The 72089-nt window shown below is 41.6% G+C and overlaps 2 protein-coding genes across 2 annotated transcripts; one reads left to right on the plus strand and one right to left on the minus strand.

The window, feature by feature from the left end:
- The first annotated feature begins 5547 nt into the window (after positions 1-5547).
- ZKSCAN2 (zinc finger with KRAB and SCAN domains 2) lies at positions 5548-19841 on the plus strand. The gene is made up of 7 exons (XM_012644962.1): positions 5548-6014; positions 7046-7232; positions 9287-9378; positions 9737-9863; positions 13482-14147; positions 15690-16169; positions 18873-19841. Exons 1-7 carry the CDS (start codon positions 5601-5603, stop codon positions 19793-19795), a joined length of 2889 nt encoding a protein of 962 aa, XP_012500416.1. The 5' UTR covers positions 5548-5600; the 3' UTR covers positions 19796-19841.
- Positions 19842-54715: 34874 nt separating this feature from the next.
- LOC105810917 (aquaporin-8-like) lies at positions 54716-61993 on the minus strand. The gene is made up of 4 exons (XM_012644966.1): positions 61749-61993; positions 58480-58606; positions 56328-56539; positions 54716-54854 (listed from the first exon to the last, which is right to left on the minus strand). The coding sequence occupies exons 1-4, from the start codon at positions 61988-61990 to the stop codon at positions 54716-54718; spliced, it is 720 nt and encodes a 239-aa protein (XP_012500420.1). The 5' UTR covers positions 61991-61993.
- Positions 61994-72089: the final 10096 nt, after the last annotated feature.

Raw genomic sequence — 72089 nt, forward strand, 5'->3', positions numbered from 1 at the left:
TCCTAGTATTTGTCTTCTTCTCCAATCTCCACTAGAACGTAAGTTCATTAAGGGGAGGAATTGGGTCTGTCTCTCACCACTGTGTCTTACTTATATGTGTGTAATGGATGCATGAATGAATAAAAAATTAACAGACCCTAGAAATCATCTTATTCAAATTTCTGTATGTTTTCGAATACTCTCTCAGCATACTATTTCCTTAGCAGTGCTAGTCCAGGAGTCTGTATGGGAAAGAACTCTCTCTCCCAGAGACAGAGATGTCCTTGCCCCCCTGTAGCAATGAGCAGACTTGCCATTGACGTCATCATAAAGTCCAAATTCCTTCTAACCCCTGTGCACAGTTTCATAATCCACCACTTCCTTCACCCATGCTAAGTTCCAAGTACACTCAATTTCACACCATTACATGAAATGCCACTCATGCTCATGATATTACCTTTCTTTGGAGTATCTTTTTCTTTCTCCTTCCTGCTGCTAAACATCCTTCAAGATTCCCTCTATAAAGCTTGCCCTGATAGCCAGAAGAAACATTACTCTGAGCTGTCACAGGCCTTCATGCGTACCCGTATCACATTTATCCTAATGTACAACATTTCTATGACTAATTTTCTCCATGTTATTGCTAATACTGTTAATACTTTGAGTAAAAGGGTTATGTCTTATGTATCAATCTGTCCCACTTAATGCCTAGCATAGTGTCTTGTAAAGGGGCATGGAGCAAAAAATTGTTGACTATATATATGCATATCAAGAAATAGTTGAGAATTTTTCATTATTGTATCGCTCAATAGAGTCAAAAGAACTGAAACACTTTAATGGTTGTTATTCTGTCAGCTATATGACCATTATTAATGAGCCAATGGGAGAGGCAATCTTTAATTTGTGAAATGGAAAATTATTTCAATTAGTTATAGCTTGGTTAAGAAATCATAGTTGAAAATATTAATACTATGTCTGAAGTAGACACACCAATACATACATATCTAATGTTTTCACTTCTATTTCTCAATTTTTAAAGAAATGGATTGGATTTTCAGGGCATAAAAAAAGTGAGAGGTAATTGGCATTACTAAAAAAATCTCTAGCTTGGAGTTTTTATTTTTGGTTGTTTCTTTTCAAACTTAGCGTAGGCATAGATATCACTTCTTGGAATTATTTAATATATATTTAATATTCACTTTTATGGTAAGCCTACATTAAATCCCATTGGCCAAAAGCAAGCTATAGTTTGTTAGGTTGTTGGCCAAAGGGCTGATGGATCAGCACCACGGACAGAAGAATCCGGTGGGGTGAAGGGGGAAGGTCTCTCCAAGGCTGCTTGTAAAATGACAGCGGTGGTATCAGAAATTCTACCAAGGAAACATTAGCATGAGTATTCTTGGGATCATAGGGAGAGAGTGGCTCTGGATTTGGGTCAACTCAGAGGATGAAGGATTTTTTGTTGTTGTTTTTGAGACAGGGTCTCACTTTGTTGCCCTGGCTGGATTACAGTGGCACTATCATAGCTCACTGTAACCTCAAATTCCTGGGCTCAAGCGATCTTCCGCCCTCAGCCTCCCAAGTAGCTAGGACTACAGGCACGCCACTGTGCCTGTCTAATCTATTTATTTTGTAGAGACGGGTGTCTCATTATGTCGCCCAGGGTGGTCTCAAACCCATGGGCTCAAGCGATCCTCCTGCCTTGGCCTCCCAAAGCCCTGGGGGTGGGGATTGGGGTCCTTAAGAAAATAACCATTCCCCCAAGAGTAGCATGACCTACTTTATTTATTGACCCATATTGATTCACTATTCCTGATCATCTGCTCCTCTCTTCTCAAGGTACCAACATTTTCATGCTGAACTAAATGTAAACACCTAATTAGCAAATGTGGAGGAGGACATCTGTTTTTTTATACTGCTCAGCATCTATGACCTTTTTTTCCTTTGAAAACCACCATTCAAACAAATAAGTTGTTTTCTTTAAAATGATATTAAGGAATTGTTGATGCAACCGGAAAGGGTTTATGATGATATTGAAGTTACATTTAAAACAGGAGTTCTTGTCTTTCAGCAATACATTCTGATAGTTACAAATAAAATGATACAACGTCCAGGGTTTGCTTCAAAATAATCCAGGATCAGGGGAGTGGGTGGAGGTATAGAGAAGACAAGATTGGTCATGAGTTGATAATTGTTAAAGCTGGAGGACAGAAACATGAGTTAATTCTACTTTTTTTGTATGGCTGAAATTTTTCCAACATATATGTACATAAATATACATGAGTCTATGTGTGTGTTACTGAGAGGCTACCAAAAATAATAGCAATAATTCCTGAAGAACTTATGATCCTGCATGTAAGAGACACTAAAGAGCAAGCCTTAGTACCCTCTACTCTCTGATGAGCTTTAAGGAGGCTAGGTTGTAACTGTCCCATGCAGACTTGAGATTTTGTCTTGATCAAATCCGTGTGATGGAGAAGGAAGTTCTGATGTCCAGGGAGGATCACTTTCTTCTGGAGCACGATGTCTCAGGAGAGCAATTTCTAAGAAATGAAACCTTTTCATGCACCTTCCCTGAAAAGAAGCAGCTGGGAGCAGCCCGGAGTTGCAGGGGCCGAGCCAAGTGTAAGAGATATGATACGTGGTTGTGGTGGTGGGCTCAACATCACACGCTAAAGACTAGGTGAGAACCAAAGCAACCACAAAAAATATTGTTTAAGTATAAAATGGATTGGATAAGCACAGGGAACCAAAATACAATGCCAAGTACACTAAGATGAAGAGAATTATGAAGAAGGTAGAAAGGTACAAAAGGAAAACACAACTATTTCCCTGGGGGACCTTATTGGGGTTTTTTTTCATGCATCGGAAGCAAATCAGGAGCCAGTAGAGAGAGACTGGTTGGTAAAATAAGAAAATGAATGTAAAGGTGCTTCAAAAACACATAGGAGAAATTGCTCAGAGGCTATGAACAGCAGAGGAGGTTGTCTGAAGGCCTACTATGTGTGAGGCATTGTTCTAAGCTGCTGGTACACCGTAGTTAAAAAATAAAATTTCCTGCTTCATTGGCCTGACCGTCTAGTAGGCGAGACAGATAAATGTATTCACTAATTATTTAAAAGTGTGATAATTTCACCTAAGAAGACTGTTTGCCAGCTTCTGTTTAAAAATCAGAAGATCTGGCAAGGCTCGGTCTGTATTCCTGCATGGCAACAAGAGGCTGGAACTAATGGCTGCTTCCTTTAGACAGGAAATGTGGTCTCCAGTTCACTAGAGTCCCCACCATGCTCTATTGTCCTATACTCTACCTACTTCACTCATTTGTTACCTGCCTGAGCTCTGCAGGCTTTTCAGTTTGTGACCCTGCTACTCTCTAACGTCTCCGAGCTACTTACGATACTTGCCTCTCCTAAAACCACTAAATAGCCCCAGGAGAATATAAGTGACCTCATTCTTATCTGAATTTGAATCCTGCCTTGCCGCTTAATCGGATGTAACCTTCGGCAGTTACATCACCTTCCTGAAGTCTCAATGTTCTCAAATCTAAAATAGAGGTAATCTGTTTTATAGAATTTTTGTGACTAGACTTTACCTAACTCGTTCTTACTCCTTTGGATCTCATCCCTAGCATTGCTTCAAAAGACCCTTCCCAGACCTTTTGACTAGATCAAATCCCTCTAATACGCATAGGTTCTCTGCACCGTGCTTCTGTTCTTGGTAGTACCCTCCGCTGTTACAACTGTGCGTGAGTTTGTGGATTATCTGATTAATGCCTGCCTCTCCCACCAGACTGAAAACTCAACAATGGCAGGGGATCCTGTTTTTGCTCACCATTTCTCACCATATCAACAAATATTATTTTATAAGGAAAAAGAAATGCAATAAAGTTAGCTATATAAAGACTTTGATACAAACCCTGGCATGTATAAGTCGCCCAAGAGATTCTCTCTGACCCTTACCCACCTACTGCCTGTTACGCACATGGTACTCTACGCCTCCCCCCGGGATGCTAGAATTTGCACATCAAATCTTAACTAATATGTGTTCTGCGAAAGAAGTCACTAAGCTGTGTTTTCTAATAGGCTATCGTACCTCCTTAGAACAAGAATTTGTTGTGCCCACTGATGCACGCTAAGTGCCTAAAACACTGCCTAGCACATCGTAGGTGCTTAATACACACTGTGGAAGCTGGCTCCAGGTTTAACAGGAGTTGGGAGAAGGGACAGCATCAGGAGGGAGGACGCTGAGGGGGCTGGGCAGATGGACTCTGATCCCCAGATCCCTTCTGCTCTTGTTTAGACAGACCCACACAGCAGGAGGCAGTAAGAACCCCAAAGATCAAAAAGCACAGGGAATGCACAGGAATTTCCAGGAATGCCCAGGTCCTTCCGCAGAGGGAGACGTAGCCTCGCGCCGTCTCCCTCCGCGAAAGGAAGGAGGTCCCGCCGAGGGTCCCCGCCACCAGAACGCCCGTCGGGATCCACCGAGGGCCTGGGGCGGAAAAATGACACGCAATCCCTCCGCAAGACAAAGGAGTCCCCACTCACCGCGTGTTCTTCCGGAACAAAAAGGACTTTGTGCCGCCTGCCCAGCAGCGCTCCTCCACCTCAGGGATGTCTCTCCTCCGCCTATATTCTCCGCCTGAAGCAGGACTCGCACTCCCCTTTCTCATACCGTTCCACCATGTTCCGCGGAATGTGTACTGGAGTCCCACTGTGTCCCTCCGCCCCGGGGAAGACCCTCCGCCTCCCTCAGTTCTAAAGTCCCTCAGCGGCAAGTCGTCGCGCTGCGCTCTCTCGCGAGAGTCCACCACACAGCCCCCTCCCCCTAGCCTCTCGCCCGCGAGGAAGCCTCGCGCGGACCCCGCGGCGCTCGCTTGCGGGCGGCGCATGCGTAGCCCTGGCTCCCAGCGACACCCGCGCTCTCCGCGGGCCGAGTGGACGAGGCTCAACGCGAGGAGCTGGCCGCCGCCCCCTGAGAGGCCTATGCTTCGTCCCGCGGCTTCGCTCCCCTCCGGGTAGAACCGTTCTGCAGCTTTTTCTCGGCGTGCAGAAGGTTTTCTGAGGACGGCTGGGGCCGCTGTGGGCCCAGAAAGAGCCCGGCGCTGGCCTCGGACACCGCCGGACCCCACCGGACACCCTAGCGCTGCGGTGACCCCAGCGCGGAACCCGGGGCCGGGCGGGGCCTGCACATCCGGCCCCACCCACTCGGGGCCTCGCCTCCCCGAAGCCTGACCCCGGGGTATCTGACACACCCCCTCCGGCCCCGGCTGCCTCCTCTGTCCATCCTTTCCTCAATCCGCTTGATTTCCTCCCAGTCCTCGAGTCTCTTGGTTTCCGTCATTGAACTAAAAGGGATGCACCCTGGAAAATCACTTTGCGAGGATACATCTCGTTTGGAGAAGCGACTGGGTTTTTGGACCTTAGGGTGCACGTTAACCTGTTCAAGGGCCTCGGATAGATTTGATTAATCAGCTTGGAGTACCCTGTTCTTGCTGCCACTGTCGTTTTACCTCCCTACCTTACCACAATTCCAAGAACATTAATTTAAACAGGGACGTCTTGGAAGCTTACTGGGCCCGTACTTTGAGCTAGACGTGAGGCTGACCCTCGAGTTGGAGCATGGCTGCAGCCCTGGACCCTCAGATCGACGCACCCCTGGAAGTTGAGGGGTGCCTAATAATGAAGGTGGAAAAAAATAATGTCCACCCCGAGTGGACATCAGAGCCCATTCTGGAAGGATCAGATATCTCTGAGTCTGAGACCTTTCGCAAATGCTTCAGGCAATTTTGTTATGAGGATGTGACCGGACCCCATGAAGCTTTCAGTAAACTCTGGGAACTTTGCTGCCGGTGGCTGAAGCCAGAAATACGTTCCAAGGAGCAGATACTTGAACTGCTGGTGATTGAGCAGTTTCTCACCATTTTACCAGACAAGATTCAGGCTTGGGCACAGAAACAGTGTCCAGAAAGTGGAGAGGAGGCGGTCGCGCTGGTAGTACATTTAGAGAAAGAGACTGGAAGACTAAGACAGCAGGTGAGACGATTTTCCAAATTTCTATATTTAGAAAGAAGAGAATGAGAAAGGCATGTGGACAGGGATGTATTACAAGAAGTGCTTATTATGGAAAGATAAATGGTACTAATAAAAGACCCTTAAAGTAAATCCACTTAAAAGAGGATCAGAATTTTATACTAAGTAGAAAAATAAAAGCTTTGATTGAAATATTATCTTGCAAATGAAACTAAACATTATGCACCCAAGTATTTGTTTTAATCTTTGGCATAATATTTGCAACAAAAATATATGAGAGAACAATATGGTTATGCTTCACAGGGGTTGACTTTTGCAGCTTGATCAAAGAAGGTTATTTTTGCTCCTCCCCTCAAAAAAAGATGAACTCCATCTGTTATCCCAGAGTCCTCTCTAATTGTTTAATATTCCAGTCAGTTTCTTCTGAAGTGCTGTCATTGCCATCATCCTTGTCACTCTGCTCCAGTTTAACTGCCAGATCTTCATTTTTCAATAGTTTCGCATGCTCTTCTAGTTTTTTTTCAACATGCCTTTAATTAACCTCATGAAATCCTGCAGTATTTGCAAGATTTGCAGTTTCACCTTGCACAGGATTTACGTTATGTAAAATATATCAGCAGGTTGCTGTGTTGGTCAGGGATAGATAGACAGATGTGGAGATTAATTTTATAAGTTTTCAGTTCACTAATGAATATATTTATGTTCTGATAACGATTATTTTTCTGTGAACCTAGTGGATGTGAGGACTCAAGTCACAGCTATTCTAGTAACAGGAAGGCTATGTATTTCACTCCTGAGAGATTTTTCCCCTCTATGTAGTAATAAAGAGCACTCTTCTGTTCCTTTATGCCCAAACTCCTGGACAGTACTGTTAACCCAGTGCCCTCAGAGGCACCCTTAGCAATAGAGTGAAATTTTCATTCCTTCTTATGTCTTCTATCCTTCTTCGATTTCTCTTTCTTGGGAGAATTTGGCCCCTGATTTGGACCTCTTTTCCTCCCTTTTTCCATTATGGTATTGACTTTATTTCCCAGGTCAGTAGTCCTGTACACAGAAAGAAGCAAGCCCCACTTGGAGCAGTGTGGGAGGTGGCAGACTTTCAGCCAGACCAGATGGAGACCCAAGCCAGGGTGGTATCTCGGGAGGAAGCTGGAAGCCTCCACTCAGGACACCAGGAACAGCTGAACCGAAAGAAAGAACATCAACCCTTACCCAAGAATGGTAAGAAGGACTCAGGGCATGCCCAGTGCAGGGACCATGCAGATTTATATTGTATCCCTTACACTGTGTATTGCTCAGTGTAGGGTCCCCTAAATATATATTTGAAAATAAATTGAGTATTTGGGGAGAAAGGCTTCAAGAGTTGGGAACATGGACAGTATAAGGAAAAAGGGATCTTAAAGATGGAAACTGGGGGAACTTAGATTGCCTGGGCCAGCATTGAGGTTTTGTAGTGTTATTTTCAATCTCCATTCCACAGTCAGCTTGTGTTTTTTAGTCCTGCCTTGTGTGTATGTGTATGTGCTCTTGGCTGACTGTAAACAACTTGAAAAACTGGAAAGAGAAACAAGACATATATATTTAAAAATTGACTCACAAGTGAAGGCATCACAGAAGTGGCATAATGAGAGGGACAAATAGTAATAAGTCTTCACAGAAAAGGGACCACTGATGTTCACGGTTGCTCTAGCCATTAATAAATCAAATCAAATACGAGGAAATGAAACCCTGTCCTTCACAGTCCACAGTGATCTTTCCATCCCTTGAGGTGTGGCTCTATCTCAGGCTTAAAGAGAGGAATGATAAAATAACTTTCATTTATATCCTGTCTCTGCCACCCTCTTTCTGCAATCTTGGCAAGTAATATGAAAAGGAGCATTAATGCACAGAGGTTAAGAGCTTAGACTGTAGAGGCAGACAGACCTGGATTCAAAACCTAGCTTTGCCATTTTTTATCTGTGTGGCTTTGGTCAGGTACTTCTCAAACTTTCCATTCTCTCATCTGTAAAAAGGAAATAACAGGGTCATTAGTGTAAATTGAATTAAGCAATGTAAAAGGGCCAATGCATAATAGTGCTCAATTAATGTTAGTTTCCTTTATCCTTTAATGGCACAGTTACTTTTAAACTCAAATCTGATTTATGCAACCCTGCACTGAGAGGCAAAATTGACTACTACTATATCCCACCCTTTTACCCCTCCCCAAATTCATACTATGATATAATGCATTGCAAATATTAGTGGTTTCTGAATTATTCAGAGTGTATTTATTAGCATCAAAGCTCCCTTGTTCACATGGATTAGATGGCCCCAATGACTTTAACCTATAAAGTTAGTCCAATAAATACCTATTTGTGGTATTTCTGGGTTTTGCCATCCCAAGCCAACAAGGAATCTCTAAAGTGGAAAAATTGAAGTACTAACTGGGGGCTTGGAGGACAGAAAATTTGAGGGATAGATATCTCAGAAAGATGAATTCATTCTAAAAGAAGATGTAGGATTCCAGCCATGTGTGCCTCAGGCATTATAATGTTTCCAAGGAAGTGGTTTGATTTGCTTCTTTAGAAAGCAGTGGAGCAAGCTTTTGAGTTCTTGATCACAAATGATGTTTATTCTTTAAGTTTTCCCGAGATAGGGAAGAAGTTAGACCACAAATTGTGCTATGTAGATGTTTATATGTCTTCCTTCCACCCTTGAGGGGTGCCAGTCCATTACTACATAGCTATGTATGCTACATTCTTAGGACAGTATTCACTCATAAGGAACTTACACTAGAGATCACAAACTGGTAACTTGCATGCCAAGTCAGACTTCTTTTGTTTTGCCTACAAAGAGTTTTCATTTGGGGGCTTTATTGTTTGTTTTTAGTTCTCAAGGTTTAAGACTTCAGAGATTATATATAAAGTCCATATTTCTGGCTTCTCTTGAAAAATTGAGAAGCTGACTCTACCAGAGCCATAGCTTTAGTCTCACATTGAAGCATCTGCTGGAGCTGAGCATTTGCTGTGCTCTTCACATGGGACATGCTCTCTAGTTCCCCACCGTCCTTACCTAGCCCCCTTCATCATGTACTTTACCTGCTCACTCCCTGAAAGCGCTAGAGTTTGTGAGCCTGCCTTTAGGGCCCTGTGATTTGAGGCATTGTTCTGAAATCAAGAAAATGATCTGTTTGTATTTGTTGGTTTTTAAATACATGCCCATTTCTTAATAGGAGAAGCAGCAGGGATTAAAGGGCCAGAGCCCAGAATAGTAATTATTTCTTTCTCTTTTTACAGCTCGACCTTCTCAGTGGGTTCCTTCCCCTGCTGGTGAATGGAGCACCACAGATCAAGAAGTGACAGCCACACGACTTCCTTCTGGGTCCCAGGTAAATTGTAATTGTCCTTTCTGGCCTTCCTTCCTAGGGTGCTTAGTGACTGTGATTTCCTGTGCTTTTAGTATCCTCAAATTTGTACATTCCTTCCAAGAGACTTTTTCCCCTTTATTCCTTTTCCAGAAAAGATTGGACCAAGTCTTCTGAGTAATGGGACGCCTTGCTGGATCACATCTCTTACCTCATCTTATGATTCTTTATTTTATCTTCTGCTTCATTTGGTGCATAATATGTACTTCGCTCCTTGATTTCAGTTCTTCTTTGGGGCCCTTCTCTGCTTCATCCATGATCATTCATCTTTTGGAGGTCTACACAGTTATCTTGGTAGTCATTGGTGTTAGTGTCGTTACAGAAACCATTGAAAGATGTCCACATGATGAGAGGTTTTTCCTACAAAAAGAGTGTGCATCAGATTCCTGCTCACAGAGACCTCTACCGGGGTGTCAGGAAGGAGAGTGTTGGGAACATGGTCTCCTTGGGTAAGGATTCTTTTCCTTTCCAAATAAAAGACTTGGGGATTTCTAATATATTTATTTCTACTGATTATAAGATAGATATAAATGTTAACACTTAAAGAGGATCTCCATGGATTGTCTAATAAGTTATCTAGGTTCTCTCACCTCACCCATTCTTCCTTCCAGTAAAAAATAAAATAATTTAGTGATTAAAACACTGGAGAAGAATTATATATAACTGTCATACTTATATAAAATGGCCTAGTATAATAGATGGTGTTATTCCCCAAGAAACTGAGGCTTAGAGAAGTTAAGAAACTTCCCCTAGTCAAAAATTAAAGTAAGCAATGTAGCTAGGATTCAAATTTAAGACATATTTATGTCTTCAGTATTATAAGGTAGCAAACTCAATTTGCTTCCTGTTCTTAGCACTCTTTCCTGTTAATCTTACCAGAATATCTCTGAAAGTTCTTTTTTTTTTTGAGTTAATGAAATATTTTATGTTTTCAATAAATACTTCTGAAAAATTTATCTGTACTAATTATAAAATGTGAAATCACAGATTATTTTTCCCCTTCATGTAATAGAAGAGTAGATTTCAGTCTCTTTTGAGGAAAAAGTTAACTTTGATGTGTCTCATAAGTTATAGGGCTTTTCTACTCCCCCACCCCCACAACCTCCTTAAGTAAAACAACTGCACTTTATTTCTTTGATACATCTGTTTTTGGGTTCCTATAAGTTTTTATCTTAAAATTAGATTCTTCTGCCAAAAATTTTTTCTAGCTTTATTGAGGTATAATTAACCCGTAAAAGTGTATATATTTAAGGTATACAACTTAATGTTTTTATATAATAACATTGTGAAATAATTTCACAGTCAAGTTAATTAGCACATGTATTACTTCACCTAGTTACCTTTGTGTGTTTAGGGGTGTGCGTGTATAGTGAAAATACTTAAGATCTAATCATTTAGTAAATTTAAAATATACAATAATTTCAAACATACAATATAGTATTATTAGCATTAGTCACCATGCTATGCAATAAATTCCCAGAACTTATTAATCTTATACGTAAAATTTTATACCCTTTGACATTTTCCTATCCCTCTCATAAGCCCTTGTCAATCACCCAATCACCATTCTGTTCTCTCTTTCTATGAGTTCAACTTTTTTAGATTCCATATATGAGTGAGATCATAGAATGTTTGTCTTTCTCTGTCTGGCTTATTTCACTCAGCATAGTGCCCTCTAGGTTCATCCATTTTGTCACAAATGGCAGGATTTCCTTCTTTTCTATGGCTGGGTAATACTCCATTATTTGTATATATTTATATATGTCTATATGTATATATCTTTTATTTTTACATTTTCACTGAATTTCATTTACCCATCAACAGACACTTGGGTTGTTTCCATGTCTTGGCTATTGTGAATAATGCTGCAATGAAGATAGGAGTGCAAATATTTCTTCAAAATACTGATTTTGTTTCCTCGGGATATATACCCAGATGTGGGATTGCTGGATCATATGGTAGTTCTATACTTAATTTTTTGAGGAACCTTTGTACAGTTTTACATAATGATCATACCAACTACATTTCCACCCATAGTGCACAAGGGTTCCCTTTTCTCCACAACTTCACCAACACTTGTTATCTTTTGTCTTATTTAAAATATTTTTGATTTAAAAGTAATAATTGTATATATTTATGGGGTACAGTGTGATGTTTTGATACATGTTTACATTATAAAATGATTAAATCAAGCTAATTAACAAATCCGTCACCTCACATGCTTATCGTTTTTTTGTGGTGAAAACATTAAATCTACTGTTTTAGCAAATTGAAATACACAATGCATTTTTATTTATTATAGTCATCATTCTATGCAGTAGGTCACTAAAGCTTAATCCTCCTAACTGAAATTTTGTACCCTTTAACATCTCCCATTTTTCCACATCCTCCCTCCTCGTCCAGCCCGTGGTAGCCATCATTCTGTCCACTTCTGAGTTTGACTTTTTTACATTCCACATGTAAGTGAGATCATGCAGTATTTGTCTTTCTTGCCTAGAGTATTTCACTTAACATAATATACTCCAGGTTCATCCATGTTGTTGCAAATGACAGAATTTCCTGCTGTTTCAAGAGTGAATGGTATTCCATTGTGTATATATAACACAGTTTCTTTATCTGTTCATCTAATGATGGACACCTACTTGCTTCCATATCTTAGCTATATGTGAATAATACTACATTGAACATGGCAGTATAGATATCTCTTTGGCATACTGACTTGAATTCGTTTGGCTATATACCCTGTAGTGGGATTGCTAAATCATACGGTAATTATATTTTTAGTTTTCTGTAGAACCTCTGTTTTCCATAATGGTTGTGCATTTCCATCAGCAGTACACAAGGGCTCCATTTTCTCCTTGCCAACGCTTATTATCTTTTGTCTTTTTGATGATAACCATTCTAACAGGTATGAGGTGATAGTTCATTATGGTTTTTATTTGCATTTCCCTGATGATTAGTGATGTTGAATGCCTTTTCATTTACTTTTTGGCCACTTGTATGTCTTTGGAAAAATGTCTATTCAGGTCCTTTGCCCCATTTTTAATTGGTTTATTTGTTGGGTTTTTTTTGTTTGTTTGCTATTGAGTTGTATGAATTCCTTGTATATTTTAGATATTAACCTCTTATCAGAAATATGGTTTACATATATTTTCCCCCATTCCGGAGGTTGTCTCTTCACTGTGTTGATTTTTCCCTTTGCTGTGCAGAAGCTTTTTAGTTGGAAGTAGTCCCACTTACTTATTTTTGCTTTTGTTGCCTGTACTTTTAATGTGATATCCAAAAAATCAATGTCAAGGAGCTTTTTCTCTGTTTTCTCCTAGGAGTTTTATGGTTTCAGGTCTTACATTTAAGTCTTTAATCCATTTTGTGTTAATTTTTGTGAGTGGTGTAAGATAAATGGTTCAGTTTCACTCTTTTGTACGTGGATATCTAGTTTTCCCAACACCATTTATTTATCTTTTCCCAATTGTGTGTTCCTGGCATCCTTGTCAAAGTTTAGTTGACCATACATGCATGGATTTATTTCTAGGCTCTGTATGCTGTTCCACTGGTCTTTGTGTCTGTTTTATGCCAGTACCATACTGTTTTGATTACTTTAGCTTTGTAATATAATTTTGCAAAAACTCTTGACTTCTCATCTCTCATGGCTCCACTATGTATATATGTGTGTATATTGGCGTGGATATGGATGATGTGTGGGGAACATACCCAAGTATACTTTATAAGTAACAAATACTGGTTAGGACCATGCTCTGAACCTAATACAGTGTTAGCTACTGAGAGGGAATCAAAGGTAATAAAATATGTTTCTTACCCTTAAAGCTTTTCCTGTAAGAACTAGCTAGGAAAAAAAGTGATACATATATGAGAAGTAAACTGATAGTGTAAGTCAATAGATAGATGATTGTGCCAAAGAAGTCATGTAAGAATAACTATAGCATGCATTGTCATGGCTAAGAAAGGCTTTGGTGTGAAGAAGAGGTCTGGAAAAACATGCTATAGCAGATTGAGGCATGCAGTAATGACTTCTGCGTCTACCATGAAATGTGTTTCTTTTACTGTAGGTAGTACAGTGTCTACATCTAACAAGATAGCCCAGTTGGAAGAAAGAAAGGAGCCGTGGACTCTAGGTCTATATTCCTCTAGTAAGAGGAATATCAAGGAAAAGTCAATTCATGCTATTCAGATCCCTGCAAGGAATGCAGGAAAAACATGGAGAGAGCAGCAACAATGGGGTTTAGAAGATGAAAAAATAGCAGGTGTTCATTGGAGCTATGAGGAAACTAAGACTTTTCTTGCAATTCTCAAAGAATCTCGCTTTTATGAAACACTTCAGGCTTGTCCCCGAAATAGCCAGGTATATGGTGCTGTGGCTGAATGGTTGCGAGAATGTGGCTTCCTCCGAACTCCAGAACAGTGTCGGACCAAGTTCAAAAGTCTCCAGAAGAGCTATCGAAAAGTGAGAAATGGCCACATGCTAGAACCCTGCGCCTTCTTTGAGGACATGGATGCTTTGTTGAACCCTGCAGCCCATGCTTCATCCACTGATAAACCAAAACAGATGATATCTCTGCCCAGACTGAAGAGAATTGGCATCACTGCTAAAGAACAGATCAGTTTGGTGGAGGAGGAGGAAGCTGCAGAAGATTCTGATGGTGATGAAATGGGCATTGAATTTATCCGCAAGTCTGAGATCCGTGGTGCCCCTGTCTTGTTTCAAAACCTAAGTGGTAAGAATTGTGCTTTTTTTTTCTGGTATGAAAATGGATGTGTGGAAAAAGAAGTAAACTAGAAGCAACCAAACCTGGGGTGTGCTGTCAGCATGCCTTGCCACTTTCACTGTGATTGGCCACATGACTGAAAGTACTCTCAGATGTTTGTTTCTATGCCCAGTGCAGTCTGAGTGAAAGCAATGAGTGGCCATGGAAGTTTTCTTTTTCAGTTTAGAGCACAGCGTGGGTTTTTGAGTATTTGGGGGCTTGTAGAAGGAAGATAAATAGAGCTAAATGGTTCTAAGGATCTGAAAATTGGTATAAAGCAATCAATTGTATTAGATTGTAATAAGTCAAGGATGCATTATTATAACCAGCAAAAGAGTATGTAACAAGTTAAAGGACTATAAAAAATGAACTAAAAAGTTTTGCTTAATCTAAAGACAAAAAAAGAGAGAAAATGGTAACACAAAATACACGTCAAATTGAAAGAAAATAAATGGTAGATAAAAATTCTAATATATCATTAATGGCAAAAAATAGACATTAAAAAACAACTATATGTTGCTTATAAGAGATATATCTTAAATATAAGAACACAGAGTCCTTAAATTTAAAAAGATAGAAAGATACACCATGCAAAAGAAAGCTGGTATTGAATATTTGGTGACTGGGACATGCAGAGTTAAACTGCCAGTTAATAACTGTGTGACAGTGGACATATCATGTAACTACTTTGAGCTTCAGTTTTCTTGTCTGTAAAATATGGCTAAGAATACCTCACAGAGTTGTGACTCACCAGTCTGAAAAATCCATAAACATGAGGGTTGGGTTCTTGGGGTGATCTCAAACATGGGAATCCAGTGATAGGACCAGAAGAGGCCACCTAGTAAAATAAAGGATAAAAATCACTCTTACTAAAGATTACAAAAAGCATATTTAACCAATTATATTCAGACACATCCTGAAAAGTTTTATTCTACTATAAATACAGAACATCTGCTTGTCTTGCAGATCATTTCATCTTTCAGAGTAGAGGACTCAATGATGTCAAAACTACTTTGGACATAGTTCTGCTCTTCAGAACACTGGTTAAAGAAGTGATAAGAACTTTGGGGGGAAAAGTTCCGATTGGGTATTTTAGTCTGTTATTCTTAACTACTTTGAAAAGATACTTTTAGACAGTTAAATCCTTTAGTTAATCTCCATAGCAATGGCAGATTTGGGGGATTACATTTTTACTCTTCCAAGTAAACTTAAATGAGCTTATCAATTTCAGTTAAAATCTCGTTGGGACTTTAACTATATAGATTCATTTGAGAATTGATATTTGTTCAACTTGAGCCTTCCGTCCAAAAACATAGTGTCTGTTTTTTCTAGTTCTTTTATGTCTTTCAATAAAATACTGTAAATTTTTTTATATAGACCTCATTTCTTGCAAAGCTTAATCCTAGGCATATCATAGTTCCTGTTGCTACTGTGAATGTGATTTTTTTTAACCCCTTACATTTCATGATGACTCCTTTTCTGTTATCTTTGAACTTTATCCTCGAATGGCAGGTGTACACTGGGGCTATGAGGAAACCAAGACTTTCCTTGATATCCTCCGTGAGACTCGGTTTTATGAAGCACTTCAAGCCTGTCATCGGAAGAGCAAATTGTATGGGGCCGTGGCTGAACAACTTCGGGAGTGTGGCTTCCTCCGGACACCAGAACAATGCCGAACCAAGTTCAAAAGCCTTCAGAAGAGTTACCGCAAAGTGAAAAATGGCCACGTGCTAGAGTCCTGTGCATTCTACAAGGAGATGGATGCCCTAATTAACTCTCGGGCATCTGCCCCCTCCACCAGCACCCCAGAAGAAGTCTCTTCACCCTTAAGGCAAGAAAGAGAGGATATTGAGGTTGAACACGAGGAACCTACAGGTTGGGAAGCAGAGGAGACCTCACAGGAGGCAGTGATAGAAGATTCTGGCAGCGAGAGAGTGAGTGAAGAGGAAATTATACAAGAGCTGGAATTCCAGGGACCTCCAGATCCAAATGGTAAGGATTATGAAAGGGTTTTAGTCTAAGAGAGGAGGAAGTGTGATTTACTGAAAAATCAGTTGATCTGGCACATTGCTTGTGAATATTTACTCATTCAACAACTATTTGAAGGCCATGTGCTATTTGAGGAACAGGATATATAACAATGAATAAAACAGTTCCTGTTCTCATGGTGCTTTGAATTCAAAGGAGGAACTCATATTTTAGTGACTTGGTCTTTGGGATCTTGGTTTTTATCTGTATGGGTCAGTGTATCTCCTGGAAATACAGTGAGGTAGAAGAACTTGGAATTATACATGAGAAAAAACTTGGATGAAGGAGGTGTGTCAATAAGCTCAAAACAGAAATATCTCACAGCTATATGTGGTATGTATGAGAAAAAATGATAAGCAAAGACAAAATGAGAGAGAGACTATTCTGGTCCTGAGCTCCACCATGCATCTTTCCCACTGACTGCCGGATACCCTTGTGGCCATCTCACCAGTAGCTCAGTCTTAATATGTTCAAAATTAAAGTGCCATCTTCCTCCCTACCTCATGGCTCTTCCCTGTGGTCTCCCACAGCTCATCCAGTCTTAAAACTTCAGAGGTGATCTTGATACCTCCTTGTTCATCATCATCATCCAGGCATGTGACACGTTTTGTCAATGGTTGTAGCCTATCATGTCTTATCAGTCCCCTCTTCAGTTACCATAGCCACTACTGTAGTTCAGTCTTTCTCTATCTCTTGCCTAGACTATTGTAAAAGTCTTCAAACCAGTTTTTCCCATCCATACTTTCTCTGAGGTTTTACATCCATTTTTAATCTGAGCTCATCTTATTCTAGCCTTGTGCATTAGTATTTTTCTTCCTACACTCTATGCTTATTCAAAACAAAACTACTTTCTATTTTCTACATGTACCTTAAGCTCTCTCACATCTAAATTTTAGCTCTTGATGTTCTCTCCATCTTGAATGTCCTTGGTTTTATGTATTTTCATGTCCAAATTCTCTCTCCACTCTCATACTTTGTCTGTCTGTCTTATGGCACAGAACACTTTCTATGTCCTAAGATCTTCCAGTAAATGGTGAGCTCCTGAGGGACAGGAGCTCTGTCTTTTGGTAGCACTACATTAATCCCCCAGGAATCATTTGAATGTGTGAGGTAGTATAAGACTAGTTTCTTGAAGCAAGAGGCTCCAGTTTGCCTGAATTGACTACAGAACTGAAGCCCAGCAAGCGAAAGTAATGTCCAGTTACAACAGAGAAGGAAGTTCATATGTAGCTCTCTGGTAGTATTTATATGGGAAATTATAAAGGCTTAAATGTAAGTCCTATATAATCCTGGTTTTGATAATTATGGAAACAGAGTCCTTGTGAATCTTAACGTGAGTTCCAGACCTATCCTCAAATTATCAGGTTCTGTCTGAGCTGACTACTAGGCTGAGACTTCCTCCAAACCCCAGAACAACATTGGACTCAATCAGAAAGCTTTAAAAGAACTACTGCTAAATGAAAGATGGCACTGTTGGAGTTTTTTACTTAAGTTACTGGATTGATTGATGGCTGCCCTCTTCTCCCCAACCCATACCACAGCCACCACACTTGGAAATGAGAGTTACTAGCAGTTTCAACTAAATGTATAGAAGGAAATTAATGATGACACTGACAAGTAGAAACAAGGCAGGATAGGAGATGCTTAAGAATTAGGATTTTGGAATCAAACCTGAATTGGGCCTAAGTTACACAGCTTGTGAAATATTTATGGAGGAAGTAATACGTTGTCTAGAATTGGCTTCAAAGTAGTCTAGATAGAGGAAACAGGGAGTGTGTGGAAATAGAAATGAAACAGGATTGACCGTAAATAGATCACTGTTAAAGGTAGATAAGTGATTCGTGGTCGTTCATGATAAATACTATTCTCTTTACTTTACTATATGTTTCAATTTCACATAATAAAAAGTTAATGCAAAAATCATACAGTTAATAAGTGACCAAGATGGGATCAGAACCAGAGCTGTGTGATTCCAAAGCTTGTGTCTCTTCACATGTCATGATCTCTGTCCAGCAAACTTCACAGAAAGCTGGATCCAAGATGTACCTTGTAGTGAACATGAGATGTAGATTGAAAGAGTGAGGAGAAAATAATTCCAGTTTGGGGAACAGTGAGAATTAAAATTTGACTTAGTGTGGTTAATTTGACAACCAGAAAAACAAAGTGACAAGAACATATGAGGAGAAGTAGAAAGTATTCTTGGATAGGATATGATCAGATACTGGTGAATTTAGTCCCTCAAGACCATTGAGGAATTTGGACTTGGGCACTAGAATATATTCTGGTATACTCTATTATACTTAAAGACTAGCATGGTGTAGTATATTTTAGTATAGGTGTCAAATAATGAAGACAGGATGAATTAGAGTGGAACTTCAAGAAGATAAGCCAAGTTGCTCCCATGTTAATCAGGATATGGGTGAGGAATAATAGCTTGGATTATAATTCAATCCAGAAAACATTTCTGAAAGCCTGTTCTGTACTGGGTGTTGTTGGCCTGTTCATGAACTGCAAGAAAATATGACGTAATGAATCAGGGAAGATACATAGGATCTCAGGCCAGTGAAGTACATAGGGATCCTAACATACCAAGCCTTGCAGGCCAGGTTAATTATTTATGTTCATATACGACTTGTGTGAAATTTGTATTGTCTTTTCTTTTTCCAGATTTTGAAATTGGAAGTAGTATCAAGGAAGATCCAGTGCAGGTAATATATAAGGACGTGGAGCAGCATAGGGCATTAATAGAAAAGTCCAAAAGAGTTCTTTCCCAGAATACTGATCTCAGTAAATACCGCAAAAGGGAATGCATCTCAGGAAGACAATGGGAAAACCTTCAAGGAATTAGACAGGGAAAGCTGATATCTCAGCCTAGAGATGTAGGGAAAACCGTCGTGCATCAGAGGCTTTTCATGGGGAAGAGACCCTACAGACTTCTCAAATATGGAGAAAGCTTTGGAAGGAGTGCTCGTCTTATGTGCAGGATGACCCACCAGAGGGAAAATCCTTACAAGTGTAGTGTCTGTGGGAAGTGCTTTGGTAGAAGCAGGAGCCTAATCAGACACCAAAGAATCCACACAGGAGAAAAACCTTTTAAATGTCTCGACTGTGGGAAAAGCTTTAATGACTCCTCAAATTTTGGTGCCCACCAGAGAATCCACACAGGAGAGAAACCCTACAGATGTGGAGAGTGTGGAAAATGCTTTAGTCAAAGCTCTAGTCTTATTATACATCAGAGAACCCACACTGGCGAGAAGCCCTATCAGTGTGGAGAATGTGGGAAAAGCTTTACCAACAGTTCTCATTTCAGTGCCCACCGGAGAGTCCACACTGGAGAGAATCCCTACAAATGTGTGGATTGTGAAAAAAGTTTCAATAACTGTACAAGATTTCGAGAACATCGGAGAATACACACTGGAGAGAAGCCCTATGGATGTGCCCAGTGTGGCAAACGTTTCAGTAAGAGTTCTGTTCTTACCAAACACCGGGAAGTTCATGTGAGAGAAAAGCCTCTGCCACACCCTTCATCTGTGTATTCCCCAGAGAACGCACATAGGGGAAAGACTGATGAATTCAGAAAAACTTTTTGATGATGATCTCTTCTCTTCCTAAATGTCCCTTTAGCCATTGTACCCTAATCTCACTCTTGGAAGCAATCTTTTCTTAGCTATAAAATGTAATTCCCAAGATTAACTTGAGAATGTAAAGAAACTAAACACTTTAATTTCATCCTGTTCTCACCTCTGCCTCTAACTTGATCAGTCTGTTCCTGTCCTTCTATGTATCTCAACTTCTCCTTTAATAAAGTGGAGAAGGTAATTGAGTTCAGAACGAAAGTCTCTTCGGTATGTTGAGGCCACTGCTATTGGATCGTGAAGTCCAGCAGCATTCGAGATCCTTCCATGTGGGTGAGTTGTTTTCAAAAAGATAAAAATGCTGAAAGTTTTTTTTCCTTTTTTTTTTTTTCTTTTCATTATCTGCTACATAAGATCCTGGATGCAACTTGATAACAGATCTTCACATTTATGTAGAACTTTCAGGAGTCTGATCAGAACTACATCAAATCCATCTTGGTTTTGAAGATACTCACAAAAGGAGAGTGAAGATTTTATAGCTTTCTTCAGAAGTCTATTACAGTGTACCTTTTTGTGCCAAGAAGTTGATCCAAATAGCTAGGGAATAATCACTGTATTGTCACTGAAATCCTGTTACTAATGTCTTGCCCTCCATAGAGATCAGAAGCAGTTGGTCACCCAGCATCCTTTTCTGTACCTGAAGACTTGAATCCCCTTGACTCCTGCTTCTCCAGTCTATAAGTAATTCCAGTTCCTTTAGCTGTTTGTCATAAGTCCTGCACATACCTCTTAATTATTCTGGGTGCTCCTTTCTCACTCTACTACCATGCCCTCCTCAGATTGAGTGGGATGCAACCCTGTGATGTGTCTCAGTAAGTAAAGTAGAATTTCAGACACATTCTAGTTCTACCCTGTAACTTCTCTGGCTCTTATCTAGAACATGACTGGTATGTTGACATAATTTATACCTCCCACCCCACACTTCGGTGTAATACTGTATAGTAGTGTTTCTAAACTTTAAGGGATATGGAAAAAGTGTGGTAGAGATCTGAGACATTTATTAATAATATTTCTAAGACCAGTTGGACTCCTTAGGCCCACTTTGTATCAGATAGCCACCTCAGTCCAGACCAACATTTCCAAGGCTGGCTGTAGCTGTGTTAAATATACCAGTCTCTATTTCTGAGGCTTCTTGTCCCTGTTCATAGGATTATAAACCAAATTGTAGAGCCCTGAGTAGTTTATACAACTCTGTAGCTCACTGAATGAAAGTGGAATTAGTTACAAAAACTTATAATCCAGAACTCCATTTTTGTTTTCCTTGTTTACCTGTTTGTCTGAAAAATCTCTTTGAGAACCCCTTGGCACTAGCCCAGTAAATACTAAAGGAAAGCTTCCAACGGGAGTTATAGGTGAAACCCAGCAATTTGATTTTCCAGGGCCAGTTGCTTCAAGATAAGGCCAGTAGCATTTATACCCTTAGTACATACGTAGGTGAGCAAGAGTGGCTTTGCTTTGGGGAGGGAGAAGTCATAGTTTAGTGGAAAGATAACCGGAGTCAAGGCTGTGTGCAAGTGATTATTTCGCTCTTATCTCTCCTTTCCTTTGTCAAATGCTGTCTTATTTGAAGACATCTGGAGATAACGTTTTTCCTTTCAGTATGTTTGAATCTTTTGAAACCTGTTCAGCAAAGTACCAAGGAGGGTAGACACTGTGGAAAGAAATCCAATTTATGGTGCGAGAGTAGGGTGTGGCCTGTTGGAAGGCAGGTGACTCAGGTAAACCTTGATAAATGTTTCTGATTTATATTTGTTGGAAATGTTATGATCAAATCTCAATAGGTTGATTTCCTATGTTGTCTGAACTATAGACTTCTAATAGTAAGTGCAGTTTCACGTTGGTAGTGTACCTAGCACAGTAAGATGTGTGTGGTGCCAGTGGGCTTGTGTTTATATTGTGTAGATGTTCTGGAATTCCTACTCTAGAGAAGATGCATATCAATAGAAATCACCACTTAGTAATATGTACACAGGATTGGTAATTATATGGAAGCATGATTCAGGAAAGTAGATGACTTATTCATAAATATTTATTAACCACTGTTATATGTAAGGCCATGTCCTAGTCCCAGTGAGGGATACAGAAAGGAAAAAAGGGAGCATGGTGCCTGTACTCAAGGAACTTACAACATGATAGAGAAGTATCACAGCAAAAGGTAGGGCCACTTACCACTTACACTTGTGTCAGTTACAAAAGATCAATAACTCAATCGTGGGAACACCACCTTCACTCACAGAAAAGTTTCTCTAAATTGCCTAAAATTGTATTCTATACCTCCATCTCTCAACCTTTCCCAATGGCAGGACAGGCTCAAGACCCATTCCATCTCTAGCGGAACAAACAGATTGTGTTTCATTTGCCTATGCCTGGATCAAGCTGAGGTAGAATTTGGGTTCCCCTACCTATATTCCTAATTTTAAATGGTCTTTTTGGTTGTGTATTAATTTAATCGACTTTGTTCTGAAGGTCTTACCCTCCATATTAGACCAAGACTATTTGTTTCCATGCATTTTATCCTTTTTTCAGCTGGGTCATGCAAGTCAAAATAAATAATCATGTTCTGATTAATGTGTTTTTTATATGAGATAACATTGCTTTTATGAAGATCCATACAAAAAGTTTTTTTTCCTAGATCTTAGTATCTCAGTACCAAGGAAAGCTCTGATCCTAAGCAAAAAATAAAAAAAGTTTTTATCTTACAAACACTGTGATTTTTATAACTTACTTCTTTTTCTCTTTGTTCTGGCTGCTGGAAAGCTCAACAAAACTTACAGCCCCCTTCAACCAACTACCTAAACCTATATTTATTCAATTTTTTCTTATTTTTTGGAAATTATATCAATTCCTATTTTTGAAAAGTAGAATAAACATACATTTTAGTCTCTAACGTCTCATCCAAGACATTTTGGAAATTGGGCTTGTATTTCCTGCCTAGTCTTGCTTTGTTACTCCCACAAATACCTCCACTTCTTACCAGTGATGTTATTACACATTCAACCTTACTCATTCCTCTGGAAAGAAACCTTGGCTTTTTTAAAGAGGAAAACTTCACACATGTACTTAAACAGCTCAGGGCAGCCTGCCATGGTGGAATAAACATTAGACCAGAAGCCAAAAGAGACAAGTTTTAGTCTCATCACTACCACTTAGTGAATGTTGTTTGACAAATCATAGCCTCTCACTGGGCCTTAGTTCCTTATGTGAAGAGAAGTTGAACTTGATTGCCTAGTTGCTCTGGCTCTAATGTTTCATGAGTCTATTGACCATGGTATAGATGAGAAAGAGGTTCTAAGACTAGGCTACTGGCCTGGCTCACCATTGCATGCAGCATCCAGGCCATACAGAATCCATTTGATGCTTTAGGAAAGGGAATGCCATGACAGCCCAGGAGCTTGCTCAGTAAGGAGAAAGGCCAAGTCCCTCATGTTCAACAGCACCCAGCCCCCTAGGTACCTTAATAGCCAATGGCAGGTAGCTGAAGTGAAGAAAGCCCATGTTGTGAGGTCTGACGCCCAGTGACAGACAAGACTCACCTATGAGGGAGCTGGGGAAGCCCCAGATGAAAGGAGTGTCTGAGTAACTTATGTAACTATAAGCCTTTGCATCTGTCTGAATGCATTCCGAGACCAAGTATAAATGTACGTCTATTCATTGTTCTCTATTGATGTTCACTTAGATGTCTTCTTGAAAACTTGTATGTGAAATAAATGCCTAAAATAAATGGCTCCCATTGGTTTCTGCCATAATTTGAAGGGTGTTTTTCTATTAACAGAAAAGAAAACTTATCCAAGAAGTTGATAAAAGCCAATCATAGTAGCTAATAAAAAAGAATTCCAGCTCATTCCAGTTCCCTCCTATCCCCTACCGGAAGCAAGGATCTTTTGTGAGTGCACAGCTGTTCCTGGACAGCAGTTTTCTGTAGTTGCCCCTGTCATTGGGGACAATGCTAGGGGGGACTTAGCCTTAGCTACACATGCTGCATGTGATTCTGAAGGGGCACTCACCCACAGCCTGCGTGGAAGTAGCTGCAAGAGTTTCCCCAAAGACACAGCTGTTAGGGAAGGCAAAAATTTACTTTTAGGGTTTCTGGTTGGGCCTGAAGGTTAAATTAACACAACAGATTAATGGGAGAAAGCATACAGATTTTTATATGTACATGGGAGTCTCCACAAGAAGTGAAGACCCAAAGAAGTAGCAAAACCTAAGTACTTACATATCAGATTGAGCAAAGAGAAGTAATTGTGGAAAAGCAATTAAAATGTGTGGGAAGACCAAAGGAAAATAAAAGTTATTTTATCAAGGTCTATACAGAATTCTCTCAGCCTCAACTCCCCATCTCTGGTGATAAGAATGTTTCTTTCCACCTGGTATAGGGAGGGTATCTTTCACATGGGAGTTTTATCTCCTGCTTTCAAGAAGAAAAGGGGAGTCAGTGTCCCTTTTGCACCTTCATTTGCTTTTCAAGTGCATTTAGCTCAAAATAATCTTTATGCCAAAGGGGTATATTCTGGGGTTACATATTCTACCATCCTTCACAGCATTGCTTTTGATTCGCTATTTTGACATAAAGAGTTCCAGTGGCTTCCATTTAACCCTTCTTACCATAACAATTCCAACTCCATCTGTCATAGAGTCAATGCAGAGATTTTGTCACTTGCTAAGGATGTTTCCAACTGTGGTCTCACGAACTATAGGAAGACCTACAGGATGGGTTCAGAGAGCCAGTTCACCTAAATGTGAGGTAGATTCCAGACAAAGTGTCACGTGGACTTCGTAAGCTATTACTACATGCAGCAGCAGATTGCAATAGGACCGAAGGACCTCAAGAATTATAACTTCTCAGTCAGTATCTACAGCGTATGAGTATCTAGATGAGTCCCTGTAGGTTTTCTATATTTTCCTTGAGTAAATGGCCACAAAACCTTTTCGGAGAAAGCCAAGATAAAGGTTCATAATATTCACATGCAGTGTTACATCAGAGTTCTTCCACAAGGTTATCAGAACTCCCTTTCTTCACAGAGATTTAAGTCTATGAACTGACTCAGGTATTAAATGAGAGACTTTAAATCTCTGAAGGAAAAAGTCTCTAAAGATTAAAAATTTTCAATTTCTATAAATCGGTTGAGGCAATGAGACTTTAAGGGACAATAAATGCTTTGTGTTTCAACCCTTAAAAGGAACATAGCTAATCACAGCCCCCCCAAACTCCAATGGCTTTGGCTTCCAAGACAGGCAAATGCCTAAACCCACTCTGAGGCATTAGGACTCTGGAGAAAAATGGTGGTAGTGGTGCTGTGTGTGTGTAGGGGGCATATGCCATCTCTGAGAACCATTCCCAACAGCGGCTCCATACGGCACAGAAGAGAACGGCAGCAGCTGGAGAACAAAGTTAAACGTTAACATGCCTCTTCCTGACATGAGAGCAGAAGATTGGCACACTTCCCTTTCCGCTTGTTTAAACCCCCAGAGTTCTTGGACAATATAGTGAGGGGGAGACGCAAGGGTGTAATACTAGGCTTCCTCACAACATGGCATGTGAGGGCTCAAGACAATTACGGCAAAAGGAAATGGATCAGTACTTGTACCCCAAAGGTCTGGAGCAGTAAGTACATACCTATTACAGTACAAAGAACACTAGACTGTGTATCCAAAATCCTGGATTATATTATAATTGAGCTCTGCCACTAGACAACTATGTGATTATAGTCAGAAGTTAAATAGCTTCTTTAAGCACTACAACAAAAAGGTGACAGTTCTAAGATTTAAACTTGGATCTTTCTCAGAATCCAAACTTGTAGCCACTGTATTTTACTACTACTATAATAGAGTTTCTAGTTCTGACATCCTAAAATTGTGTGACCTGTTACTGAGAAAAAGGGAGGTGGAGTGGAGGTGGATTTAGGTAATCTGGGTCAGTTTGGGGTTCTGCTCTGTAGGGTCAGAATGAATTTGGAGTCATTGGGATCAGCCTATGTCATTCTTTCCGTCAGTAAGGACTTTTCCTGAGTCCCTTCTATACAGCACACTCTAAATCACAGAATGTGCAGTTAGTATCCATGAATTAGTATCGATCTTGCTTTTCAGAGCTTATAGTCTAGAAGCCCAGGACTTCAAATACAGTTACAAGTTAGAACTGAGAAAAATTATGTCTTTCCGTCCCCTTTGTAATGGGGGACTAACAAGAAATTAGGACACAAGGCAGAAGACATAATATTGTCCCTTATTCAGAAACAGACAAGTGTGATGATGACCAAGATCATGAACCCTGCAGCCAGACTTACCTGATCTTAAACGTCAGTGCACTGCCTGTGTGACCTTGGATAACACCATCCCTTGGAACCTCCATTTGCTCCTCTGGGAAATGAGAAGAATAAAAGTACCTACCTGTACTTGCTCCCTGGCACTGCTGGAACAAAGTGCCACAAACTTGGAGGCTTAAAATGATAGAAATGTTTGCTGGCCATTATTCTGTCTTCTTTTGAAAAGTTTCTGTTCATTTCCCTTGCCCATTTGTTGATGGGATTGTTTGATTTTTTCTTGTTGATTTTTTTGAATTCTAGATAGATTCTGGTTATCAGCCCTTTATCAGATGTGTAGAGAGCAAATATTTTTTCCCATTCTGTGGGCTGTCTATTCACTCTAATGATAGTTTCCTTGGCAGTGCAGAAGCTTTTTAATTTGATTAGATCCCACTTATTTATTTTTGTTGCTGCGGCGATTGCTTTGGGGTTCTTCTTCAAGAATTCCTTACCTAGGCCAATGTCTGAAAGGGTCTTCCCAACATCTTCATTTAGAATTCTTAAGGTTTCATGCCTTAGGTTTAAGTCTGTTATCCATCTTGAATTGATTTTTGTGAGAGGTGAGAGGTGGGGGTCTAGTTTCAGTCTTCTTCATGTAGCTAATAATGGCCAGCAAACATATAAAAAAATGCTCAACATCTCTAATCATTAGATAAATGCAAATCAAAACCACAATGAAGTATCACTTAACCCCGGTGAGATTGGCCTCTATGAAAAAAACACAAAACAACAAATGTTGGCGAGGATGTGGAGAGACAGGAACACTTTTACACTGCTGGTGGGACTGCAAATTAGTGCAACCTCTGTGGAAAAGAATTTGGAGAAACCTCAGAGAGCTAAAAATAGAAATACCATTCGATCCAGCAATAGCACTATTAGGCATCTACCCAAAAGAGCACAAAACATTCTACGATAAAGACATCTGCACCCGAATGTTTATGGCAGCACAATTCACTATTGCAAGAATGTGGAAACAACCCAAGTGCCCGTCAATCCATGAGTGGATTACCAAAATTTGGTATATGTTTACAATGGAATATTAATCATAAGAAACGACAGTGATCTAGCACCTCTTAAACTTTCCTGGATTAAACTTAAGCCCATTATCCAAAGTGGGGCACCACAAGAGCAGAAGAACGGGATCCATTTGTACTCACCATCAAATTGGTATTAACTAATCAACACATAAATGCACATATCAGAACAACATCTAGTGGATGCTGGGCAGGGGGGAGAAGGAGGGAGGAGGGGACGGGTATTTGTATACACAAGGAGTGCAATGCGCACCACCCGAAGGATGGACATATTTGAAACACGGACTTGGGGGGGGGACCAAGGGCAACATATGTAACCTAAACATCTGTACCCCCATAATATGCTGAAATAAAAGAAAAAGAAAAGAAAAATGATAGAAATGTATGCTCTCACAGTTCTGCAGACCAGAAGTTGAAATCAAGGTGTCAGCAGGGCCATCCTCCCTCCAAAGGCTCTAGAGGAGAATCCTTCCTTGCCTCTCCCCCAGCTCCTGGTGGCTTCTGGTGTTGGCTCATGACAGTATAACTGCAATGTCCACCTCCATCTTCACGTGGCCTTCTCCTCTATGCCTCTGCGTGTCCTTTTCTGTCTCTTACAAGGAAGGCCACCTAATGCGGTATGATCTCCTCTTGACTCTTACTTAGGTCTACAAAGACTCTATTTCCAAATAAGGTCAAATCCTGAGGTTCATGATGGATGTGAATTTTGGGAGGACACTATTCAACCCAGTACACTACCTGCTAGGATTGGTGTGGGAGTAAATGCCACAGTGCGTGGAAGGAGTTCAGCACAGCGCCTACCACAGAGCTTCACTCAGTAAATGTTAGCTGTGTATGTGTCTGTATATGGGTATGTATAACTATATATGTATATATAACTTTTGTTATTACAGTTGTCAAAATTTTGTTTCATTATTTTATCAAATGAAATAGTAACTTTTAAGACTTTTTACTCTATGTGAGTGTTCTAATTTGCTTGTTTCTGATTTTATCACATTATTTCCTCCCTTTTTCTATTCTGTAGAGATGTTGTCATTCTTGTTGGTTATTCTCATTTTCTCCAGGAATGTTTTGGATGTTTGGATACATGGAGTATCCATTTTCTCAACGGGAAATCTCTTATTGTATTGGTGATTTTCTCCAGTGACCATTTTCTTCATTTTTACTCAGGTGATAATTTTCCTCATCTTATTGAAGTGGGTGAGTACTTTGTTGTTGAAAATGATTTTTCCCTGTCATGAACAGGCTCACCTTAGACATCTTCTACTCCTCAGTTCCGAGCAAATGCAAAGACAAATTCTGTGGCATTCACAGAGGTGGGAAGGTTGTTCAACCTGAGATAGACAGACCAAAGCCCGCCCAGTATCTTTGCCCTCTTACCGTTAGGGTTACATGTTGTTATCTACCAGCCTTGTTAGGGTTACATGTTGCTGTGTACAAACGTCCATGGCAACATGAGACAAATGACTATCTGCCTAGAAGCAAGTTACTTTCCTTATGGTTGATGCTAGTGACAGACTCCTCTCGGATATCTGGAAGAAGTGCTAGAGCACCCCTGTTACAGATGCCAGACCAGGGATATTCAAAATAGTTGTCTTGACACATAACAAATAAAAACCAGCCTATGTGAAAGAATGCTTCTAGAAGAATCCAGGAAGTCTTGACATAATCACCGGGAGACATCACTTCCTCAAACCTTCAAGGCTTTCATTGCCAATTATTCATGTATGTACTTGGGAAAAGCACCAATACTTCTAAATGTTTATAAGTTATATGGAGCAGCAAAGCCAAAAATTCTTCTCATGATCTTGTAAGAGCTCAAACTCTATTATCATAGGCCTCTTAAGGCAAAAGAAAGCATCAATCAGGAATCACAAAGGAATTATTTAAAAAGAAGGAAAGTTGGGCTTTAACACTGTACGCAGATGCACATACGGTGATGTTCTCACCAGTGCTGTTTGTAATAGGAAAATTAAATAAAACAAAATAAAAACAGGACACCACAAGTAAATTTCCACCTATACACAAATTATTATTATCAATATACTATATCTGTATAAAAACTATGTCCCTTTAAACAGAATATGGCAATTCTCAACATTTTGATATGTAAACATAAGTACAATCTATTGTTAAGTTTTACAAAAGGAGGGTGGTCTACAGACCAATATATGGAGTATGAATTCACTGAGTCAAAAATAAAATTCTGTGATTGAATATTTTTCTTTATATATGTTTAGGAAAAGAATATGCCCCGTAATGTTAAAAACTGCTACCTCCAGCATGAGACTACACAGTGGACAACTACTTTATATTTCATGCACTTTACTTTGATGGGAAATATTTTTAGAACAATGAGCATATGTTTCTTTTCTAATGAGAAGAAAAGTCCATTTACAAATCTGCCAGATTTTTCTCCCCTTATATGCTCTTGAGCTACATCATTTTCCTCCTTTTACAAACCAGGGTTTATGCAAAATTGCCACTGCCAAGGTGGCTCTAGGAATTTTCTAGGTGTAATTGCTTATTTTGACCAAAACAATCTGTCTTAGCATAAATCCTATGTCAGCTACAGACTGAGATGGTTCCCAGTTGTTTCCATTTGAGAGGCCCGAAGATCCTCATGAGAATAGTGGGCTGAGAAAATACACAAGTGCTATGCTTGTGAAGACATATCTTTATGTCACTTCCAGTAGCACCACCTGCCCAGGCCCAGCTGAGCCCAGCGGAGCACCAGCCGCAAAACTGCCCGACCACCCCTAGTTCTGTTCAATGTATGAAAATCCACCTCTTGTTGGGCACCAATTCCCTGCCTTGCAAGCTACTAGGACATTTACATCTGCCTGCAGCTGATCAATCAATAGAGAGGTCGATTGGGAGTTACCACTCACTTCCCTGATGAGATCCTGAACATGGGTGGGAAGAAGCCAGGCATCAAGGGTGTAAATGTGTGGTCCCCTGTGTGTGATGTCCAGGACCACACAAAACTCGTCCGTGGTGACAGATACCAGAACCGGGCTTGGTGGGGCGGGAGGGCAGAGGTGGACTGGTAAAAGGCACCAGGACCTTTTCTGGGTAATGGAAATACTCAGTATCTCCCTGAAGGTAGAGCTTATGCCCAGGTGTAGACATTGGTCATAACGCCTTGGTTTGTGCTCTTCAGAAGCACAAATGGATGCACTTCACTATGCAAGTTTTACCTCCATTAAAAAGTAACTGTGTCGTGAACATGACCAGCTGCAGAACACGCGTGTACTCCATGGTACCACTGTAAAACATGAAATTAATGTGTGTTTTGCTTAACACGCGCTCACACACTCGGGGAAAGGCAGCTGGGGGCCGCGCTCTGGGAGCAGGGTCCAGCCGTCCAGCGTCCGGGTGGCAGGAGGGGCGCGTGGCGCTGGGGAGACTCACTGACGCTGAAGGAAAAGGGGCCACCCCCAGGGTGGGCAGAGCGCGGGCAGTCGTGGGATGAGCAGGGCCACGGTCACTGGACACACGTCATAGTCAGGCCCAGGTCAGGCCTCAGCGTTTCCAGGCAGCGCCCTGCCCCTGGGGGGTTCTAAGCCCTGTTCCCTAGAAACGCCCCATTGTGAGCCTGGTGGTCCTTTGTTGTAGCAACCGAGTCTCCCTCGGTCCTCAGACTGGACTCGGATCCAACTGCGCGGGACACTTTTCTCGGAGCGGACCAGGTCAGTTCTAGGACCCAAAGCGATGTCGTCCTGGTTGGGAGGTCTTGGCTCTGGCTTAGGCCACTTCCTGGGGCAGGTGGGCGGCCATGTGGCTACCTTCAGGGACGTTGAACTTAAGAAACCTATGAGACAAAATGAGGAGGCATGTTCTAGAGTCAGAAATGACTCAACACCGCCTCGTAATCAAGACTCTAACCGTAATTTTAAGGACGAGTTAGTTACTTAAAGGGAAGTTGAAGTGAGAAACTTAAAACAAAGTCTTTCAGAAATGAAATAACTCAATGAAAATTTAAACAGTTGTTGTCAATCTCAAAATGGAAAATAAAAAGTTGGTTTCAGCTGGTGAAGATGGAAGACACATACACCCCCAGTTCTTTTCAGCCAATCCTGAAGAAATTAAGAATTTGGAAAACACAACAGAACAAAGATCAGTGAAAAGGAAAAAAGAACAAGAACTGGACATGAAAGTTCTGGATGAAAAGAATATGTCTTTGACTAAAAAGATGGAGGAGCTGTCCAGTGCTGAGATTTTCCAGCAGAAAGGTTTGGAGACACAGGGTCCTCACCCTAGAACACCTCACTTGATCCCCATGGCCTGAAAGAAGAGCAGCTTAGTTCTTCATAAGAAACTCCAGCCATTTGTTGTAGAAGAAAGGAATACTGGGTAGCCAAAGCAACAAATGGCTATTCTAGCCTCTGGAGGACAAAGTGCATGGTGAATGCCCAGGGTTTTGTCCCAAATATTCATTTTCACAGCGATTTTATACTTCATGTGTCTCTTCTCTTGACTTTGTCAGAGGATGAAGACTCAGTGGTGGTGACCCCTCTCTTGCTAGGACATTGCTTCCAGACTACCCCACCATTGTCTCATATTAAAGGTGCCATTCAGCCTGAGATGGCTGAGCTTGTCATCTTCAGGCTCCACTCCTGTGCCATAACCCTCCAGACCCTCAACCAGGAGCTTAAATGGAATAAACTGGCACTACAAGACAGTCACAGGAAGGCTTTGGTGGTGGCCCTGAGTGAAAAACTGACCAAATTTATCTGACTCTCCAATTTTTCAGGCTCATTAAGAAGACAAATGTCATTTTCTCATCAAAGAACAGAGATGTGTGAATGCATCTGCCTCCACCTTCTGCCAATCCCCATCAGCCTCACTGTCTGTACCTATGGGAATGACACCTTATACTACTTGCTGTGGATACTTCTTACTTACTAACACCCATGGAATGTGTACACTTCCAAGTTCAGAGACTGTGCTTGTTCAGTGATTTACATTGCCCTCTTGGCAGATGACCATTCCAGAAAATGGTGTATTTTATCCCCCTACCACTCCCCTTGGCAACACTCTCTAACCTCAGATGTTCCCCACTGTCATGTCTACCTTGGGTATCAATGAGCTCTTGTGCCTCCACTGAACACTAACCAACCATTTGATATCTGATCTCACCCCAAAGTGTGTGTCCTGGGTTTTGTTCATTTTGCGTTTTTTGATTGTTTGTTTAAATAGGGGTTACTCAAAGTTTTTAAAGTTTAACTTCATCCCTATTCCCAACACCTGAGAAATAAAGAAATAGAATATACAAACACACATATTTTTAATTTAGAAAAATATTTTATAATAAATCCAGTACAAAATATAGTGAGCATCTTGTATATGCATAAGAATGTAACAAACACATGTGAGACATTGAAGAGGTGTCTATGTACTCCTTCCCTAGTCTGTTTCCCTGCTCTCTTGAAGTCAACAAAGTCCTGATTCCTTTTTTTAATTTTCTCCTTCGATTCTCTATAGTTTTTCCCCCGCATATGTATGTTTCTTTAAACATTAGTTTTACTTGATTTGAACTTTACAAAAATGCTGGACATTATGTTTCTGAAATTCGGCCATTGATGTTTCTACCTGACAGCTCTCGTTCATTCTCACCACTACATAGTCTTTGAGTGTATCAGTTTTCCACACACTACTACCTTCACAACCCTTCAAAGGCAAGTATGTGTGCAAAGTCCTCGGCACAGTCCCTGGGGCAGAATCAGCCCTCAAAAACAACTTTTGTTAAATTCTTTAATGACACAGAGCCCCAACTAAATATAACAACTTATGCTTGTTTGTTCTGGCTAGATTCTCTGTCCTTTGGCCCAATGTTGAGAACCCAGCCAGCTCTTCAGCCCCAAGTTAATTCCAGTAATGAAATTTCACCTGGGCGAACAAGTAGCACCTAATGGTCAACTTCCCAGAAGGCATTGCTGTACTCTCTAAGGCAATTTGGTGTGAGTTAGGTCGGTGAATGTCTCAGTTGTGTGGGCGGGGCCAAAAGAGTCGTCCAATGAGCGCCTCTGCGGGCTGAGAGGCGGGGAAATTGCCCAATGAGCGTCACGGCAGAGGCGCCAAAAAGCGCGAAGGCTGCTGGGGCAGCTGTTACGTGCGGCGTCACAGCTGCGCCAGCCGAGCAGGGTGGAGCCCAGCCCGTGTCTGCTGCCTTCTCCCTGAGGCTCGCTGATGCCTCCACTACCTGTGGACCCTGCCTCATGTCCTTGGTGGACACGGCACCCCACAGCCTCCACGCCCGTGGCCGCTGGCCTGAGGGAGCCGTCCTTCACCCCCTGTTCTTCCACCTCGAGCTGCGACACAGATGACGAGGGCGTGCGCGGCACCTGCGAAGATGCTTCTCTGTGCATGAGGTGCGTGCCGGTTGCGGGGTTAGGGGCTGGCGTCTGGGGGCCAGGGCCTAGGTGGGAGGTGGGCCTGTGTGTGAAGAATACGCTTGGACACCCAAAGGGATGCGGTACCAGACTTTAGCGATCCTCGCCTCACACCTGTGAAGTGCACAGAGCGGGGGAGAATCTGAAGTGTCATCACAATTATTGGAGAGAAAATTCTTTTCAGTGTTACAGTAAGGTTAGGTTGATTTAATATTTATTGGTAATATTTTTCGCAAACTTATTTAAAAAAAGAAATTTGTTATAAAATAGTTCAGAGACAAACGAAAGTAGAGAGAAATTGTGTAACTAGAGCATGTCTTTCGTTGACTTTCTATTGGATACGTTTTATAATTTTAGGTCTTCTCTGCCTCTGTTTCCCATGCTCTGTGGGTGTACAAACATCTCAACGCAGCAGGGGAAAACTGGGTTTGGAACTGCAAAGAATATAATACATAATAGTAGTCCCCCAACGTGAACTGCACATCATCATAGCTCATCTGGCTTTTTTTTTTTTTTTTTTTTTTTTTAAATATGTTCAGGACCTCCTCTAGACTCATGAATCAGAATCGTCTGGGATAAGTCCTGGGTGATAGAGACCACAGGTGTTTGACATCAGGGATGCATTTCGTAAAAGCCTTTTTATACTGGGTTTTCCCTCCACTGAAAAAAACATGCAAGGAGATTGTGAGAAGAGATAGTGAAATGTTAAATGTCTTTCAGGTTCTGTGGTATTGTGATATGCATCTTCACTGTAATGTGTTAAACCCTTAAATCTTGGCCCAAAGTCACAATATTAAATAAGGATCCTTTGCATGAATCATGGACAAATTACTCTCTTCCTTTCTTAATCTCTTCATCTTAAAAATGGGGATAATAAGCGTAACCTGCTTTTCTGGTGTGAGGGCTAAATTAGATAATTGACTCAAAGCAATTAGTTTCTGGCACAAGGTGAAGGCTTTAGTAAATTATTACTGCTAGTTTTTATTTCCTTCCAGTCTGAGTGTTATTTGGTTGAAGTTGCTAAATATGTAGTAGCTATGGGTCAGGCTGGCCCTGAGTAAGTTACAGCAATAAAATCCCTAAAATAACACTTTTTCAAAAACCAATTAACCTCCCAGGGCACCTACAATTCTGTTACTTCTGTTTGGGTTTGCTTCCTCCTTTGGTTCAGTCCCTCTGGGCATAATGAGGAAGTTATCTGTCTCAGAGGACTGTTGTGAAGATTAAATGTGGAGTGCTGCCAAAAGTGCTTGGCATACAGTAGGTGCTCAATATCAGTGGTTACTGCCATCATCACCACCCCCATTGTTGTCATGATCATCATCATGGACTTGTGCAATGAGTTAGAACTCTTCTGATTGGATGTATTAGGTTTCTGCTTACTAATTCCATTTGATTCAACAGATATCGTTTGAACACGTATTTTGTTAGCTAACTCTCCCACTCCCTCTTCTTATCCCCATTATGCTATGCCCCTAAGTCAATTTTCCATTCTTCTGTTTACCTATGACCCAACCTTCCTACCAAAGATTTACTATGTCCTCTGAAATCACCATTCCTTAATCCACAGCTGCTTCTGTTTCCTCAGCCTGTCTTTAGCCATTCCCTCCCTTTCTTTGCCTTAATCCTGACCTTTCCCTAGGGCTATCCTTTTCTTGAAGCCCTCTGAAGTGGTATTTGTCATTTGCCTCTGTATTTCTCATAGCCTGCATGTCTCAGGATCAGGACGTTTGAGATTTGCATCCTGTTTCTTTGAGATACATCATAGCCAATTGCACCACTCTTCATTGTGGTTGTCTCCCTTCTGGTTATTCACTGAGACTTGCTGTCTGACTCACAGTCTTCCTCTCTGCCTCAATTCTTAACATCATCCTAGGTGACCTCAGTGTCCATGTGGAGGATGCAGCCTACAGAGACACACTCACTTTCTCGAATGGCTTGTCTGTAATGATTAACTCTCATCATCTGATTATGTCACTTGTTCCAATCATGATACCTTGGATTTCCATCCTGATGTTGCACTGCCTCACAGGTGAGCAGTGCAACACCGCCCAACCCTGATCTCCTCTGTCCAGGTTGATTGGCCAATTATTTCCACTATACCCATTCTTCCTTAGGACCTCCATGGTTTTCTATATCCTTTATATATTTTCTCTCTGATGTTGCCTCTCAGTGGATCTTAGAGTTCATAGCCCATCACTCAGTAATTCTCTTGGCCGTGTGTTTATCTTCCTTGCCCTTTAGTCCTAGTAGACCCAAAACCTTGGTTGAACCAAACTGTCCATTTTCACCTTGAACACTGGTGGTAGAAATCACAGATCAGGGCAACTTGGTACTAGTTTCAAATCATATCAGTCAATCTCACCTGTGTCCTTAACAGAGCCTGACCACTCCAGTATGTTTCCCTGATCAACTCATTGTCCCATTCTCCAGAATACTTAGTACAGATATTTCTCATTTTACTCAAACTTCTGATTTATCCCATGCCTTCTTCATTCTAAAGGTAATGTCAACCATTGCATAACATAGAAAGTGGAAGCCTTCACATTAAAATTCAATTAACTTCCCTCCAAGAAACTAATTTTCATTTCCTCCCATTAAAGTCGTCAGTGTTCTCCAGCAAAAACTACGAGAAACATGCCTATAGTGAAACAAATTGGGTTTAGTACTTGTGGCAACGAGGGAAAACTGACACCATGAGGAACTATGGGGCATATATCAGTAAAACGGTGTTAGAAAGATCTTTTAAGATTTGGACTTTGGCTGGGTGCTGTGGAAGAGCAATAAAGCAGGGATTTCCTCTAGACTGAGTGCTGATAGGTGATGAGGACAGTTCTATCATCATTTTGCCCGATCAATCTTTTATAGAAGGAGTTTTGGTTAGAGTAGAGCTAAATGTGTAAAGAAGCCACAGTTACTCGTTTTAGCTGGGAGAGAGGGATGTTTGGTATTTTGTGGGTGGCACAGTGACCTTGTTTTTGTTTGTGCTTTGACAAAATTTTGAAGTGGTCTTGTATCATCTCACATCAGCACTGTTGCAGAGGGTCCCTGTCTTGATGTTCTGTGAGATCATTTATGTCCAACAGGAGAACAATGTGGCCTCTCTGGGGGCACCAGCCAGCTTCCAACAGCATTAAAGCCTGTCTCAGGATACCAGGCCAGCTCCTAGAGTTCAGGCTGCTTTTCTCTGCATAGAGACTGATGCAGAATGGTGTGTTAAGGGAATTTGCCAAAGGGTTGAGTGTGGGTGACAAGAGGATTCAGAGAGTTTGTCAGAGAATGCATTGCGGAAGGTTCCAAGGAGTCTGGGTTTCATCCTGAGGGATTTTAAGTGGGGGAACTGATGTGATCTGCGTTTGTATCTTAGAAAAATGCTCAGCAGCTGTGCAGGAGATGGGTCAGTCACAAAAGGGAAGTCTTCTCTTTCCACGGCCACAGCTTTTGCTTGGCCTCTTCCCACTCATGCAATCTAATGCAACACTTCCTGATTGTCCTGTCTGCCAGCCAGGTGATTTTTCAAAACCACAAATCTTAGAAGTATACTCTTAGCTTCTGCCCAAGACTATGCTTCCCAGCCTGTCAGAATGGCCACCTATAGGCTGCAACCCTTTATAGGAAATAAATCCCTCCTTCCCTAATTTATGAATCCCATCATTTATTCAGTTGACATACTTGGCAAATCCAAAGATGGGATCCAGGGAGACCCCCCAGCTTCCCATGTGAGCATAATGAATAATCTTTTTAATGTGTTGTGAAATTCAGTTTGCAAATATTTTGTTGAAGATTTTTGCATCTATATTCTTCAGAGATATTGGTCTATAGTTTTCTTTTTTTTTTTTCCTCATGTGTTTGTCTGGTTTTGGTATCAGAGTGTTACAGGCCTCATAGAATAATTTTGGGAGCATTCTCTCCTCTTCGATTTTTTGGAATAGTGTCATGAGGATTGCTATTAGTTCTTCTTTAAATGCTTGGTAGAATTCAGAGTGAAGCCATCTAGTCCTTGGCTTTTCTTTTCTTAGGTTAGGCTTTTACGTTGTTATTTGTTATTGGTTTATTCAGGTTCTGGATTTCTTCCTGGTTCAATCTTGGTAGGTTGTATGTGTCCACTAATTTATCCATTTCTTCTAGCTTTCCTAATTTATGGGCATATAGTTGCTCATACTAGTCTATAATGATCCTCTGGATTTCTGTAGTACCATTTATAATGTCTGATTTTATTTATTTGGTTCATCTCTCTTTTTTTCTTAGTCTAGCTAAAGAGGTATCAATTTTGTTTATCTTTTTTAAAAACCCACTTTTTTAAATAAATAAATATTGATCTTTTGTATTTTTTGCATTCAATTTCATGTATTTCTGATCTGATCTTTGTTATTTTCTTACTTCTACTAATTTTGGGTTTGGTTTGCTCTTGTTCTTCTAGCTCTTTGAGATGCATCATTAGGTTGTTTATTTGAAGCTTTTCTACTTTTTTATGTACACAATTATTCCCGTAAACTTTCTTCTTATTATTTCTTTCCCTGTATCCCATAGCTTTTGATGTGTTTTTGTTTTCGTTTGTTTCAAGAAACGTTTTATATTCCTTCTTAATCTCTTCATTGACCCACTGGTCATTCAGGAGCACATTGTTTAATTTCCATGTGCCTTTATACTTTCCAATGTTCCTCTTGTTATTGATTTCTAGTTTTATTCCATTGTGATCAGAGAAAATACTTGGTATGATTGCAATGTTTTTGAATTTTTTAAGACTTGTTTTGTGACCTAATGTATGGTCTATCCTTGAGAATTATCCATGAGCTAAGGAGGACATGTATACTGCAGCTGTTGGGTGAAATGTTCTGTTAGGTCCATTTGGTCTACAGTGAAGTTTAAGTCCAATGTTTCTTTGTTGATTTTCTGTTGGATGATCTGTCCAATGCTAAAAGTGGAGTGTTGTGATTTCCAGTGATTATTGTCTTGCAATCTATCTCTCTTTTTAGCTCTGATAATATTTACCTTATATACCTGGATACTCCAGTGTTGGGTGCATATATATTTAGAATTATTAGATCCTCTTACTGAATTGATACCTTTATCATTATATAATGACCTTCTGTGTCTCTTTTTATAGTTTTTATCTTGAAATTTATTTTATGGGAAGTATAGCTACTCCTGCTCTTTCTTGGTTTTCATTTGCATGGAATATCTTTTTCCATCCATTTATTTTCAGGGTATGTGTGTCTTTACAGGTAAAGTGTATTTCTTGCAGACAACATATAGTTGGCTTTTGTTTTTTTAATCTATTCAGCTACTCTATATCTTTTGATTAGAGAGTTTAGTCCACTGATATTCAATGTTATTATTGGTACTATACTTTTTTCATTATTTTAGAATGTACAGTTTCAACTTGTATAAAAAAAATTTAACTGTAAGACAACCTCAGGCAGGTCCTTCAGGAAGTATTCCAGAAGAAGGCATTGTTATCATAAGAGGTGACAGGTCCATGCATGTTATTGTCCCTGAAGACCTTATAGTGGGACAAGATGTGGAGGTAGAAGACAGTGACATTGATGATCCTGACCTCATGTAGGCCTAGGCTAATTTGTATGTTGGTGTCTTAGTTTAACAAAAAAGTTTAAAAAGTGAAAACAAAAAATTTAATAATAGAAAAAAGTTCATAGAATATGGATATAAAGAAACATATTTTTGCACAGCTATACAATGTATTTGTGTTTTAACCTAAGTATTATTACAAGAGTCCAAGTTTAAATAAATTTAAAGTTTATAAAGTAAAATAGTTATGGTAAGCTAAGGTTACTTTATTATTGTAGAAAAATATTTTTGTTTTATAAATTTAGTGTAACCTGAGTACACAGTGTTTATAAAATCTACAGTAGTGGACAGTAATTTCCTAGGCCTTCACATTCACTCACCGCTCACTCACTGACTTACCCAGAACATTTTCTGGTCCTGTAAGCGCCACTCATGGTAAATGCCCTATGCAGATGAACCATTTTTTACCTTTTATACTGTATTTTTATTTAACCTTTTCTGTGTTTAGATACACAAATCCTTATCATTGTGTTGCACTTGCCTACAGTGTTCAGTACAGTAACATACTGTAGAGGTGTGTGGTCTAGGAACAATAGGCTATTCCATACAGCCTGGGTATGCTAGCTTACTGTAAGTACAGTCTTTGACTGCACAATGGTAAAATTGCCTAACAACACATCTCTCAGAATTTATCCCCATTGTTAAGCCTCACATGACAGTATGTACATGTGTACACAGATACATACCAATATACACATATATATGCCCACTATTTAAGCAACTATAATGTGTTATAAGGGAAAAAACAGGCGTGTGTGAGATCTAAATCTAGGTTGGGCAAGTAGATTTGAAAAGCAATTGCCTTAAGTTTCCTACATTAAAGTTCCATAGCTGAGGTATCTACCACTGTCTATGTACACTGCCTTCCTTGTAGGGTTGTTATGGGGATTGTATGTGCTCATATTCTTCAAGCATTTGGAATGCCTGGCACATAGTCGGCCCCTCATGAGTGTGGATTAAAGAAGTGGATTAAATAAATAGATGAGGCACTAGGCTTGATTCTTACAGGCTGAGAGAGCAGAGAGGGCCCCTTCCCATTCCCTGAAGCCTCAGGTTGGAGGGGATTTCACACCTTTCAGATGAAATACCCATTGTTGCAGTTGACACTTGTGTACACAATCAGTAATGTTTGTGAAATGAATAGGTGGTTAAACCAGATCATGGGAAGGAATATGAGATGATGCTAAACAACACAGAAACAGATGTTTTACATTTTAATAGTTAGGTATTTATTACTATATTGTGTTAGAAGAAAATATTAGGTAGCACATCAGACCTGAGTATTAAAAGAATGAGTGATTCAAAGGCAGGAACATGTGGTTTGTGAATGTCATGGAAATCGAAAGCAGTAGTGGGTTGAAAGAAGCCTGGGAAAATCTTTGAGGTGTTTCCAAATCTGAGATTTTTGATTCTTTGAATCTGAGCTTTCCATATGAAATCAGGATAGACAAGTAGAAGGGATGTCCTCTGGGTTTTGTGAGCAAAGAATTGTAGTGGAAATTGACAGGCAGAACTTGATACACAGTGTCATGGATGGTACAGAGATCACTGCTGTTAACATTTTGGTCTACTCCGAGCAGTCTTGTGCTTATGTGTGTGTATCTTCTAACAAAATGGGGACATCCATTGCATATAATTTTGTAGCCTGCTTTGTTCACCTGATACTATAACTCCATGTTCAGTATTTTGTAGAGAAATGTTTGTGCCCAGTCTTGATGATTTCCTTAGGATAGTCCTAGCAGTGGGATTGTTCAGTCATTTTGTACGCATGTGTATCAGGCTTTTTATACTTGTTTTCACAGTTCCTTGCACATGATTGTGCCAATTTATGGTCCCAGTAGTTCAAGTGCCCTCTTCTTCATCCCTCTCCAAAGCTAACTTCCATTAATCAGTTTTGTTGCCAATTTGATAGGATGAATATTGCTCTATTTTTGCTTTCATTTTGCATTTTTTAGATTATTGATAAGGCTGAACTTTTTGTGTGTTTATTGATCAGTTATGTTTTGTGACTTGTCCCCAAATTTGTGTTTTGTCCCTTTTTTTCCTTCTAGGAGTTTAGGGTTGTTATTAATTTATAAGAATTCCTTGTATTGTAAAGACAGTAGTACTTTGTGATTATTACAGATATTTTTTTCTGGAGTAATCCTTGCCTTTCAGATTTGTTTATAATATTCAAACTTTTTTTCTTGTTGTGAAGCAAGTAGTATATTTGATTGATTCCACGACACACATTTTTCCATTTAACTTCTTTGAAATCAGATGTGATTTATTCTCTGAGTTCCACAGTCACTGTCAGTCATGTTAGAGTTGTTATTACCTGTGTATGCAGATGTGGTCGTATTCTGGGTGGCATGGCTGGGCAGCTGTGACCACAGCCCCTGAATGCTTTAGTTCAGATACCATTTAAGGATCATTTGAAGGAGCACAAATCCTGCTTACTGTTCAAAAACCGTCTATTGATGCCTTCTGATGAGATCAAGAAAGAACCAGGGAGGGGGAGAGGCAAGATGGCGGATGAGAAACATCTCCACTCAGAGTGTCTCTGCAAGAAGGAGAAATTTTAGATGAAAGAGAAAAAACAGACAGACAAACATAGATCAGATAAGAGTCAGAAGGAAGGGTGCCTGAACCTACAGGAGAATCCACGGGAAGAGGTCATGGAGCAGAACTGGAAGGAGAAAGGCATTGGCAGGAATTAAGCCCTGAGAGACTTGGAGACCAATGAGAAGGGTAGGTGGATTGGTTAAAATTCCCCTCTCTGCATCTCAGACTGCTGGTGGGATCCTCAGCAGAAAAAAAGAAATAACAAAGATCAGAGCACAACTAAATGAAATTTATAACAAAAAACTATATAGAAGATTAATAAAACAAAAAGATGGTTCTTTGAAAAAATAAACAAAATTGGCAGGCCTCTTGCTAGATTAACCAGAAGCAGAAAGGAAAGGACTCTAATAAGGTCAATTAGGAATGAAAAAGGAGAAATTACAACTGATACCACGGAAATACAAAATATCATCTCTGAATACTATAATAATCTCTATGCACATAAGCTTGAAAATGTCAAGGAAATAGACAAATTCTTAGAAACACACAGCATCCCTAGGCTCAGTCAGGAAGAAATAGAATTCGTGAATAGTACGATATCAAATACCGAAATTGAAACAGTAATACAAAACCTTCCTAAAAAAAAGAAAAAAAAAGTCCCAGACAAGATGGTTTCATACCCAAATTTTATAAGACCTAAAAAGAAGATACTGGTTCCTATCCTGCAGAAATTATTCCACCACATCGAGAAGGAAGGAATCCTCCCCAACATGTTTTACGAAGCCAACATCACCATAATGCCAAAACAGGAAAGGACTCAAAAAAAAAAAAAAAAAAAAACTACAGACCAATATTCTTCATGAATATAGATGCAAAATTCTCAATAAAATCCTACCAAACTGAATTCAGGTGCTTATCAAAAAAATAATCCGTCACGACCAAGTGGGCTTCATCCCAGACATGCAGGGATAGTTCAACATATGCAAATGTGTAAATGTCATTCACCACATAAATAGAAGTAAAAACAAAGACCATATGATCCTCTCAATAGATGCAGAAAAAGAATTTGGCAAAATTCAGAACCCATTTATGATAAGAACGCTTAATAAAATACACATAGACGGGACTTACCTAAAAACAATAAAAGCCATATATGACAAATCCACAGCCAACATCATACTGAACAGAGAAAAGTTGAAAGCATTCCCGCTTAGAACTGGAACCAGACAAGGTTGCCTTCTAGCACCACCTCTAGTCAACACAGTACTGGAAGTCCTTGCCAGAGCAATCAGACAAGAGAAGGAAATCAAGGGCATATAAATGGGGGCAGAAGAGGTCAAATTATAACTCTTTGCTGATGATATGATCTGATATCTAGAAAACCCCAAAGATTCTGCCATGAGACTACTGCAATTGGTAACAAATTCAGCAAAGTCTCAGGTTACAGAATCAATGTACAGAAAGCAGTAGCATTCCTATACACCAACAACAGTCAAACTGAGAACCAAATCAAAGACTCAATACCCTTCACAATAGCAACAAAGAAAATAAAATACGTAGAAATATATTTAACTAAGGAGGTGAAAGACCTTTACAGGGACAACTACAAAACACTGAGGAAGGAAACAGCAGAGGATGCAAATAGGTGGAAAACCATACATGCTCATGGGTTGGCAGAATCAACATTGTTAAAATGCCTATACTACCCAAAGTGATCTACACATTCAGTGGAATCCCTATTGAAGTACCAACATCATTTTTCACGGATCTAGAAAAAATAATTCTACAATTTGTATGGAACCAGAGAAGACCCTCTAAAGCAAAAGCAATCTTAAGCAAAAAGAACAAATTTGGAGCAATCAATTTACCAGACTTCAAGCTATACTACAAGGCTATGGTAATTACAACAGCATGATACTGGCACAAGAACAGAGACATAGACCAATGGAACAGAACTGAGAACCCAGAGTTAAAACCATCTTCTTGTAGCCATCTGATCTTTGACAAAGCAGACAAAAACATACAATGGGGAAAAGAACCGTTACTCAATAATGATGCTGGGAAAATTGGATTGCCACATGTAGAAGACTGAAACAGGATCCACACTTCTCACGTGTCACAAAAATTAACTCATGATGGATAACCAAACTTAAACCTAAGGTATGAAACTATAAGAATTCTAAAAGAAAATGTTGGAAAAACTCTTATAGACATAGGCCTAGGGAAAGAATTTATGAAGATGACCCAAAGGCAGTCACAGCAACAACAAAAATAAATAAACGGGACCTGATCAAATTAAAATGCTTCTGTACAGCCATGGAAACTATCACAAGACTAAACAGACAACCTACAGAATGGGAGAAAATATTTGCGTGCTACACATCCGATAAAGGGCTGATAACTAGAATCTATATAGAACTCAGGAAAATCAGCAAGAAAAAATCAAACAACCCCATTAAAAAGTGGGCAAAGGACATGAACAGAAACATTTCAAAAGAAGCCAGAATAATGACCAACAAACTTATGAAAAAATTCTCAACATCTCTAATCATCAGGGAAATGCAAATGAAGACCACAGTAAGATATCACTTAACTCCAGTGACAATGGCTTTTATCAAAAAGTCCCCAAATAATAAATGTTGGCATGGATGCAAAGAGATAGGAACACTCATACACTGTTGGTGGGACTGTAAATTAGTACAGCCTCTATGGAAAGTAATATGGAGATGCCTCAAAGAGCTAAAAGTAGAACTACCATTTGATCCAGCAATCCCATTATTGGTCATCTATGCAAAGGAACAAAATACATTCTATAAAAAAGACATCTGCACTCGAATGTTTACAGCAGCACAATTCACAATTGCAAAGATGTGGAAACAACCCAAGTGCCCATCAATTCATGAGTGGATTAATAAAATGTGGTATATGAATACCATGGAGTTCTACTCAGCCACAACAAACAATGGTGATTTATCACCTCTTGTATTATTCTGGATGGAGCTAGAGCCCATTCTTTGAAGTGAAATATCACAAGAATGGAAAAACAAGCACCCTATGTACTCACCATCAAATTTGTACTAACTGATCAACCCTTACGTGTACATATAGTAGTAACATTCATTGGTTGTCGGGCAGGTGAGGGAGGCTAGGAGGGGATGGGTATATTTCATACCTAATGGGTGTGGTACAGATTGTCTGGGGGATTGACATGCTTGTAGCTCTGACATGGGTGGGGCAAAGGCAATATATGTAACCTAAACATTTGTACCCCTGTAATATTCTGAAATAAAAAAAAAAGAACCAGTATTAAAACTTACACTGTGAGTGTCAGCTACTTGAAAGAAAATCTTGGAGAGCATCGTGGAGCTCTCTTGAGAAATGCCACATCACCAATGCCCTTGATGGCACAACAGTCAATATTGTGTGGAAACTCACAAACATCCTGAACGTGAAGACTTAGCCAACTTGTTCCACTCATCTTTTCGTTTTTTAAGTGTTTTTATGTATTTTTTAGTGACAGGGTCTTACTCTCTTGCTCAGGCTGGGGTGCAGTGGTACTATTAAGATCATAGCTCACTGCAACCTCAAATTCCTGGGCTCAACCGATCCTCCCGCCTTAGCCTCCCTGGGTAGCTAGGACTACAGGCATGCACTGCCATGCCTGGCTAATTTTTGAAAAAATATTTTGTGGCAATGGAGTCTTGCTATGTCTTTTCCCTTTTGTGTGTGTGCCAGACAGAGATATGATCTTTTTAAATAAGTCCAAAGGAACTTTTTCAATAACCGCAAAATTAAAACTGTAGGTGATAAGAAAAAGTTAATTTAATTGGTAGTGTTTTTTCTTTCTTGGTGGTACATCTTAAAATTGATGCCATCTTATCATTGATGAAATATGTCATATGGTTAGTGTAGAAAAATTAGAAAATATTGTTAAATAAAAAATTAAATGCCAGAAATCTGAGAGATATTTATTTTTAATATTTTAGTATCCCCTGGTAACTTTCTGTATAATAAAGACACACAAATACATGGCTGTGTATGCTGCATGTGTTTTTGCTATGTCTAATTCTTGTACTTTATATTAGTATTTCATTGTATGGATACACTGTAATTTGTTGAGTTAATCTATAACTGATGGTCTTAAATCCTGAAACTTGATGCTCATCTCCCTTCAGAACTCCCCTCAGTAGTGCCCAACAGTGCCCTCTTCCTTACTCTTCCCATCACTGTGTCATCAGTCTTTTTATCTTGGCCACTCTAATAGGCCAAACAGAGAGATCCTTTATCCTTGGGGCATGGAAACTTCTTGCAGTCATCTGGCTTTGAGGAATGGAAAAAGACAAGTTTTAGAAGCATTAGGAAGTGGGAATTGGTGGGAATTAGTGATTGGATATATTTGTTTTATGTCCCATGGCATCTCACCACCTCTTTGTCCTCCCGTGCAACACTGAACATGGACCTTGTGTACTTGAGGTCAGTCTCAGATACCCTGCTAGGCCCTGAGTGCCTGGGGCTGCTTTTCCCTACACTCCCCTCTCCAGGTTCTCCTGGTTCTCACTGATCTCCAGCCCTCAGGCCTCCTTTGTGCTACCGGAGGGATCATGTCTGTGCCCACCCAGAGCATTTCTCTCTACTGCTCCACCTATCTGGAATGTCTTTTGTACAGCTGACTTTCTCTCATTCTCCAGGGCTCAGCACGACCATCCTCTTTGCAGAGACTCCTTTCCCTTTTCACCTTCACCCTCTGTATTAGTTATACTCTTCATTCCTCACAATCTTATCTTTGTCTCAGTCCTTCCTCTTCTTGTTCACCACTGTATCCCCAGAGCCTAGCACTTAGCAGACATTCAAATGTTGCTTGAAAAAAATCAGTAGTATTGAATAGTGTTGGATAATCTAGACTTGAGAGGAATAGTAACTCTTTGTTATCCAAGAGGGCAATAGTAAGTCCAACAATGTTTTGCCTCCAGGAGGCAAATTGATCAGCCTTCAACAGAGTTGCTTAGCAGTGGAGTGAGTGGTCTTCCTTGGAGGAGTAGTCAGGCAGTGATCTGATATCATTGAAATTATTCTTACACTGGGTGTTGGAGTTGGCTAGATGATTTCTAAGGCCTCTTCCAATCCTTAAAACTGTGGGATGAATGTTTTCATCTGTGGATTACCAGTCCATCATTCTTGTTTCAACTGCAGATCTCAATTTTACCACTAGATGGCAATAGATGATTCCTTTAGATCAGTGTTCTAGAACTGCCACCTACAGAGAAAATACTACATTGCACTTACACCCTCAAAGCACATTTGAAACAAAAGTTTCACAAAAGTCTTAACCCATACTATGTACAATTCTTGCTATTAGGTTGGTGCAAAAGTAATTGCAGTTTTAACATTGTTAAAATTTGCCCTTTGATACTGGAATCTATTCTTAAGTAAATGTGGTTAGGTTACACGTAATGTTAATGCACATTTCTCACTTTATTTTTTTTTCTTGCTAATGGCTTATTACTTGCTGTTTATTTTAGACTATGGAAGTGATGTTAGACAAAAAGCAAATTTGAACGATTTTCTTTTTCATTGTTGTTTTTATTTTAATTTCAGAATATTATGGGGATACAAACCTTTTGGTTACATATATTGCCCTTGCCCCACCCGTGTCAGAGCTACAAGTGTGTCTGTCCCCCAGACAGTGTGCACTGTACCAATTAGGTGTGAATATACCCATCCCCTTCTAACTGCTCTCACCTGCCCAACACCCAATGAACGTTACTACTAAATGTGCACATAAATGTTGATCAGTTAGTACAAATTTGATGGTGAGTATATGTGGTACTTGTTTTTCCATTCCCGTGATACTTCGAAGAATGGGCTCTAGCTCCATCCAGAATAATACAAGAGGTGATAAATCACCATTGTTTGTTGTGGCTGAGTAGAACTCCATGGTATTCATATACCACATTTTATTAATCCACTCATGAATTGATGGGCACTTGGGTTGTTTCCACATCTTTGCAATTGTGAATTGTGCTGCTATAAATATTTGAGTGCAGAAGTCTTTATTATAGAATTACTGTTTTTCCTTTGGGTAGATGCCCAGTAGTGGGATTGCTGGATCAAATGATAGTTCTATTTTTAGTTCTTTGAGGTATCTCCATATTACTTTCCATAGAAGTTGTACTAGTTTGCAGTCCCAACAATAGCGTATGAGTGTTCCTATCTCTTCGCATCTACACCAACATTTATTGTTTGGGGGCAAAAGCCATTGTCACTGGAGTTAAGTGATACCTTATTGTGGTTTTGATTTGCATTTCCTTGATGATTAGAGTTGTTGAGCAATTTTTCATATATGTTTTGGCCATTAGTCTTCTTTTGAAATGTTTCTATTCATGTGCTTTGCCCACTTTTTAATGGGGTTGTTTGATTTTTTTCTTGTTAATTTTCCTGAGTTCTATATAGATTCTAGTTATCAGCCCTTTATCAGATGTATAGCATGCAAGTATTTTCTCCCATTCGTAGGTTATCTGTGTGCTTTAGTAATAGTTTCATTGCTGTGCAGAAGCTTTTGAATTTGATCAGGTGCCATTTATTTTTGTTGTTGCTGTGATTGTTTTTCAGGTCTTCTGTATAAATTCTTTGCCAAGGCCAATGTCAATAAGAGTTTTTCCAATGTTTTCTTCCAAAATTCTTATGGTTTCATGCCTTAGGTTTAAGTCTGTTATCCATCATGAGTTGATTTTTGTGGGAAGTAGGAGGTACGGATCCTGTTTCAGTCTTCCACATGTGGCTATCCAATTTTCCCAGCACCATTTATTGAATAGGGATTCTTTTCCCCAGTGTATGTTTTTATCTGCTTTGTCAAAGATCAGATGACAATATGAGGATGGTTTTATATCTAGATTCTCATCTTGTTCCATTGGTCAATGTCTGTGTTCTTGTGCCAATACCATGCTGTTTTGGTTACTATAGCCTTGTAGTATAGCTTGAAGTCTGTAGATTGATGCCTCCCAATTTGTTCTTTTTGCTTAAGGTTGTTTTGGCTATACAGGATCTTCTTTGGTTCCATATGAAGCATAGAATTATTTTTTCTAGATCTGTGGAAAATGATGTTGATGTTTTAATAGGTGTTGCCTTGAATGTGTAGATCACTTTGAGTATAGACATTTTAACAACATTGATTCTGCTGATCCATGAGCATGGTATGGTTTTCAATCTGTTTACATCCTCTGCAATTTCTTTTCTTAGTTTTTCATATTTCTCCCTATATAGGTCTCTCACCTCCTTAGTTAAATATATTCCTAAATATTTTATTTTCTTTGATGCTATCGTAAAAGGTATTGCATTTTTCAGTTGATTCTCAGATTGTGTTATTGGCATATATGAAAGGTACTGATTTGTTTGCATCGATTTTGTATCCTGAGACTTTGCTGAATTCATTTATCAATTCCAGGAATCTCTTGGTTGAGTCTTTGGGGTTTTCTAGATATAATATCATATGAGCAAAGAGCGATAGTTTGACCTCTTCTGCCCTCATTTGGATACCCTGATTTCCTTCTCTTGTCTGATTTCTCCAGCAAGGACTTCCAGCACTCTGTCGAATAGAAGTGGAGATAGTGGGCAAACTTTTCTGGTTCCAGTTCTAAGCGGGAATGCTTTCAGTTTTCCCCCATTTAGTATGATGTTGGCTATGTGTTTGTTGTCTATGGCTTTAATAATTTTGAGGTATGTCCCATCTATGCCTATTTTGTTAAGAATTCTTATCATGAAAGGGTGCTGAATTTTGTCAAATGCCTTTTCTGCATCTATTGAGAGGATCATATGTTCTTGTTTTGTTTTTATTTATATGGTGAATTACATTTATAGATTTCATATGTTGAACCATCCTTGCATCTCTGGGATGAAGCCCACGTGGTCATGACGAATTATTTTTTTGATGTACAGTTTAATTCGGTCTGCTAAGATTTTATTGAGAATTTTTGCATCTATATTCATAATGGGTATTGATCTGTAGTTTTCCTTTTTTGTTGTGTCATTTCCTGGCTTTGGTATCAAGGTGATATTGGCTTTGTAGAATGAGTTGGGGAGGATTCCATCATTCTCGACATTGTGGAATAATTTCTGAAGTGTAGGTATCAGAGTACCAGTTCTTCTTTGTAGGTCTGATAAAATTCAGATGTGAACCCATCTGTCCTAGGGCATTTTTTTTATTGGAAGATTTTTTATTGCTGCTTCAATTTCAGTACTTGATAATTGGTCTGTTCAGGAATTCTGTTTCTTCCTGAGTGAACCTAGAGGGGTTGTATGTTTCTAAGCATTTGTCCATTTCCTCCACGTTTTCAAGTTTTGGGGCAAAAAGATTTTTATAGTATTCAAAGATGGTGTTTTGTATTTCCGTAATATCAGTTGTGACTTTTCCTTTTTCATTTCTAATTGAGCTTATTAAAGTCCTTTCCTTTCTGTTTCTGGTCAATCTAGCAAAAGGCCTGTCAATTTTGTTTATCTTTTCAAAGAACCAACATTTTGTTTCATTAAACTTCTGTATAGTTCTTCTGTTCTTGATTTCATTTAGTTCTGCCCTGATCTTGGTTACTTCTTTTCTTCTTCTGAGTTTAGGATTGGTTTCCTCTTCCTTCTTTGGTTCCTTGAGATGATTCATTAGTTTGTTAATTTGTGATCTTTCTGTCTTTTGGATGTGGGCATTTAAGGCTATGAGCTTTCCTCTCAGGACAGCTTTTGCTGTATCCCACAGGTTTTGATAACTTGTGTCCCCATTATCATTTAGTTCAAAGAATCTTTTGATTTCCATCTGCATCTCCTCCTTGACCTAACAATCATTCAGCAATAGATTGTTTAATTTCCATGACTTTGTGTAGTGGTAAGTGTTTCTGTTGGAATTCATTTCTAATTTTATTCTACTGTGGTCTTAGCAGATACATGGTATAATTTCTATTTTTTTTTAATTTGTTGAGATCTGTTTTATGGCATAGGATATCATCAATTTTAGAGAACGTTCCATGAGCTGGTGAGAAGAATATATGTCCAGTGTGGATGTTCATCAATGTCTGGTCATTGAAGAATTAGGTATTTATTTTAATCTTCACAGTCTGGGCTTGTTTGAACCTGTCCTTCTTGAGAAGGCTTTCCTGATAGTCAAAGGTAATTGAGTGTTGTGATCTATGTCTTTGGTCACTGTAGCACTGGGGGTGCCGCAAGCCCAATATTGCTGTGACTCTTGCACACTCCTGGTGGTACTGCCTTGATGGACTTGGGTAAGATGCGAGAGAATTCCCTGGATTACCAGGCAGAGTCTCCCTCTCTTCCCTCGCTCTCTGTGCTAGGCTGTTGGAGTTAGGGGAGGAGTGATGTGGGTACTCCTTTGTGGCCACCAGCACCAGGTCATACCTGAAGCCAGTCCAGTCTCATCCAAAGCCTGTGGTGACTGTTACTTGGCTACCTCTTATGTTTATTCAAATCCCAAGGACACTTTAGTGAGAAGGCTATGAATCCTGCCAGGCCTGGGTCCTTTCTTCCATGGCAGCATGTTTCCATCTGGCCCAGGGTGGGTCCTGAAATGCCTTCCAGGAACTAAGGCTTGGGCTCAGGGGCTTCAGGAATCTGCCTGGTACTGTATTTTACTATGGCTGAGCTGGTACCCAGGTTCCAAAACAAAGTCCTCTGAACTTTTCCATTTCTTTTCCCCAAGTGGAGGAAGACTCTCCCTGTAGTTGGGGGAGGGGTGACACAGGTGCTGGCTTGGCCACCACCACTGGTGTCTCACTGAGTCACAAGCAGCCCAAGTCCCCTGGCTCTGAGTCAGCACAGCCTCAAGAGTTGCCCAAGGACTGCAACCTATGTGGCCCAATTGCCTTATGAATTTAGTACAGGCCCCAGGGTGCTTTTTGTCAGTAGGTGGTGGGGTTAGCTTGAACTCAGGTTTCAAGATGCAGATTTTTCTTTGGCCAGGCTGTTCTAAATGCTCCCTCCTGGGCACCTGCAGAATTCTGCCCTGTGCTGTGTTCCCCTGTGCCAGGGCGGCCTTGACTTTCAATTACTTCACTCTCCCTCCCCTGCCTAGGGATGGGGAAGGGTTGGCATAGGCAAAGAAAGACTGTCTTTTCTACCCTCTTCCTTGCCTCTGTCCTTGATATTAAAATATTAATACAATGTTAAAACCAGGTAGTATAATCACTCACCTGACTTTTATTTCTTCTGAAGGTGATTGCTTGCATGGATGGTTGTTGAATTAGTTGTTTGCGTAGTGAGGATCTCTGGAGGTTTCTATTATGCCAACTTGCTGCTCCTCCTCCTCTCATTACTAGATTTTTCCAAAGTGTATTTCATTATTTCATCAAATGAAATAGTAACTTTTAATATTTTTTTACTCTTTGTGAGTGTTCTAATTTGCTTGTTTCTGATTTTGTCACATAATTTCTTCCCTTTTTCTATTCTTTAGGGATATTGTTGTCATTCTTGTTATTTTCATTTTCTCCAGGAATGTTTTGGATGTTTGGTTACATGGCATATCCATTTTCTCAACAGGCAGTCTCTTATTATCTTCGTCATTTTCTTCACTTTTACTCGGGTGAGCATTTTGCTCATCTTATTGAAGTGGGTGAGTATTTTCTTTGTTATTAAGAATGAGTTTTCCCTGATACTTCTTTATGGTGATATAATGATCATCTTTCATAAATGACCCATAGATTCTTCCAGAGAGGATACACACATTACTTGGAAGGTGTAAAGTTCAGAAGGTGTCTGTTTATCCTTTTGTACTCATTATAGTCATATATTCCACCCAAAGGCCACTGTCTCTTCAGGCCTGTACCATGCCAGTTGCTCAGGATTCTACATCCCCAGGAAATTCTTGCCTCTCTGCCCCACCCCCACCCTCATCCCCAGCTCGAGTACAGTGAATGAGCTGATGTGTGTCCCGGACAACACCGGGCACTCACTCAGACCATGAACTCTGCAGTGGGCTTTCAGCAGGGTCCTGAGGTCTATGATCTGGAATTTACTCTGACTAGAGTTCACATTGGACTCTAGAATGGACTCTGAGCTCTAGGATGAGGTCCAAGATGGACTGGGCCAAGTGGACACAGGTTCTGGGTTGGCCTGCACTCTACGTACCTACTGTGACACTGGACTCTAGGCTGGGCCCTAGGCTTAGCCACTCCGGATAACCAAGGCACAACCTCAGACTTTTGATTCCTCCCAGCAGTACTCATTTTTCAAATAAAAAACAAGCTCATGGGCATGTGGAAGTAAACACTGGACTATTTATTTAAAAGTGAGATTGTCAGCTCAGGTAGGTAGGCAGGCCCCTCAAGGCCCTTCTGTAACAGGGTAACCAAGGAACAAGAGAAGGAGACAGATGGGGTGCAGGAAATGAGGTAAGGCACAGAAATGGCCTCCTCTCCCAACACCAGAGCTTCCTCTGGAGAAAACTCTTCTGTTGTGCTGTTTCTACCTCTCTCTGGGCAGTGCTGGCAACATGCTCCCCAGACTGAGGTCTCTGATGACCACAAAGGAACTCCAGGAACCTAGAGCATCCTTGGGACTGAGCAGCAGTCTGTGTGTCTCAGAAGCCGAGCCCAAGTCCGTGGAAGCAAGTAATTTTCTCCTCTGGGCCTCTGCCCTGGCAGGAAATGCAGAATCTGTCCTGTCCTAATTATAGGATGGCTCAGCTGAGAGCACCTGAGGCAGCAGCGGTTCCACAAGCTTGGCTTCACTGTCCGTTCAGGCTTTGGTGGGATCTCCTGTACCTATGAAGAACCTGTAAAAGAGGCAGCCATTGAGGTCTCTGAGCCCTGGAGGAGAGACCCAGCCCTTCATCATATGTCTCCAGGCCCAGAATTTCTCCAGAGAGATTACTTCCTGAGCCTTCCCAGCCTTCAGAGCCAGATGCCCCTAGGAAGAGGGAGACACTATTTCCTGTTTGGTTTCCAGCCCATTTCCTATGATATTCACTGCTGCGAGAGAAAGCAGCTGGCAGAGCATGATCAGTGTTGTTTGTCACAGAGCCACAGGCTGCGGGTGGGCAGTAGTGCGTGCCATCTAGACCAGCCCAGCCCAGTGCCTGTCCTCCCCAAGACAGTGTGAAGTAAGCCCAACTTGTATGTGCTAAGTCCAGACAGAGATCCCCGCACTACCTGGAACAGAAGGAACAGAGTGTAAGAAGAGAGCCTGAGGAGAAGATGTCAAACAGGATGGAGGGGACTCTCTAGTGTTTCCTAACTGGAATCCATTTCTCCTTCTGATAACATTATGCTTATTATTCACTGCATAGCACTGGGGAGCACTATCCACATTGTATTTTTCACATGCATGCTCTTGGGGACACCATTTACATTGTGTTCCTATGTGGATGGCCCCCTGGAGTTGTGCCACACCCCTGTGGGCACCACTCCTTCCCAACTCTCTGTCCTCCTCTCGGTTGTCTGGGTAAGGCTGGCCTCATCCCCACTCCAGGGTTCACCTCATGCTCCAGGCACAGCCAACAAGAGCTCCTGAGCCCCAGAGCTGCAATGATGGAATCAGAGGTGGGCATGTGACCCAAGCTGGGCCAGTCCAAATCAGTGAATGCCAGACTTAGGTATTTTGCTAGAACTGTTGTTTTATTTCCTCTGGAGTTGTTAAGCTGCTAGGACACAAGCCCAGAGAGGCTAGTGAACACTTTCTTCTCTGTTGGAGAGCCCATCTAAGCAGGAAGCCCACACAGAGAGAATTAAAGCCTATAAGAAAGACCAAGTCCTGAAGACGTTGTTTGAGCACCACCCAAAGCAACTGCTACCTGTGAACTGTTGGATTATGTGAGATCATGAATTCCCCTTCATGACATATGCTGTTGTGAGATGGGTTTCTATAACTTGCAACCAAAGGTCCTAGATAGAGCCATGTTCTTTTCCTCTGAAGAGGCTCCTTCTTTCCTTCTCCAAACTGAGGTGAGAGCCTACCCTCCATTCCTGGATGCTCTGGAGCAGTCACCAGGTGCCCACCAGTTGGGCCAGTCACTGAGTCACACTCCTACCTAATGAACAGTCCCACCAGCAGGGCAGCCAGGAATGGGCCCACCCAGTAGATCCAGTGGAAGCCCCAGTGGTTGGCCATCACCGCAGGTCCAAAGGCACGGGCAGGGTTCATGCAGGCTCCGGACACATTACCCCTGCAAACAGCCAGCACACTGGTCACCAGGATCCCAGCCAGGCCCCACCTCCCCTCAAAGTCATGTCCCCAACTAGGGCTAGGGCACACAGACCCTGGAAACCCTCTCTAAACTTCCATATCATGGACTCCCAGGGTGCATCCTTAACACTGGGAAGCAAAAAGCATGGCTCCTCTCTGAGTATAGAGTCTGACACTCCCCATACACCCTAAGGTAAAAATGACCAGCAAAGAATGCCTGTTTGCTGATGGCAGGAAGAGAGGCTGGATCTCAGTCCTATCCAAAGTCTATAAAGCAAAGTCAAGTAGTTGTCACCCACTTTGAAGTCAAGCTGACCTAGAGTCAAAGCCCAGCCCAGCTAGTTTTTATGGTACCTTTGTTTAACTTCCTGTGTTTCAACTGAGGTGAAAGTTCCTATGCCATAGGTTATTGTCAGGAGTGAATGAGAAAATGCATATAGAGCCCATGCCTCACATATAATTAATGTACAATAATACGAACTATAATCTAGCCCACCCAGCGAGACCCTTGTGTGCACCACAAGCTTGGGGCCTTGACTCTCCTGCAGGGGGACTGTTCCCCATGTCCCAGGTGCACCTGTCTAGTTCTGGGTCTGGATCCTCAGCCCATTCACTCAAGCTGGGGTCCTGCAGACCACATCCCACCCTGTGTCCAGCAACCAGTCAAAAGGCTTGTGTGTGAACCACGGCCACTAGGCGGCAGCAAAGCATGGCCACAGCTTTACACACATTTACACACAGCTTTACACAGCTTTACACAAACATGACAGAGCTGACCCAGGAGAAGGGCTAGACTAGGTTCTCTGTCAAAAGGAAGGAAGGAGTTGGCCATTAGGATGGGGCTCCCTCATCTGTCAGATCTGTCACTTAATTTGTCACTTAATCTGTCACTTAATCTGTCCCCAGATCTGTCACTTAATTTGCCACTGGCCATTTACCTTATAAGTCCCTTCTATCTTCTCTGAGCCTCAGGTTCCTCATCTATAAAATGGGCTAAATAATCCCTGACCCTACCTTGTTTCCTTAATCCCTCCTTAAGGCTACTGAGATATTCAAAATAAATGAGAGAATGGCTGTGGGTGCTCTTTTTAAGCCTGAGGCTAAAATCTGGGTTCCCACCTGCTGAATGAACATAGCCTATAAGAATGTTTTATTTACACAACCAAAATTGGAAAACTTCACATAAAAATCCAGATTTCTGATATTCCTTGAATGAAATCAGCTGGGTCACCTGAGACTCACCTTCTCATGCAGTGACGATTGACTAGGGCTGAATTGACTGAAGTCCTTAGACACCACAGTCCCCAACACTCCCTGTTGTCTGCCATGTTGCCAGCCCACTGCCCCCATCTGCAGCACCAGCCCCTATTGGCAGCTGAGTCTGTGGCCTCCGGGCCTGACCTCCTCTAGAGCCAGGTCAGCACAGGTTGTCCCACTGCTGAGGAACACTCACCCTGCCAGGACGATCATGGTGACGGAGAGGCCAATGTAGAATGGGGCCACAGGGCGTGTGGTCCTTTCTTTGGTGACGCCTGTGCATATGACCAGGGCCAGCACTGTCAGGATGACTTCTGCCACCAGTGCCCTCACCACCTGCCCCTGCTCCTGGACTGTCACAAAAGCTCCCCCAGTTGCATTCCAGAACCTCTCCTCAGGACTCACCACCTGTGGAGAGAAGCCACTGAGCCTCACCAGGGAGCAGAGAGACAGCTGGGAGCTGAGGGGAGGGGACCTAAAAGCGCACGCTGCCCACCTTAACAGTCAGTGAAGGGTTATGTCAATTTGGAGGTGGACATGTCTGGGTCCACATCCCAGCTCCCCCAGTTCTGTGTGACTCTGTGTGAGCTACTGGACCTCTCTGAGCCTTGCTTTCCTCATCTGAAAAGTGGGACAACCAAGCAGTTGTTCTAAGGGTTATGGGCTTGAGCTTGTGTAATTTAGATGACCCTCATTGAGAAAAAGAACATAAGCAAATGGGCCTTGGAGTGGTCACAACACCTAGAGAGGGAGCTCCACCTAAGACAGTGGAGCACACAAGCTCCTGGATTCTGGATGTGCAGCTGAGCTCTGCTACTCACCAGCCTGTCTGAACATGGGCAAGTTACCCACTTCTCTGTGCCTCCATTTCCCCATCTATAAAATGGGGGTAGACCGGGCACAGTGGCTCACGCCTGTAATCCTAGCACTCTGGGAGGCCGAGGTGGGCGGATTGTTTGAGCTCAGGAGTTCGAGACCAGCCTGAGCAAGAGCGAGACCCCGTCTCTACTAAAAAAAAATAGAAAGAAATTATCTAAACAAAAAATATATAGAAAAAATTAGCCGGGCATGGTGGCACATGCCTGTAGTCCCAGCTACTCGGGAGGCTGAGGCAGTAGGATTGCTTGAGCCCAGGAGTTTGAGGTTGCTGTGAGCTAGGCTGACGCCACGACACTCACTCTAGCCAGAGCAACAGAGTGAGACTCTGTCTCAAAAAAAAAAAAAAAAAAATGGGGGTAATAATGACAGCTCCTAGGTCACAGGTATGGCTCTTGGCATACCTGGCACATAGTGAGCGCTCTCTAAGGACTGACTATGGTTTCTCTTGAAGTTGTTGGGAAATAAAGGAATACATGGAAAATGTTTAGTAAGGAGGGTGTGCTCCATGAACGGCAGCTGCTGCTGCGCGCTTGTCGACATCATGTTTGACAAGTTTCACGTGGCAGGGCTTGAGTGAGAGTCTTACTCACTTTCCATAGGGAATTAGAGTGGGAAGGTCCAGGCTGCCTTCTACAGACAGCGAAACAAACTGTGGGTCTCACATGGTGGCATGGAGAGACCAGGGCCGAGGTATACAGCAAAATGGGACTTTGGGCTAAAGCCTGCAGTGGGTAGGACTGAGAGCTTCAGAGCCAGGCACTGCCAGGCTGACTGCTCTCCCATCCACCACACACAGCAAGCGAGACCCGGGTCTTGAAATGTCCCTGGTTAAACTGAAACTTAAGGGTGGAGGGAAAGAAGGAAAGAAGAATAGAGAGAAGGAGGAAGAAGAGGAAAGGAAGGAGGGAATCCATCCCTGGACTTGTGTGTAGAACTATAAAAGTTCTGTGGCTGAGAGGAAGAACTGGCTTTCCTGCTGGGGCAGGAGGATTCCTACTATGAATTAAATATCCACTCTCATCAAAGGTAACTCAGTTTAAAGGCAAGCAAACTGGAGAATACACAGAGAAGTTAATTCTGGAATTTCTCAAGGGTAATAATCATATTCATCTTGAATCCTCAGTGAGTGCTTAGTGAGATGTTTGTAGAATGAATGAACAAGTGAATCAATGAATGAGGACATGAATGAAAAAACATTAGAACTATCCTAATCAACTCCACAGCCAGAAATGGGCTCAGGAAGAAAAATGCCAAGTTCTGAATGTGCTTTCTGGTCTGTAGGGAAGGGCTGTGTCCAGATGGCAACAGAACAGGGTAGGATTGGAGGGAACAAGGCCCACCTCAGTAGGAAAGGGTCCACCCTGTTTCACCAGCAGAAACAAGCCAAGAGTTGGGCCTTTCCCCAGTGTCTGCCACCCCTTGAAACACCCCCCAGCAACCACCAGCCCAGCCCCCTGGGGGTTACCCACCTTGGCCAGGGCAGCCCCGATCAGCCCCCCAAGCAGCTGGGAGATCCAGTAGGGAACGAGCATCATCAGGGTGAGGCCTCCGCTTAGCATGGCCATCAGAGATGCCGCAGGGTTCAGGTGTCCCCCACTGTAACCCACAAGAGCAGAAAAAAGTCATGAGGCCACTGTCCAGGGCCAACCACGAGTCTGTCACCTGAGAGAGTATGTCCTCAGCAGCCCCCCAGGCTGGCCTCACAGGGCCAGAATCAGTCCAGGATCTAGCCCAGATAGGAAGAGGCACCAGATGGCTGCCATTTTCCCTGAGGTGTTGGGCGGTGGGGTGAGAGGCACTGGGGTTGCTAAGCGTATGGGAGAGTAGCCCCTAAGCCTAAGCCTCGACCCCAGGGTGGCCCCAGAGGAAGAACGTGTGGGGAGACTGTCCCATAACTCCTTCTAGACTCCCCCAGAGCTTCCTCCAGCCTCCAGAGATGTGGCTGCAGGTCAGACTGAAACCACAGGTTCTGATGAGTTAGTAGCCCTGGCCTCCCCTTATTGGTATCGAGGCTCAGAATGAGAGCTCTGGATGTAACTACTCAGCCAAGAAATCCCCATTTGTGGTCTGAGAGTGTGAGGATTGAAACTTGGAAGTTAGGATTCAGGTTGGAAATGGCATTGAGAACCGGGGGGTGAGGGTGGGGGTTCCTGATTGGGTCAGGGATTGGGATCGGGAGTTTGGGATGAACATGGGAGCTAGACGAGTCAGGACCTAGGGTCAGAGGGCAGCTTCCAGTTGGCTGGCCCCTGCCTTGCTCATGGGTAAAGAGCTTCCTATTCATCAAGATGCTCAACTAGCCCTGACCTCAGAGCCAGGAGGCCCCCAAGCCCCTGCACCCCATTGGTATGTGTGTCCCAGCCCCACTCTGATGGAGGGACTGTTCTCAGAGGTTGGCCCATTACATCCCTCTGGTTCCCGGAAATGGATACCCCCCAATTAGGGAAAGTGACCCAATGACCCCCCCCCAACATCACACAAGAGCCAAAGTGCTCCCAGATACTAAGAGCCCACCGGTGAGCCTGCCCACCCCCAAAGGACACAGGGCATTGAGCTGAGACTGGACAGAGGACCTTGGCTCTGGACAAAAGGACTTTGTCCCACTCTCTGATACTTCTTGACCAGCTGCCCTCAGCTTGTCTGGCCCAGCTCTATGCCCAGACTCTCAGGTGAGCCTCCTGCATTATATGAAAGCACCAGCCGCTACTCAGCCTCCAAAAGTCAGGAAGAGGGCCAGGCACGGTGGTTCACGCCTGTAATCCTAGCAGTCTAGGAGGCCAAGGACGGTGGATTGTATGAGCTCAGGAGTTCGAGACCAGCCTGAGCAAGAGTAAGACCCCGTCTCTACTAAAAATAGAAAGAAATTGGCCAAACAACTAAAAATAGAAAAAATTAGCCGGACATGGTGGTGCGTGCCTGTAGTCCCAGCTACCCGGGAGGCTGAGGCAGGAGGATCACTTGAGCCCAGGAGTTTGAGGTTGCTGTGAGCTAGGCTGATGCCGCAGCACTCTAGCCCGGGCAACAGATCTAAAAAAAAAAAGTCAGGAAGAGGTGCAGCCAGGTCCACTTGGCCCCAGGTAGCTCACCTGGGCTATGCCAAAGCAAACAGGGGATGCTTTGGCTTCCCAGGGGGGTGGGGTGGCTTCCCAGGGATCCTGCAGAGCTAGAACCCCTGAGGCCATCAGCCTGTCCTCCACCGTCTCACCTGCCCAACCTGGGGAGAGACTGTTATTGAGCATGGCTCCAACAGGACAGGGTTGGATGCCCTGAGGACCACACATGTTCCCTAGACTCAAAATATTTTGTTTATTCATTGATTGCTCTCTCAGCAAATATTTATGGAACACTTACTGGGTACTTTACATACCTTACCTTAGATCTGTTCAACAACCTCAAAGTAATTGCCTGACATGCATGAGTTGCTGAATAAACATTTGTGCAAAAAAGTCAATGATTGAATAAAAGGTTCATATTATAGAGAGACAGGATACTACAGTGCCTGAGAGATGGTCTCTCCTGACAGCTGGCCTGGGTTCACACTGCATTTCTGATACTGCATAGCTGTGTGACCTTGGGCAAGTTCATTCTCTCTCTCTGCTCCAGTGATCCCTACCTGACAAGGCTGTTGCAAACATGTAATATATCAATACATGAACAGCAGATAGTACTGTCTCGATAGTTAGTAACAATATTAGCTATTATTACCCACATTTATACCACTGTACACAGAGGTTCAGGCACTTGCCCTGGTGACCTAGTGAAGATGTGACAAAGGTTGCATTCACCCCCAGACCCATCTGAACAGAAGGTGGTGTGCTATTCATTCCACTCACAGCCTCCCTCAGACATTTAAGGAGATGTTAAAGTTCTCTTTCCATTCTGGTTTTCTCAGAAACAGTATCTTAATTTTCCTATTCAGATCTATTTTCTCAGTGAGATTAAATATGGGCCAACCTTGTCACAGATCCTCCTGCCAGGCGCCTTTCCTGGGAACCTGCTGACCCCACAGCCCTCACCACTGAGCCCCCACCCAGGTGAGAGCTGAGCCAGAGGAGCCCTTCCCCTCTGCCTGCCCTTCTGGTCACCACTTGACTGGCCGGGGCCACTGCAGGTCCTTGCACACCCAAGTGGGGAAGCCCCCAGTCGGTTCCTCTGCACATCTCTGCTTTCCCTAAACCCCTTGTAGTGGTAACAATGACTCAGCCACCAGTACCGGCTGGTGCTTGGCGTGTGCTGAGCGCCTCACTTCATTTTCATGCACCCCCGTGAGGCACTCGGGTTTGGGTGCTTGAGCCAGACAGCTTGGACTTGGTTCCTGGCTCTGTCGCTTTCTAGCCCTATAACCTGGGACAGGTTACATGGCCTTTTGCAGCTGTAAAATGAGGCTAATAACAGGACCTACCCCACAAGGTTCTTGTGAAGCTTGGATGATTATCTATAAAGTGCTTACAATAGTGCCTGGGACGTGGTTAGAGAGATAGACATGTTGGTTTGGGAAAAAATTCATTGAAAAACTACGTTCCTATTCCCATTTTACAGTTTGGAGAGGGACTTGCCCAAAGCCAGGCGCTCACGGGCTGCAGAGTGAGGAGAGGACCCCAGGCAGGCTGGGGCGCCACCCCACGCTGCTCCACAGCCCTCCCCGGAGTCCTGAGTGGTGCTGGGGCCTGACCACAGCTTTGTCCCCACCCCAGCTCCCCAAGGGAGCCCCAGGCTGAGTGCTTGGGGCTGGTCTCACCTGATGTTCCCCAGTGTGGCAATGATGGTCCCCATGGCCAGCCCGTGGGCCAGGGCTGGCTGCAGCAGCCCAGTGTCTGTCCCATTCTCGATGACAGACAGGCAGCCGATGAAGATGAAGAGGGCAGAGCCCAGCAGCTCAGCCAGGCAGGGCTGCACCAGCTGCTCGTACCAGGACACCCGCCACCTGTCACCCGTGCTCGGCTCCTTCGCCTTGGCATTGCCAATGTTAGAGTCACACATAGCTACCTGCCGCAGGGGAAAGAGACAGTGGACGTGGGTGGCAGGAGAGCCCAGACAGGAGGCCCCGACCCCCAACCTTGAATTCATTCGCAGCCACCCCTCGCTCTGCCAGGCTGCAGAGGAAGATGCGGCAGTGGGCTCACCTCTACAGACATCAGGAGGAGACGGCACAAGCCCCGGGCGCTTGCCTGACCTGCTGGGAAACCCGCACCTGTTGTCCTGGGCACTCTTGTCTCCGCTGGTCCCACACTACAGGCTCTGCCTCTTTTAAAGGAATGCAGAGGCTCACTGACAGTGCTCAGAAGCCAATAAAGTCCTTGTGGGTGGTGGCCCTGAAACCCAGAAGAAGAAACTTTTTTATTTCATCTCACCAGGGCAGGGCTGGGGTGGGGAGTCAAGGATTGCTGAGCTTCCTGCCAATGAGGGGAAAGGCACTGGCTTGGCTACGTCACCTGGACAGAACGCACCAGGCCTTGCACTCCAGCTCTCCATGGTTCACGTAAGGCCAGCACGTGTCAGAGGGCATGCAGAGAGCCCCATCATGTTGGGACCTCTCAGGTTAAGAAACAGCAAACTCATCTTCAATTGTTTTTCCCCGGATGCCCACAGGCATCTCCTACCTGAGGCCCCAATACCTGCCCTCACCCTGATGGCCTGACCCAGGACCCAGTGGCAAAAGACGATCCCCCACCGGGTGAAGCAGCGTAGATAAGCAAGAGGCCACATGGTGTGGTGGTAAAACCTGTGCATTTTGGAAACTGGCTTCCTGGATTTAAATCCCAGCTCTGCTGTGAACCAGCCACATAACCCTGAGCATGTGCCTCAACTTCCCTGCACCTTTGTTTTCTCCTCTGTCAAGTGTGGATGGTAGTGACAGTAGCCATGTCACAGGGTCGTTGTGAGGTTTAAATGGGCTAATATTTGTGAAGTGCTCAAGACAATGCCAGGCATAATAAGCACAATACCAGTGTCCATTAATTTAGAATATATTCTTAGGTATAACTAATATTTATTGAGCATGTGCTATGTGCCAGACATGGGCTAACTACTTTATATATAGTATCTCATTTGAAGCTCACAGAAACCCTATGAGGTAGGTACTATTATTACAATTATTTTGTAAATTGGAAGTGGAATTTCAGGAAGGTTGACTTTCCCAGGATTATACAGCTTATATGATCACAAAACTTGTGGGTTGTCACAAAAGGACAGACACTATATATGATTCCACTTATATGAAACACCTATGCTAGTCAAATTCATAGACACAGAAGACAGAATGGCGGTTCCCACTGGATGGGGAGAAGGGAGAGAGGGGAGTTAGTGTTTAATTGGTACAGATTTTCTGTTTGGGAGGATGAAAAATTTCTGGAGATGGATGATAGAGATAGTTGTGCAACAATGTGAATAGACTCAATGTAACTGAACTATAACCATTTTAACTTAAAAATGGTTAAAATGATACATTTTATGTGTATTTTACCACAATTGAAAAAAAAAAAAAGAAAGCCTGTGGGCTAAGCCGCTACACTCTACTGCCTTTCTAAGATGGATGGATGGGTGGGTGGGTGGGTGGATGGAAGGAAAGATGGATAGATGGATGGATGGATGGATGGAAGAAGGAATGGATAAAAGAAAAGTATGGAGGAAGGGAGGAAGAGATGGGTTTTCTTATTCTTTCATTCTTCAAATGTGTAAATAGCTACCGTGAGACGGTCACTGTTCTAAGGACTGGCTGGAGATGTAGCAGTGAACAAACAGGTGAGGATTCTGCTCCGTGCTCATAGCTACAATCTGAGTGTTTGTATGTCTAGCTAGAGACAGAGAAATAATATTACAAATAAGGGGATTTTAAGGACCATTTCTACCATTACTGACTAACTACATGTCCAACACTGTGCTAAGCACTCTGCACATATTCACAACAACCTTGTAAGTCCCATTACTTCTTATCCCCATCTTCAGGTGGGAAAAATGAGGCACAAATACATTAAAGAACTCACCTATGTTTGTGTAGATAAAAGGTATCTGTTTCAGGACAGACATGGATATATCTGGACAGAGCTGGGACAGTTCGTTGACAGCCTTTGTCAGCACGAGGCTTGGGAATCCAGGACTTCTGTTCAACATCTGCTCATCTCAGAAAGTTTCGGGATCTGCTTTCTTCCAATTATCTTTAGCTCTATTCCCTCCCTCCACCCTATCCCACAACATGTGGGTCCAAGATGTTTCTTAGACCTTCCTTCAAATTCCCTGTAAATAGCAACGAAGACAGTTGTCCGACCCTTAGCTTCTCCGTCCCCTCATTCTTTGCTCGAGTCCTGCCAGTGCTGCTTCCAGAATAATTCTCTCCTGTTTTCACCCACGCCTTCATCACTGTTTGCTTAGTCCCTTGAGAAAAATCAAACTAACATTCATTATACACCTTCCATTATATACCTTCCCACACTGGACACCTCGGATGCATCCTCTCAATTCATACTTACAGTGTCCTTTTATTTAACCCATTTCACAGCAGGAACTCCCTGCTGGAGTGGATTGCTATGATAACTCCTCATCTGGTCTGCTTGCTTCACCCAACCATCATCCATTCCTTTCACAGTGGGAGCCAGCAGGGCACAGTGGGTAATGGTGGTCCCCATCCCCATAGGGATTTTGTGTGTACAAAATGAGGCAATGCATTTAGCACAGTGCCCAATTCAGAGCGAGTACCCAAGAAATAGCAGCTCTTGTTTTGGTTTGTGTTAGTCAGAGTAGGCTAATTGCTTTAAAAAAAAAAAACAAAAACAAAAACAAAACCCACATTACAATCACTTAGCATAATAAAAGTCGATTGCCCACATAATAGTATATAGCAGGCTTTTCACCAAATGGTGACTCAGAGGTGACTCAGGGATCCAGACAACTTCCATCTTGAAATCTCCCCATCTAAGTCCTTGAATATCATCCAGCAAACAGGGAAAGAGACAATGTGGAGGGTTGTGTAGGAGATATAATGGATTGGACCTAAAAGTGGTAAATATCCGTTTCATCCATATTTGATGGACTAGAACTCAGTCACATGGCTTCCCCTGCCTGCAAGTCATCAGGGAGATGTAGTCTAGCTGGGTACCCAGGAGGAAAAGAAAAGCATTTTATGAATACCATGCAATTTCTACCACATGGTGGTAGTTATTCCCCAGACTATGCTTGTAATTGGGTCCTTCCCTGACTTAAAACCTTTCAGCATCTCCCATGGTTTCAGGACAAAATCAAACTCCCTTTGCAAGCCACACAGGCATTAAGTCCTAGCCCCAATTTGTCTCTTGCCATATGAACATGAAACACTTTCTCAGATGAGCCAGGCACACTCACCCTCCCTGTCCATGCCACCCCTCTGTTTGGAGTCTTTATTTGCCCTCTTGGCCAACTTCTACTCCTTATTCAAATCTCAGATCAGAAATCTGATCCTCCTCCCTGACTCCTGGCCCAACTAGATGTTAGTCCTCTGGACAAGCCCCTCCTTCACTAGAGGAAAGGTTGGGTTCCATAGAGCTCCAAAACCAGTGGATCTGCGAGAAAGTCTGAATATCGTTCAAGCAAAATAACATATTTTCACTGCATGAGAATTTTTGCATGGCCTGATGTTCACACACAAGGTACTGGTCTCCTCCAAAACCATTACAATACCCAGTGGGCTAAGGAGATAGTATTTTCCTAAGAAATTCTTTGGCTGGCAAACTTCCAGTCTCCCAATTCCAGGTCTAGTTGACAAGAACAAGGCCCGTAATTTTTATCCCTGTGTGAATGGCAACAGTTCAAGACATCTCTTCATCTGTACCCACCCTGTCTGCCAACTACCACCAGGAACAGATGGAGAATGAAATATCACATTTTACCAAGGCACATTGCTGTTCCTGCCTTTCTTGAAGTTGATGACTGCACTGTTGTGCAAGAATGTGATACTGGTGCCATGGCAGCCATCTTGAGACCATGAGGTGCAACTACACAGAGGGTGGATCCTTGATGACATCACCATGCCACCAGACCAACCCCAAGACCACCTACTCCAGACTTCATGTTAAATTAACCTGCAGTTTCCAGATTCAGTACCAGGGCACCCCAAGGAACTACAGTGCACTCACAGAGGGGCTCTGGATATTTTTAACTTTAAGAGAAACACAGTGATGCCCAATGTCTATCAGACACCATGGGATCTACTAGCTCAATAATTTACTGTTTTAACGTTATATGGCCCTACATTCCTTTCAGTGACAGTGTATCTCTGTGATGCTGGTTTTATGGCAGTTGCCATCAAGGAAAACCAATGTGGAACAGGAAATGAGGTGGCAGTATCCCATATGATTCTAAGGTCTATGAAATTATGCAGTGCCCCATTGGCACACCCAGCCCATATTAAGTAATCATAATGTTTAAGAATGAAAGTTAATCCAGGCACAGTGGCTCACACCTGTTGCCCTGGTGCTTCAGGAGGTCAAAGTGGGAGACTCACTTGATGCCGAGAGTTCAAGACAAGTCTGGGCAATAATGAGACCCTGTCTCTACAAAAAATACAATTATTAGCCTGGCATAGTTATGTGCACCTGTGATCCCAGCTACCGGGGAGGCTGAGGCAGGAGGATCATTTCAGCCCAGGCACTGGAGGCTGCAGTGAGCTATGATTGTGCCACTGTACTCCAGCCTGGGTGACAGAGCAAGACACTGTTTGAAAAAACAAAACAAAACAAACATAATGGATGTTATTTAATAACTCAAATAAATTATTTATAGTTATTTAAGAATGAAATATAACAAAATATGCATTTTTTTCAATATATATTACTCAATGTGTATTTTCAATGTATGTGTAGTATTGTTTGTATGTAGAATGAATGTATAATATTTTTTCAATGTACATATATTTTTTTTTTCCCAAATGGCTACTAAGTTGTGAGAACATAATCACTTTTTAAGTATTTTGGACCTCACTACTTAATAAACAGAACTATTGAGTATTCTTTTGGGGCTCTGTGCAGAGTGAGCCAAGCAAGTTTGGGGACCTCCAAAATAAACAATGTATATGTCCTTTTATTTCAAGTACAGGAGAGAACATTTCTAGCAGATATATCATCCGCAGTATTCCAGACATACTGAGCTTTCAGTTTAATAATTTCTTCTTGAAACTGGCCAGCATTTATAATGCAGAGGCTTCATAATTTGGGCTGATCCTGAGATTTGTGCTCTGTGGACAACCGTGGAAACACAAAGCAAAAGCTCTCATTCTCTTCTGAAACTGTGGCTTTACTTCTATCTAAATAATCATTTTCAGTTTATGGTCACTTGGCACTCAGCGAAACTTAGCTGTTGGAAATGAGTCTACTTTTTACCTGCCTGCTCAAATTGCAACGTTAGTTTGAACCTGAGCGACTTACTTCCTCATGGAAGTCACGGGCACCTTCTTTTCTCCCCTGCAGTGTCAAGTTCAAAGTGTTGAATGTCTTTTAAATCACTAGTAAGCGAACATGTTGGCTATTTCAGAACTCTTTACAGCCAGAAAGTCCTTGAACTAAGAAAGCAGTCCACTACATCTCGTCAACAACGGTCCATCTTCTCACCATCTGCACGTTTTGAACAATAAAAAATGGCTACCATTTACTGAGAACTTACTGGGACTTTGACACTAGGAACAAATTTTATGGGAATAATCAGAATACTCCCATGTCATCTTTTCTTTCCCTTTTATCTTTTCCTCTACTATCCAAATTCAATAACTCTGTAGAAGAGGAAATCTAAATGTCCAATAAACATAAAAAGGCACTTAATCTCTGGAGTAGCCAGAAAAATTTCAAATTAAAGGAACAGAAATAACATTTTCACCATTAGATTTGTAGAAAAAAATTTAAGCTAATTAATATCCATTGCGGACAAAGGTGGAAGAAGCATGTAAACTCACGTTGCTGATAGATGTAGGAATTGCTGCGATATTTTGTAACACAACCTTATAATATTTATTAAATATTAAGATACATATATCTCTCTACCCAGCAAGCCTCAAATTTGGAAATGTAATTTGCAGAAACAAAAGCTCCAGTAGGTAAGACTATATACATTAAACGTAGAGGGACATTGGTTTCCTCATTGTTCATTACAGTTGAAAGGACTGGAAACAATCTGTGTGGTCATAATTGTGGAAACAGTTGATCTAAATAGGGAATATCTACCCCAGAATGAATGTCTATTTCCAGTTTCCTGGACATCCCATAGTTTCCCTCACATCACATCTTATAGACATCAGTCTGTTTCTTTTACCCAAACTGCTCTCTAAATCTGGTGAAATCCTATTCATCCTTCAAGTCTTAACTAACATACAATAATTTTTTTTGTTCTAACAGCTTTATGGAGGTACAAGTGATATACTACTGCCCTTAAGATAAGATTTGATAATGTTTTTGTTTTGTTTTGCTTGAGACAGTCTCATTCTATTGCCTAGGCTAGAGTGCAGTGGCCCAATCATAGCTGACTTGTAACCTTGAATTCATTGGTTCAAGGGATCCTCCTAGCTCAGCCTGCTGCATAGGTAGGACAACAGGCATGTTCCACCACGCCCAGCTAATTTTTTGCACAGACAGATTCTGGCTATATTGCCCAGGCTAGTCTTGAATTCCTGCCCTCAAGTGACCTTCCAGCCTCAGCCTCCCAAAGTGCTGGGATTGTAGGTGTGAGCCCCATGCCCACCGTATGATAATGTTTTCAAAGGGAGTAGAGAGAAAGCATCACAGGAAATGTAAATTATGTATACTGGTTAGCAACTGGATGAATTTCACAAACACAATATGAAAGACGCCAGACACCAAAGAGTACATACTGTAGATGATAAAGCTCAAACCGCAGTAAAGCTGAATACTATTAGCTTTGGGAGGTCGTTGCTGGCCAAGGCTCTTGGAGACTTTTGGGGTGTTGTCACCTCTATTTCATGGTGTGGAAGGATAAGTTCACTTTGTGAAAATTCGTACAGCTGTTAGTAGAATTTGTGTACTTTTCTATGTGTGTGTTTTACTCAAATAAAAAGTTAAAAATGAAACCAGTCTGTTCTTAGGAAGTTACCTTCTAGACATAATCCAAAGGAAATCTGTAGGTGTATCTATGACATCTAAGAAGACAATACTGAATTCAATCTCTATGACATCAGCTATAATATTTTTCTATCATAAAATGTAAATATAAGCAAAGTTAGAAAGCCTTTACTACGAAATTGTTATCAATAACAATAAAGGTTAACAGCCAGGAAGTCCTAGTCCAGGCCTTGTACTGAGCATTTGGCAAATATTATTGTGCGTATTCCTCATGGCAATCCTAAGTAGATATTGTTGCCAGTTTGCAGACAGGAAACAAAAGTTCAAAGATCTGCTGACTCACTAAAGGCCATATAGAATTAGTGTCTGTCAGTTTGCTAACTCTAAAGACTATACTTTTAAGAAGTAAAATATCTCTACAAGAGGTAAACTACCTAAAAACAGAAACCAACAATATCTTTTGACAGACTCATTTATTTCTATTTCATTTGTGAAAATGGACTTCAGGATGAGGAAATACTGCCCTGGGGCAGAGTTAGGGAACAGATCTTGGCCTTCATTAAGGATCTTCTCCAAATTTGTTTTATTCTCCTCCTTCTCCAGAACTTCTAACTTCTTCAGAAAACATTCCCATCTGACCCAGAACATTTAATTGGCTGTAAGCGTTTTGGCTCTAAGTGTCTTGGCCATAGGGGTCCCACTGAGGGCCTGGATGGAACCAGGGTAGGTGGCCACACACCCCAGCAATGATGGGACAAAATAAAAGTTTGGCCATTGATGTTCCCTCTGGCATATCTTGGCCAAAAGGGGGAAATGTGAACTAAAATAAAATCCCAAGGCCCTATCCACTGAACAGAACTTCTTTGGACAAGGGGACCCCAGAGAAACCTTAAAACCGAGTTCCCAACCATGAGGGGATGAGAGGTCAGACAGGCCTCATGATAAAACCCTCCCTTCCAGCCATGAGGCTTTCTTCCCTAAGGGTTAACAGAAACCAATCCCATGATCCCCCCTCCCTTACCAATGACCAGCATTTCTTCTTGATAAGGGTACACCAACCACAGAGTGCTTCTGACCAGTCTGTGGAGGCTGCGCAGAGAGGGTTTTCATGTCCTCTGCTTCACATTTTGACATCAGAGGACCAACAAATCCACTCTTAAATCATGCTAAAACTGCCATTTCTGAACATGGATGCCATGAAGGAGCATGAAATTCAACTGTGTATGCACATATTTCTCTTTTCATAAATATGCCTGACTCCTCCTATAGCGTGTTACATTTGTACATTTAGCCACCCAGCTCAGTATAAATTCTTGTTCTCCTTGTTCCTCCCTTGAAGTACGTTCGACTTCTGCCCAAGGCAATTGCTTCCCAGCCTGGTCAGAATGACCACCCTGTGTGCTGAAACCCTCTGTAGAAAATAAAGCTCTCCTTTCAAATAAGAGAAAAAATTGGTAAAGTCTAGTGTTGATAAGGATAGAGTAAAACAGTCTCTCTTGTGCATAACTGATGAGGATATAAATGTATATTTTGACAATATTTAGCAAAGAGTAAAATGTTAAATAACTCCAATATCTCCATTTCTAGAAATTTATGCTTGGCGATGTATATACATACAAAGATGTTCATTGCACTATTTACAGGAGCAAATTAATATGGAAGCTACATAAATGTACATCATTAGAAGACTACCTAAGTTAGTTGTTTTTTCAATGATGATGTAAATTAGGGTTGGCAAACTGCAGCCTATGGGCCAACTTTGTGTAGTTGCTTATTATTTTATAGACTACAGGCTAAGAAGGTTTTTTTTTTACCTTTAAAATAGTTGTTAAGTATCTACATAATATCCTGATATTCCACAGAGTCTAAAATACTTACTATATGGCCATTTGAGAAAAAAAACCTCTACCAACTTATATTATAGGTCGCTATGTATGACTGTGGCAATTTTGAAGCAAAAATGCAGTTTATAGACCAGCATGTATCATATGATTCCAATGTGATAAAATTAAATATATAGACTGTACCATATGTGACTGTCTGCATGGAGAAATATCTGAAATATGCTTACCAACGTATCAATTGTCACTATCTTTGAATGATACCAAATATATATTGTACATTCTGCCATTGATCATAAAAGTAGGCTTAACTAAATAGAAGGACATCATGTTCAATATTGTAATGATGTCAGTTTTCTTTTTAATGCCACCCTAAGTAAGACACAACAGGAGTTTGGGAGAACTTGGCAACATGATATTAAATATATGGGTTATAAGAAAAGTGGCTGTTGTAACATATAAACCCTTAATCTCAATAGCTTGAAGACACTGTGTGGGTTATTTTTGTTCTTGTTTAATCACTCCTGAGTGTTCAGAAAGAGATCATCTATGCAGTGATTCGAAGACCAGCTCCCTCCATCTTGTGTGTTCCCCATTTTCAATAATTGGCTTCCAAGTTTGCCAGAGAAAGAAAACAAGGCAGTGGAGCAGACCCATTTCTTAGCTACATCAGGCCAAAAGTGACCATATCACTTCCACCCACATTCCATTGGTGAGAACTAGTCATGTGGCCACACCTTAGATACAAAGAGCACTAGGAAATGTAGCTTCAGACAGGGCATCAGCTCCCCCCACTCACACCCCACAACACTGTGGAAGGAGAGAATGAATCTTCCAAGGATTGCTAACTAAATCTGCCAACACTGAATTTCCAGAGGAAAAGTAGATATGTGGGAATATCCAGGAGAGTTATGAGAAGGAAGAGAATTACAAAAAAAGTAGCTGTACCAGATACCAAACGACAATAATTAAAATAGATTAAATAGTTTAGACTGGGGAAGAAATCTGTAGACAAGCCACTGGAATGGAATAAAGAGCCTAGGAATATCTCCAAATATTTTTAGGAATTTATTTTATGATAAAGGTGGAGTTTCAAATCAGTAGGAAGACCAGGGAAGACAGACTATCATTTTGGAAACTGAAAGAAAGCTACAGCCTTACCTCTTTTCAAAACATCATTATCAGAGCAAAAATTTTAACATACAA

This window comes from Propithecus coquereli, unplaced genomic scaffold (genome assembly GCF_000956105.1).
Source record: "Propithecus coquereli isolate 6110/MARCELLA unplaced genomic scaffold, Pcoq_1.0 Scaffold223, whole genome shotgun sequence".
In the NCBI taxonomy this organism is placed as follows: domain Eukaryota; kingdom Metazoa; phylum Chordata; class Mammalia; order Primates; family Indriidae; genus Propithecus; species Propithecus coquereli.

Excerpts from the sequence above, each read along its gene's own strand:
- LOC105810917 (XM_012644966.1), bottom strand. The coding sequence starts at position 61,990 with ATGTGTGACTCTAACATTGGCAATGCCAAGGCGAAGGAGCCGAGCACG. Across the intron at positions 56,540-58,479 it reads TCGGGGCTGCCCTGGCCAAG|GTGGTGAGTCCTGAGGAGAG; the intron begins GTGGGTAACCCC and ends TTCTCTCCACAG. Across the intron at positions 54,855-56,327 it reads ACCATGATCGTCCTGGCAGG|GGGTAATGTGTCCGGAGCCT; the intron begins GTGAGTGTTCCT and ends GGCTGTTTGCAG.
- ZKSCAN2 (XM_012644962.1), top strand. The coding sequence starts at position 5,601 with ATGGCTGCAGCCCTGGACCCTCAGATCGACGCACCCCTGGAAGTTGAG. Across the intron at positions 9,379-9,736 it reads GACTTCCTTCTGGGTCCCAG|AAACCATTGAAAGATGTCCA; the intron begins GTAAATTGTAAT and ends GTGTCGTTACAG. Across the intron at positions 14,148-15,689 it reads CTTGTTTCAAAACCTAAGTG|GTGTACACTGGGGCTATGAG; the intron begins GTAAGAATTGTG and ends CTCGAATGGCAG.